The 72089-nt window shown below is 40.1% G+C and overlaps 1 protein-coding gene across 1 annotated transcript; it reads right to left on the reverse strand.

Moving 5' to 3' along the window:
* Positions 1–40725: 40725 nt before the first annotated feature.
* On the reverse strand, positions 40726–49919 carry FAM216B (family with sequence similarity 216 member B). Its single transcript, XM_036755737.1, is given in 5 exon segments — positions 40726–40838; positions 40841–40900; positions 43315–43435; positions 48672–48807; positions 49882–49919. Coding segments are annotated over 5 exon segments (468 nt in total).
* Between the last annotated feature and the right edge of the window lie 22170 nt (positions 49920–72089).

Consider the following 72089-nt stretch of genomic DNA (forward strand, 5'->3'; position numbering starts at 1 on the left):
AAGAAATCTAATCTAGCCCTCTCTTATTCCGACCCCTTCATCTTTTAGGTGAGAAAGCTGAAGTCCAATAGATTAAATGACTTGTCTAAATCATAGATATAATAAGGAGCAGAGCCAGAATTCAAGCCCTCCAAGTACAGTGCGCTTTTGTACCTGAAATACAAAATCCTTACCCAACATTCTTGACTAGTAGTCATTCAATTTCTGCTCCCTTCCAATGATATGGGAAATTTACTACCTCATAATAATATATTTGTACTATATATAATTCTACTTTTGAATTGCTCTAACTCAAGAAGTTGACCAATTTCACAAAATCAATCAAGTATTCAATGAGTGCTTACTATGTGCTTGGCATCGTGCTAAGCTCTGCGGATACATAAAAAGACAACAACAACAACAAAAAATCCCTGTGATGACATGAAAGAATTATGTACATCCAAGATGTCTTGAAAGGAGAAGGCATTAGCAGCTGGGAGCCCCAGGAAAGGCCTCCTGCTGAAGGTGATTTGAGCTATGTCTTGAAGGAAGATGCATTCCTAATGGGGCAAAGACGCAGAGAAGGGAGAGAGAGGGTCATGTTTGAGGAACTGCACATAGGCTAGTGAATTTAACTGGTCATAGAGTAAAGAAGGTGTAAGGTGCTGGAGTGCTTTGCCATTTCCTTTTCCAGCTCATTTTACAGGTGAGCAACTGAGGTGAACAGGGTTAAATGACTTGCCCAGATTCACACAGCTAGTACCTAAGGCTAAATTTAAACTCGGGAGGAAGAGTCTTCCTGACTACAGGCCCAGTACTCTATCCACTGAGCCAGTTAGCTGCCCTAAATATAAATAGCAACTGTTTCAGTTTTTGTCATTAACCCTGAGGGTCTTTCCTTCCCCGATTGATTTTTTTTGGGGGCAGACTAGATAAAAGAGGCCATTTTGTGCCTCATTTTTTACCTAGCCTTAATCATTGAATGGGCGTTCCCTCAATCAAACTGAGACCTGGGAAAGACCTTAGCCTAAAAAGGCCAAGGTATCCCATTACATCAAGAGCCATCTCCAGTCCTCCTGATCTATATCTTGCCACTAAGCCCAGGTGGCTCTGGAGGAGAAAGTGAGGCTGGAGACTTCACACGGACCTCCCTCACTTAAATCCAATTCACTTGCAAGTCATGGCATCACCTTCCTGATGTCATGGTCCTCTTCGAGAATGGAGGACAATCAACAAGGCATAAGAAAGGTAGAGAAGTAGAAAGAAGCCAGGTTATGAAGAATTTTAAGTGTCAAACCGAGGACTTTATATTTGATTCTAGCTGTTATTGGGAACCACTGGAGTTCGTTAATCAGGCAAGGCAACATGGCTAGATCTATGTGTTAGAAAACACTTTGGCAGCTGTGTGGAGGATACAGATTTGAGGTAGGAAAACTAGATAGAATGCTATTGTAGTAATCCAGGCAAGAAGTGGTGAGGACCTAAAGTAGCTTATGCACAAACTAAGAGAAAGGGATTTATTGGAGAGAAGTCGTTAAGATAGAAATGACAATTTGACAATAGATTGGTAGTGGAGTGAGGGAGAATGAGGAGGAATGATGCCACCAAAGTTTCAGATCTGCGTAACAAGGAGAATGGTGATACCATCACAATGGTTTGGAAAGGATGAAGGTTTAGGAGGAAGGATAATGTTTTTGGACATGTTAGGCTTAACATGCCCCCAGGACATCTACCTCAAGATGTCCCAAAGGCAGATGGAGATGTGTGAGCAGCTTAGCAAAGAGATTAGGATTGGCTGTGTAGATCTGTGAATCATCTGCATAGAAATGATAATTGGATCCATGGGAGCTCATGATATTCTCAGGTAACATGGAATAGAGTGAGAAGAGAAGGAGAACCAGGCCAACACCTTCAGGAGCACCCATGGTTAGAAGGTATGTTGTAGATAAAGAGTCAGGAAAGAAAACTAAAGATTAGTTGGCCAGATAAAAGGAGAAATGGGAGAGAAGAGTGTCACGAAGATAGAGTATCCAGGAGTGGATAGTGATCAACAGTATCTGATGCTACCAAGAGACCATAAGATTTGGAAATTAAGAAATCGTTGATAACTTTGGAAAGGGCAGTTTCAATTGAATTATGAACTCAGATTTCAGGTTTAGAAGAAAAAAAAAGAAAAGATCATAGATGGATTTCTCAAAGAGTTTAGCCACAAAGGGGTAGATATAGGACAATAACTAGTAGATCAGATCAAGTAAGGATTTTTTTAAGAATGAAAGAAGCATAGGCTTGTTTTTAAGAGCTAATAGATAGGAAAAAATTGAAAATAAGAAAGGGGGCATATAGTGAGGGCATTTAGCTGGCAAAGTCAGTAGGGTCAAGGGCAAAGGTTTGCCTTGACAAGGAGAAGGGCTACATCTTCATTTGAGACTGAAGCAAAGGAGGAAATAGTGGAAGATGCAGGAGTGATTTGAGATGAGGAGGAGGGGAGAAATGAGGGCTCTTGATAAATGGTTTTGATATTTTCAGTAAAGCATGAACAAAGGTCCTTAGCTGACAACGTAGGGGTAGAAATCACGATGGGATACTTTAACAGATGTACATTTTGGAACAGCTGCTGTAGAGAGTGGGCTAATGAATCAACAAAGGAGGAATAAAATGTTTGCTTTGCTGTAGTGAGGGCCTACTTGAAATTAGATGACAAATTTATAGTGGAAATTAGTTGACAAATTAATAGTCGAAATTAGATTATTATTATAGTTGACATTAGATGACAAATTTATAGTCAGTCCAGTTCAGTCATGGTTTCATGAGTTCCTCCACCTCTATTCAGCAACATGTGCTGATACAACAACAGCAGTGAAGGAGGCAGATTATGGGAGTAATCCAGGGTTGGGTCTTGTTGAGGCAAGATTAAAGGAAATGAAGGCGGAAGATAGTATAGAGTTGAGTTGGTTCACCAAAGGGTTAAGATAGGAAAGAGAGATACTATTGCTCTGTATTGTTGTTCAGTTTTTTTGGTTCTGTTCAACTCTTTGTGACCCCATTTGGGATTTTCTTGGCACAGATATTGGAGTGGTTTACCATTTTCTTCTCCAATTCATTTTTCAGACGAGGAAACTGAGTAAACAGGGTTAAGTGACTTGCCAAGGGTCATGCAGCTAGTAAATGTCTGAGGTTAGATTGGAACTCAGGTCTTCCTGAGGCTGAGCTCCAGGCCCAGCACTCTATCCACTATTCCACTTAGCTGCTGTCACTCTACAGAGTGAGGCAAAATCTAGCAGCATCAGGGGTAGACTGGAGCTAGCTCAAATTGGTGCATGAGAGCCAATAGTTATATTTTCATTGTGAGCATGAATTTTACAATCCAGAAATTAGCAACCACTACAAACCAGGACTCGATTTATTTTTGTGTTGATTGTCTAGACTTAAGAAAGTGATGGAGAAAATGCAGACTTACTTAAAAATGTGTTGTGGTGGTGTGGTTTGGTGTGGTGTGGTATGGGGTGTATGTGTGTGTGTGTGTGTTTTAAGAAGGGAGAAAGCCAATGGTTAAATATTTACCAGCACACCTCTGAGCAGGGTTGACATTTATATTTCTGTAATTTCTATTTGTTGTAGTTGTATCCTTTGGGAATTCACAAAGCATAATCAGTTTTCTACATGACAATCCCTCAAGTGCCTGGAAATAGCCATTATATTCTCTCTAAATTCTCACTCCTGGCAAAGCCTCTCATTTCTTTGGTGATAACTCAGTCTCCTATTCTGCTCTAGGCACAAATGGACAGCATGGTGGGGGAAATTATAGAAAATTCCAATCCACATTTTCAGCATATTCTCTGAGTCAGAGGAGAGGAAGGTAGGCCTGCACTTAGGCAGGAGAGGGGAAGCCACTGGGGGAAGAAGGCCAGAGAAACACAATATACTGGAGTGGGCCAATATAGGGCAGAAAGCAAAAGGTCAGGTAGGAGGGTAGGTCAATATCTGCTTGAGCATCATCCCTTCAAAAATTTGGATTGTGACTTGAGACCCAATTTTTGTGGGACCCACTGGGGTTTTTCATCCCAGGGATTGTAGAATCATAGAACGTTGAAGTTAGAAGGGATCTCGGAGGCCTCAGGGAGCCATCGACTCAGAAATGAAATCACCAAGTGGAATTATGCAAGCTGTTAAGGGGCAGAATTGGAACCCAAGCCTAGGCCTTCTGATTCCAGGTCCTGTGTCATTTCCTCTGGACCATCCTCCCATTTGGTCATCCCCTGCACCTTTCATGAGATGACTCATTTTCAATGCTTTGGTACTTTTTGATTCTAAGTGGAGGCTTGGTGATGGTAATGAATTTATCATTCATTGTCACGCTTCAGTGCCCACAGAGACAGATGCCTTCTTATGTCCCTGCTCTTCTAACCATCCTAATAGAGAACTAAAAGAAGTTAATGAAAAAAAATTAAAAAAGAAGTTAATGAATTAGTACATTTTGGTTGTGAATGACTCTTCATGACCCCATTTGGGGTTTTCTTGGCAAAGATACTAGAATAGTTTGCCATTTCCTTCTCCGGCTTGTTTCATAGATGAGGAAACAGATAAATAGGGTTAAGTGACTTACCCAGGGTCACACAGCTAGAAAGTGTCTGAGATCACATTTGAACTCCCATCTCCCTGACTCCAAGCCTGGCACTCCATCCACTGTGCCACCTAGCTGCCCAAATCAGTACATACATTGATGCTACTTACCAAGGCAATTAAAAAAAAATCTTTCCCTGGCTTATCGGGATAGACCAAAGCTTCTATACCTCCAATATTCTTCTATTTCTACTCAAATTACCTTTATTCTCACCCCAAAACCCATACAAACACACAGAACTCAGGGTAACAGACTAGAGCTGAGGCCTTAGACAAAGTTTTGAAAACTATTTCTGTCCTGAGTTGCCGTTGTATGACATGTGACTTCATTTATCGGAAAGTCAGTGGTTACATGCTCCTGGAGAGTATAATTTGCAGGTCTTAAAAAGATGTACATTTACAAAAAGTAAAATTAAAGAGTATTCTTCCTTGGTGTTTCCTGCCTGATTGCCCTAGGTAGTACTTCACCTATGTCTAGACCAAGGGTACCCACCTATGCCTGACAGCAAGGGTAGAGGAACCTTCTGTCTGATGCTGGAGAGAAAGGAGGCATTCCTCCTTGGCATCAGCTTCAATTTTGAGACATGTACCTGATCACAAGAATAATAGGATTTCAAACTAAAACATACCCTTAGAGCTCATCTCTTCCAAGTCAATGGACTTGGGACATCTAGGGGGCCCAGTTCATAGAGTAGTAGACTGGGAGTGTGGAAGACTTGAGTTGAAATTCTGCCTCAGGCATTTTCTAACTATGTGACTCAGGGCAAGTTACTTCACTTCTGCTTCCTTATCTGTAAAAATGGGGCTTATAATAGCCCTCACCTCACAGGGCTCTCATATATAACACACGTAAAGTGCCTTGAGGCCGCATGTGGTTGCAGGTTCCCCACCCCTGTTCTACATAAATGCGATGATGACGACGATGATGATGATGATGATTGATGATGGTGGTGAAAGGAACTGAGGCTTACAAAGGGGAAGAGACTTACCCAGCATCCCACATTTAATTCAGATTTGAATCTAGATCCAGGATTTGACCCCATGTCCTCTGAATTGAAATTCAAGAGTTCTTTCTAATATTCCTACATAAAAATATCAGACTAGAAGATATCCTGCCCAGCAGAATGTTGTGGGTCATGCAAATTTTTAGCCGAAAAGGATCGTAGAGATCATTTAGTCCAATTCTTTCTTTTTGTAGGAGAGAAGCTGTCACCTGTGTTAGTCCAGTCTGTTTTAGATGCAGCATTTTGGGGGGCTTACAGAAGACACAGACTGGCCAGTAAGGCTAAAAGCAATGGGCACTTTTAAACACACATAAAGGAGAGCCCAGTCCCCTGACCCCAGCTTAGAACATGGTAGGGGTAGAGAAAGGGAGAGGTTTCAGAGCAATGGATACATCTGGATCTTAGTCATCAGAGAGCTAAGGCTGCAAACCCATCTGGGTCAGTGAAGAAGTGTCCCTGGGCCTCAAGTGTAATTAACTTCAGCAAGAGGAGAAAGGAGGTAGATGATCCTGTGAGAAGCCTCCCTCCAGATCTGGGCACCTGGTCATACCAGGCCTTCAACATTCTTCCTACTTCAATGTGCTCTCGTCTGGCTGCCGGTCTATACATATTAAGTCAGTCCATTGATATGGAGAGGAACCTGTGGTTTTCTAGGGGAGGGGTCAGGCATCACAAAGGCGTGGTTTATTGGCTTACTGCCTCTGATGTCACTGGCAGAAAGATGTCAGGGAATGGCCAGTATATCATTCCTTGTAGACTACCCCTCCCCCCAATTCGCCCTCAAAATTTTGGTCCCTAGGCAGGCAACTACCATAGATTGATTCAAGGGTCTCTGTGGGTCTATACTCCTAAAACTGGAACGTAGGGTGTGTTCAGGGAAGATTAGTACCTCTGGTGTGAGGTCTGTCAAGCCCTTTTCAGGACTGCTCATCCACCTTTGGTGTCCACCTGATTCATCCAACCTGTGACTCCAAGAAGCTGTAGCATGTTCGGTACCTATAGTCTGGTATGCTGTTTGGCAGACTGGCTAAAGTAGGTTGAGGGTAACCAAGGCGTCTCATACTTTTCAGTGAGTTAGGGGAGAGTGTCTGCCCCAAGCCTGTGAACGCTTCCCCCAGTGGAATGAGTAGATGAGAACAATTTGTTCCAATGGCCATGAAGGCAGTTGAAGCAGTCACCGTGGAGCGCTTAGAACTTGGTTAGATGTCAAAGATGCCAAGATCATCCACTGCATCCCAGGCATTGCAAGTCATCTTGACTTTGACTTTGATGACTCTGGAAGAGAGAGTGAGGCAGACAACTTCTTTGCCTCATTTAAATCCAATTTATGCATGAATCAAAAGCTACCACACATCCCATTTTTACCGCCACCACCACCACTCCTAAAACTATAGGTCATGAGCCCTAACTGGTGTATTTATCCTTAATAGTAAGCCAGTAGATAAAATTAGTGCAAAGCTACTGCCTTTACTAAGATGGTATTGTAAGAAAAGTAACTATAAAATAAAAATCCCTCCATAAACCAGAAAGATACTCTCCCACAAATACACAGAGAAGTCATGGGAAGAATAGATACATATATAGAGTATATTTATATATTTATTTATATTTCTAATTTTTATTTGTATACTTATATTTACACATGTATTTATATATTTGTGTGAGGCACACAAAAGCAATTACATGTGAACAAGGCTACTCATACCTCTGATACCACAGGCTTCCTTCGTGGTGTCTGCATACTATCCCCTTTGGGGGAAATGTGCCTCTGCTGGGCTGGTCACTCAACTGTGCTTCCTAGACCTGCTGTGCTCTGTGGTTCCCTCCCACACTAATTCTCCCATGATTCTCTCACTCCCATGGCTAATTCTCTCTTGAGTCAATAGCTGGCCTTTTTTTTTCTTCTACCAGAGGTCGTATTTCTCAAGGTCATATCCTACCTCAACTCTCTTTTCTTTTTCTTGCTGAGTGTTGTGTAGGGAGATAGATACAAAGATAAACAGTTCATGCCTTTAAGAAGCTTCCTTTCTAATAAGTCACAAGATGAACATATGCAATCTTTACCAAATAAATATATAAATGAAAGATCAATTTTTGGAGGGGGTGAGTAGGCCATGCTTGAAAACTTGAAGAAAACTAAGGAACTGAAAAGAGGGAATTAAGGAGGGAGCCAATTGGTTCATAAGGGACAACTTATGAAAAAAAAATAGAAATTCTTTCGCTGAGGCCTAGAGTGCAATAAAGGGAACAATGTATAATAAGGCTGGAAAGGTAAGTTGGAGCCAGACTGGGATGAGCTTTAAATGTCAAATAGAGGAGTTTGTATCAGATGTTAGATGTAATAAGGAGTTTGTTGATCAGTGAAAGGATGTGGTTCTTCTATGCTTCTGGTAAGAACTCTTAGGTAGCTGGGGGCAGGATGACATGGGATGGTAAGCATTTTGAGGCCTAGTCATACAATTAATGTGTGACAGACTAGACTAGAATCCATTTTTCATAACTGAAGTGGTCTTTCCATTATAAAATATTGTTTCCATTAAAACAATAGTGTGTTCCTCAACTAGTTTCCAGAAATCCATCCCCTTTACCTTCTAGAGCAATAATAAACCTGAAAGAAAATGAACAAAGCTTGAGGTATTAGCACCTCTCTCAGGCTTCATTGTTGGGGACTAACGGGGTTTTTACAAAAGAATCAGATGAACCAGTCAATGTTGTAGTAGGTTATTTTATTTGATATATTTATAGATAGACCACATGTCTTAACTAGAGTCACCCAAGAGAGCCAGAGGCAGGGACAACAGAGGGAAGGTACCAAGGCAGCCCACTATCCCCCTCCTTTATACTGGGATCAACAATGACACACCCAAACTAGAGAGTCAACCAACCTTTCCCCTCACTAGGCCTCAGATTAATGCCTCCAAATTGGGATCAGTCAGGGGCAGAAAAGGTAAAAAACCAATAATATTGTCAAAGGTCCTTGGGCTTGCTAGATTTCAAGTCATTGTAAGAATAAAGAGGCCATGAGGATCTAGCAATATTGCTCCCAGGACTTGGGGCATGGTTGCACCAAGCCTTCACTGGGACTCCTGGGTGCAGGTTGCAGTATAGCTCAATTTTCTCCGGGGTCAGGGAAGGTTATGTAGCTCTAGGGTTATGGCAGTTTTCTTAGGTAAGGGATCAAGTCTGTTCTTCCACCAGAACAGCTCAGATTTTTTAATAAGCAGAGGAGGGGTCCTTCTTGGGGGAGGGGTTTTCTGATTGCCTTCCCATCCTTGAGGTCATAAATCAGAGTCACCAATCAGTAGGAAACTGGAAGCTTCTAGCCTGGGAACTTCCAGATATAGAAGATCCATAGTTAAGGGGTGGGGGGCAGGGAGGAAGAGTTAAGACAGAAGCAAGGGTAAACAAGGTGGTAGGAGTTGACATAGCTAGGAAATAAACAGCCTGCTGGAAAGAGAAAGACTAGGAGACTTTTCTGTTCCTCTTTCTTTTTTCTTTTGATAAAACAACTCTCAAAAAATTGAATTGAGAAGATGATACTTTAACTGTATACTCCAAAGTAGGCTTGAGTCTGTTCTCCAACACTAAATTTATTAAAGGGTTACTCATACTGAGCCCACCACTTTGCAAAGCTGGGAATAATGATGAAACTGTATATGCATCACAGATAGCTATCTTTCTCTGGAAAGAGCAAAAGACGGTTTAATTAAGTCAGGAGCACGATTATTGGTCCCACTGAGAATGCCATAGAAAACTTACCAAGGGCCCAAAGGCCAGGCGTTATTTGCATAATGTTACCCAGATTGACGAGGCCCTTATTTCATGATTGTTATTTAATAACATTTGAGTGTTAGGTGTCATGCAGGACTTGGCGGGGACATGGAAGAGAAGCTAAAAGCAGGCTAAACTGAACCTCTTCTTTAAAGTGACCCCAAAGCCCAAGTAATTCATGCCAGGACTGAATTAGACTCATCAGCATATACCTGACATGCCCTTTGGAAAGTGAGTGAACATTTTTATTTAAGAAGTGGCATTTCAACTTGGTTTGCTCATTTGCATGCTCATGACTTCATTTGCATAGTGTAATGTAACATATATTATTTCTCTTCTACCTCTCTAATTCCTCATACCCTCTTCTTTGGTATGGTGGCATGTCCAAACATCAAAGAAAGAAGGTTTGTTGGAGAAAGAAAAATGTATGAAACTTCTCTACCAAACTTCTGGACCAAATCCTGTCATTTCTTCCTTTGAAACATCCCTCTGATTTGTCCCATTTTCCTCTCCATTTTCACTGCCATCACCCTTGTCCAGGCCTTCCTTTTCCAATGCCTGAATTATTGTTTAACCCTTGTTTCAGAGACTACCTCTTGTCACAAAGGGGACAGGCATACTTGGGAAGATTCTTCACCTCTCTGGCTACTTTCTGCCACCCAGGTAATCTGAAAATTTCAATATCTGACCCTTCCCTACCCAAAGGTAACCACTAGCTCCTCTTACAAGCTCATGAGCTCACAAGGTTTAAAGCATGATCAATTTCATTTACAAGTTAATAGGTATATTACATTCCCTAGCTACTTACAGTCTAAAAGTCTAGCTGAGGTTTAATCTACTCAAATTAAAGTGCACGAATCGTCAATCCGTCTGAATTTCTCCCTCAAAAATTCAAGTTGTTTTTAATATCAGTTAAATGACATCACACAATAGTGATCAAAACGGATAATTTAGTTAAAATAGAAAATCAGGGGGAAAATACACAACAACATTCTCAAAACCTGTTGCCCAAATCAAGTTACTATATCTAATATGTCTATGCATAATTTCTGGGGCCTGATGTTTCCAAACATAGCCAGTCCCAGTCCTATGACTGGGGCCTGTGGTTTGGTCCTAGACCAGTGCTCAACCCGGAGAACCCAGAAACATTGGGATAATATTTCCTCTTTGCCCATTACTGAAATTCCCATGCTTGAAATACATAGAAATGTAACAGGTACCATACGTAGAATCTACTGCTGTTCCCCATAGGAATATTGGTCCTGTTGCAGGGGGGGTGAAACCCGTAGGCACTAGAGAATGTAGCCCTCATTGAATCCAAAGGTAGTAACACGAAGCTTTCCAGAGATGCGTCCCCACTACTAGTCAGTTCTCGTTGTCTAACCATGGCAAAAGAAGTGAAGAAATTTCAAAATTCTAAAGCCTCCACTTGGATGTGGTATACCCACCATTTTTAGTCTCTCGGATACTTACCTTTTCTCTTCCACTCTAAATACTTTTTGGCTATAGTTTCCCATGTGAATTTCTAGATCACTCTATCCTCTACAGTATGTTTCTATAGAACCCTGGGGATTGCCATTTGCTGAAGACCATGGTACCCCCCCCAGCCAAGAAAATACCTATATCCACATTTAATTCACCCAATTAAAAAAAAAAGCAGCCCCTTTAGGTTATCTGAGGCACACTAGCAAACTTATATCATAAACATTCATAAATTAGCATTTAACAGTTACAGCTAATTATCCTGAATACATAGTACTTATGCACAGACACTGTACATTTCGTACATCTCAGCTGCATCAGAACTACATGTGGCAAGCATGTATGCAATATTATATATAACAAAACTGAATACATGTATGAAAGCTTCATGTAATATATAACACATAACATCATGAATCACACTCCAAGCAGTAATCAGGCATGGTGGTTATAAGGGAAACATAGGCATAAGCAGTAATAACTCATATAGCAAACATGCTTAATGAAGCTATCAAGCATACTGTAAACTAGATAAACAGAGCATATAGAATATAGAGTATATAGAATATAGAATCTAATTTGTGATTATATACAGAAATAACATTACACTACTCCAGCAGTGGCCAGTATAAACTTCTTCCTATTTGCTCCTAAAGCATCACACAACCTTGCCATGACCTGAGAGCTGTGGATAGGGTGTTGAACCTGGAGTCAAGAGGACCTGAGTTCAAATTCTGCCTCAGATACTTCCTAGCTGTGTGACCCTAAGTCTAATACTCTTTCTACTGTGCCACTTCAATTAAACTGTCCTTTCAGCAACTCCCTTATAAAACATTGACTTTCTCATCTTTGTGTCTTTGCACAAGTGGTCACCTTTGTCTTGAATAAATCCCTCCTCACCTCTGACTTATAGATTCCCTATCTTTGTCCAAAGCACATCTCAAGTATGTCCTTCTCCATGAGGCCTTTTAGGATTTCTCTACTGTTAGCTCTTCTCTCTTGAAATTAGTTTGTATTTCCTTAAATGTAGGATATACCATAAAGAGATTAAAGCAAAGGGAAAAGATTCATACTTATAAGAGCATTTACCACAGTGCGTCTTGTCCTTTTGTTGTAGCAATGGGTCAGAAACAAAGTGAATGCCCATCAACTGGACAAATCACAGCATGTAAGGAAATGGACTACAATGGTGCTTTGCGAAGTGATAAATGGGATGAATCCAGGGAAACCTGGGAAGACTTTTAGGAAGTGATACAGAATGAAATGAGCAGAAATAGAAGAGTAGGTTACACGATAGCCACATTTACCTAAAAAAATACTTTGAAAGGCCGTAGTACTCTGATTACTGCAGGGACCAAGCATAATCTCAGATGTCTGATGCTAATGAGTGTCACCCACCTCTTGGTAGAAAGGTGATGGACTACAGGTACAGAATGAGAAGCACATTTTCAGATATGGTCAATTTGTTGAATTGTTTTGCTTGACCATTCTATTATAAGGGAGGGCTTTTATTTGGTGGGGGTATAGCTGAGTTCAGGGACTCCAGTTGTGATGTATTGGCGAGTTGGTCGTCAGTTATCTTTTTCTATTAGAATTTATCTTATTATTTTGTGATGAATTACTTTAATTTTTTCTTTGGAACTTTTCTGAGTGTGACATTTGGGAAGCTATTCGTCTATCTATCTATCTATCTATCTATCTATCTATCTATCTATCTATCCATGCATCCATCCATGCATCCATCCATCCATCCATCCATCCATCCATCCATCCATCCGTCCGTCTGTCTGTCTGTCTGTCTGTCTATCTATCTATCATCTAGGAAGCTGGGGTGGGGGAGACCTACCGTTAAGTTACCTCTCATTATACCATTCCCCGAAGTCTTTGTTTTGCCATATTAACCAAAACATCTCAATTTCAATTGCTTATTCACATTTTTTACTTGGGTTAGAATCCCAGCATTTCAGAGCTGAGAGGGACCCTTAGGGATCATTTTGCCCAGACTTCCTAAATCCTTTAAAATATTTGTTAAATTTCTTCTTGAATATCTCTGGGGCTAGAAGCACCAGCACTTAACTCAGTAGCACATTCTGTTGTTTTCATTCTGAAAATCAAGGTGTTTTTGGTGCGAAAGCAAAATCTGCACAGCTTTAATTTGAGCCCTTGAAGGTAGTAATCAAATCATTGCTAATTTTGTGATACTCTTGATTAAATAACCCTGTCATATTTAATCTTGGGTCAGGTCCAGATTGCCAAATATAGACCCCGGATGCTTGAAGGCAGAATAAACATTATTAGTTCCTTGGGGAGATAAATATTTAGTAAAGATGAGGTATCTACCCTCATGGAGCTTAAAATTTATTGAAAGATATAGCACATACACATATTGCACATAAAATTATGCATAATAAGTACATGCAAAGGGGCTACAAAGTGCCCCTTGGGATGGGAAAACTGATGTAGCAACCAAGAAAATTATTAGGGTTTTTGGTTGCAGTAAGAGAGGCAGAGTTTCTAGGACTAGGGAAGTGATAAATACCTCAACTATTTTCCGCCTTGGTCAGACCATATCTAGATGACTGTGTTCAGGCATGGGAACCACATGGTAGAAAGGGCATTCATAAACAAAAGATTATTTAGAAGATGACCGGTATGGGAAATGGCCTTGAGTCAATGTCATATTAGGACTAGTTGAAAGAACTAGGGTTATTTTTTTCTTGGAAAAGAGGAGACCTGGGAAGGAGGAGGGAGCAGGAAAGGATCATGGTAGCTGTCTTCAAGTATTTGAAGGGCCCACACCTGGGTAAAGAATTAGAGCAGTTCTGTTTGGTTGAAGAAGGAAGGGCTAGGAATATTGGGGGAAAGAAGAGGAAAATTTAGGCTTGATATCAGGAAATACTCTATCCCAATTAGAGTTACCCAGAAGGTGAACAAGCTGCATCGGGTGGTAATGGATTCACCCCTCACTGGAGGTTCTCAAACAATAGCTGAATGACAACTTTTCAGGTAGGCTATAGAGCGAATTGTTATTCAGGTATGAATTGGACTATATGGCCTATTAGGTTCCTTTTAACTGAGATTCTATGATTCTGCTATTTAAGGTTCAGAGTAGATGTTGAAGGAAAAGTAGTTACTGACTTGGGTGGTGAGGAGGGAAATCAGGGAAGATTTCCTAAAGAAAAGAGCATTTTGATTTGAACTTTAAAGAATTGCTAGAAATTCAAAGGGGGCAGAAAGTCGAGCCACTGACCATGTCCTGAATAAGCGGCTTGTCCAAATAAAAACTACATTTCCCAGAATATCAGAGCATGGTTACTAATTGTACAAATTCCTAGGTCCCTTTTCTTCAAGAGGATATTGTGCCTATGCTGAAGGGTGATAGCATCACCATGTGATGACTGAGAAGAGAAAGAGACAATGGAGGCTGTGGCTGGGCTCCTGACCCTGTGGAACCACAGTCTTCTGGGAATAAATAGGAACCCTAGCTATTGTTGTTGTGGTACAAAGTAAGGACATGCGACACACTAGCCACGAAAGAACTGAAAACTGGGCCATATATCAGGAGCTACTTTGAAGATGGTGGTGACTAGGAAATAGCTGATTACCTAGATAGATTTGTCCCTTCCCTAGGACCAAATTGGGGCTTATGTAGGAGCACAATCAAATTACTATGCTTTCCCACTTGAGGGTATGAGTCTTATGTGCTTGTTTTTCTTGCTAAAATTCTGGGGTGGGGTGGGGTGGGATGGAGTGGGGAGGACACTCATTTCAGAATGTGAGCGGAGATTGGTTTTTTATTGTATTTCTTTGCAATTTTGCTTTGATTAAATATTTTACGATTTCACTGCATATTCCTTTGCCTGGTGTGTTTTCATGATGACAGACTGAAAATGGTTGACTTTGTAAATTCCCCATCAATCTGAGTAAACACAAAACATGCTGAGACAGGTGATTTACGGCATAGGGCAAATTCTAATTGGAAATGTGCTCACAATCTGAACCTTAATCCGTGTGACTAACTAGATAAGTGGAAAACAAATTAGATAGAACTTAAGGGAAAACTTGTGCAAAGTTGGGAAGCAAAGTATATACTTGGTAGAGTTTAAGCAGTCTAAAAGCTTTGCTTCCCAGATTCACCATCTTATCGGTTAAGCCTGTTGGTGTTATCTTGGAAATCTTACCAATATTGTTTTCCCTCTCTTGGTTTGACCCTTATTCTGACTTGTTACCCCAACTCTGCATCCTGGTGCTACTTTGTTTAACTCTTTGTCTATTGGTCTTGACCCAGACCTCTTGTTATGTGCCTTGATTAGAATTATGGCTTTGACTACCTGCCTTGGACATCGATTCTTGGATTCTTATCTCAAGAGCCCCTGTCCCGGAATCAATCTCATTTTCTCAGTGCTCAATCTGGATGTGTGCCTCTATAGATTGAATTTTCTATTTCCTCACTCAATCAACAAACATTTCTTATGCACGTACTATGTGGCGCTGTAAATGATGCTGGGGATATAGAGAATGAAATAGTACTTCCCTCAAGGTGCTCATGTTTCTTGGAAAGAATATAACATATACACATATAAATAAATATCAAATACTTACAAAGCGACGTTCAGGTACATGTGAATATTTGTGTAGGTGTATCTTTGTGTAGACTAAGAATATTTGACTTGCAGGCTCTACCGTTTCCTTGGGCTCTGGATAGGACGTGGGGCTCTGGGAGGCAGGTCAGGAAGACTACACATTAAATTAGGGCAGGGTACTTAAGAATGCTGCTATTTTGTGAAGAGCTTTCTTCCCCAGAACCTGTAGTTGCAAATTTTAGTCAGTTGTAACTACTTTGGGAACTACTATGTAGTAGGTCCTTAATAAATGTTTGTTGACTTCACTCAGCTCTGAAGTCAAACAAATAAACTAATATAGGATCATTGAATCATAGAATATTAGTATTGAAAGGGCCTTTAAAGGTCATTTAGATCAACATCTTCATTTTACAGATGAGGAAACTAAGGCTCATAGAAGGGGAAAGTTAGTGGCAGGGTTGATACTAGAATCTTGTGGTTCTAGCCACTGCTCTTTTGGATGTTGATGAAGTCCTAGTCAATTCACTAACATTTGAATAATAAACACCTATAAATGTTTATAAACATTTATAAAGTTTCTTTGCTAGGTTTCGGAAATCAAGGATGAAAATCAAACATTTCCTGCCTTAAAGGAGCCTTATATTCTCTGTGAGGTTGGGGCTGGAGAGGGGGCAGTGGAGTGAAGGGATATTGCATATATAGAGAGAATTTTAATGTGGACCAGGTGAGGTCCCTTTCTAGAAGTGGCTTCAACTCTGCAATCACATGGACTGAGTTCCTTCCTGGGGGACCCTAACCCCTAAAAGAGAGGAGTCGAGCTTTTCATATACTCTTTGGTTTACCACCCTACCCCAAATTAGGGAGATCCAGAGAAGGGGGAAAATCTCTTAAATAAAATTAGATGTGGCTCACTCCTAAGGTTTTTCTCAAACAGGATTTAGAGGATCCCTTCTAGAGAGGGTACTCAATGTAAAAAATAAACATACATCAGGTATGACAACTATTTATTTCTTTCACCACTAAAGACTAACAGGCATGAATTAAGAAATATTTAAGACATAAAACAATAATACAACTTTATGGAAGTGTTATTTCATATTCATCTCAGATCTTCCTCTCTGAGAAGCAACTCACAAGTCCATGTCTGCTGGCCAGCCACTGCCACACCATCTTTCTAATCTGGACACAGATTTGGAAACCTGAAGCATCTCACTCCCATCTCTAGCTGGCTGTAAACAATATCTTTTTAATAAGTCTTTTTTGGACATGTAAATCTTGTGAACCCTTTTCCCCCATCTAGAGTAGAGACTCATTTGGGGATGTATTCACCACCAAATGAAGGAATTGAAATGGATAGGAGAGATCAGTTAATTCTAATTTTTAAATCCCTTGAATCTATGGGACCCTCATTCCAGCTGCTACCATGAGTGGTTTTAGTTTGTCCTGATGCCATCAGCTGGTGTTTGGCTATTATGTAGCCTGTTCCTGCATAGTAAAGGGAGGAGTATGTCCTAGTATTTAGCTTCATAAAGCAGCTAAGTGGAGCAGTGAATAGAGTGTCAGGTCCGGGGTCAGGAAGACCTGAGTTCAAATGTGACCTCAGACACTTATTAGTTGTGTGACATTGGGTAAGTCACTTGACTACAACTATAAAAGTAGGGATAATAATACCACCTACTTTGCAGTACTGTTGTGAGGATAAAATGAGAAAATATTTGTAAAACACTTAGCACAGTGGTGTCTGGCACATAGTAAGGGATGTATGTGTGTGTATATATATATATATATATATGTTCCCTTCCTTCATAATGTGAAACCATGACTAGTTCAAGCTTCACTTAACATCTCCTGGGCTATTGCAATAGCCTACTAATTAATCTCCCACCTCCAGTCTCTCTGTCTTTAAAGCACAGGCTTTACACTGTCCCTCCTGCTGCTCAACAAGGTTCAGCAGTTCCCAATCACCTCTAGATAAAATATAAATTTCTTTGTTGAGCATTTAAAGTCCTTTGCATTCTGGCTCCAACCTATCTTACAAGATTGATTTTGTATTACTCTTCTTCAAAAACTTTATGTTCATCCACTGACTTACCTGATGTTTCCTAGGCTTGACATTCCGTTTCCCAACCCCATGTCTTTTCATAGGCTGTTTGCCAATGTCTGGAATCCTCTTTCTCCTCATCTTAGAATTCCTTTCAAGGCTCAGCTAAAAAGACTTGATTCCCTTAGTTGCTAATGCCCTCCCCCAATAAATTAATTACTTTGTATTTGTTTTGTCTTTGCTCATTTGTGTACGTAGTTTCCCCTATTAGAATATAACTTTGTATTTCTGGTGCTTAGCATAGTGTCCAGCATATAGTAGGTATTTAATTAATGCTTGTAGAATTGAACTGAATTGATTTCTGTGATGCAAACTCTAGCTAAAGAAGCCATTAGACCTTTTAAGTCTATTTTTGGAACTTCTTTCTCCTTTTGCTGCTGAGGGCACCTCAGTCTAAACTTTTTATCTGAGTGATGGTCCACAGTTCCTTTTAGTTCATATCATGCTCCTGGATAATGATCCTAGATTTGGAGCTGAAAGGGATTTGAGAGTTTATGGAATCCAAACCCCTCATTTTTAAAAAAAAATAATTTATTTATTTAATATTTTTAGTTTTCAACATTGATTTCCACAAGATTTTGAGTTACAAATTTTCTCCCCATTTCTAGCCTCCCTCGCTCCAAGATGGCATATATTCTGATTGCCCTGGTCCCCAGTCAGCCCCCCCTTCTTTCACCCCACCTCCCCCTCCCCAAACCGCCTTCCCCTTACATTCTTGTAGGGCAAGATAGATTTCTATACCCCATCGTCTGTATATCTTATTTCCCAGTTGCATACAAAACAACTTTTTTCGAGCATCGACTTTTAGAACTTTGAGCTCCAAATTCTCTCCTCACTTCCTTTCTCACCCACCCTCCCTAAGAAGGCAAGCAATTCAGCATAGGCCATACATGTATCAATATGAAAAACACTTCCACAATAGTCATGTTGTGAAAGACTAACTATATTTCCCTCCATCCTATCCTGTCCCCCTTTATTCAATTTTCTCCCTTGACCCTGTCCCTTTTCAGAATTGTTTGCTTTTGATTACCTCCTCCCCCGATCTGCCCTCCCTTCTATCATTCCCACCTTTCTTATCCCCTTCCCTCTACTTTCCTGTGGGGTAAGATGTCCAACTGAGTGTGTATGTTATTCCCTTCTCAAGTCAAATCTGATGAGAGCAAGATTCACTCATTCCCCCTCACCTGCCCCTCTTTCCTTCCAACAGAACTGCTTTTTCTTGCCACTTTTATGTGAGATAATTTACTCCACTCTATCTCTCCCTTTCTCCCTCTCTCAATATATTCCTCTCTCACCTCTTAATTTTATTTTATTTTTTAGATATCATGCCTTCATATTCAACCCACCCTTTGCCCTCTGTCTATATATATGTATATTCCCTTCAGCTACCACAATACTGAGAAAGGTCTCATGAATTACAAACATCATTTTTCTTTGTAGGAGTATAAACAAAACAGTTCAACTTTAGTAAGTCCCTTATGATTTCTCTTTCTTGATTACCTTATCATGATTCTCTTGATTCTTGTATTTGAAAATCAAATTTTTCTATTCAGCTCTGGTCTTTTCATTGAGAAAGCTTGAAAGTCCTCTGTTTTATTGAAAATCCATATTTTGCCTTGGAGCATGATACTCAGTTTTGCTGGGTAGGTGATTCTTGGTTTTAATCCTAGCTCCTTTGACTTCTAGAATATCATATTCCAAGCCCTTTGGTCCCTTAATGTAGAAGCTGCTAGATCTTGGGTTATCCTGATTGTGTTTCCACAACACTCAAATTATTTCTTTCTGGCTGCTTGTAATATTTTCTCCTTGATCTGGGAGCTCTGGAATTTGGTGACAATATTCCTAGGAGTTTTCTTTTTGGGATCTTTTTCAGGAGGCAATTGGTGGATTCTTTCAATTTCTATTTTATCCTCTTGTTCTAGAATATCAAGCAGTTTTCCTTGATAATTTCTTAAAAGATGATGCCTAGGATCTTTTTGTGATCATGGCTTTCAGCTAGTCCAATAATTTTTAAATTATCTCTCCTGGATCTATTCTCCAGGTCAGTTTTTTTTTCCAGTGAGATATTTCACATTGTCTTCCACTTTTTCATTCCTTTGGTTCTATTTTATAATTTTTGGTTTCTCATAAAGTCACTAGCCTCCACTTGCTCCAATCTAATTTTTAAGGTGGTATTTTCTTCATTGGTCTTTTGAACCTCCTTTTCCATTTGGCTAATTCTGCCTTTTAAGGTATTCTTCTCCTCATTGGCTTTTTGGAGCTCTTTTGCCATTTGGGTTACTCTATTTTTTAAGGTGCCATAGTCTTCAGTGTTTTTTGGGTCTCCTTTAGAAAGTGGTTGACTTGTTTTTCATGATTTTCTTGCATCACTCTCATTTCTCTTCCCAATTTTTCCTCTACTTCTCTTACTCCTTTTTGAGCTCTTCCATGACCTGAGACCAATTCTTATTTTTCTCGGAGGTTTTGATGTAGGCTCTATGACTTTGTTGACTTCTTCTGGCTGTATGTTTTCATCTTTGTCACAAAAAAAGATTCTAAAGTCTGAACCTAAGTCTGTTTTCACCACCTGCTGCTCATGTTCCCAGCCAACTACTTGACCCTTGAGCTTTTTGTCAGGGTATGACTGCTTGTAGAGTAGAGAGTACTTTGCCCCAAGCTTTAGGGGCTGCACTGTTGTTTTCAGAGCTACTTCTACTCCACCATCATCGCCACAAGCTGTGCCATAGCAGCACTCTTCCTCCTCCAAGAACCGCCAACCAGGACCGCGACCCAGATCCAAGCAGGGCAAAGTGCTCCCTGCACTCCTGCTTTGATCCGCTGCTCAATTCCTCCCACCGCATAGGCTAGGGACTCCAGAAGCAGCTGATGCTGGAGCTCTGGAAGCAGCCTCAGGAGCTTCCTGCTGCTGCCTCTGCCACTGCCATGCTGCCTCCATTGCCCCCACGGCTGGGGCTGTACCACCCTCACCCCAATCCAGCAGCTTTCTCACTAACCTGCTCTGTGGTCTTTGGCATTTGTGGGTTGAGAAGTCTGGTAATTGCTATAGCTCAGTGGCTCATGGCCCTGAGGCCTGCTCCAGCTGACTCTCGGTCTTGTCTGTCCTGGTGTGGCTACATTCCACTCCCAGCATGGTGTGATAGACCCTTCCCAGTGATCATCCAGGCTGTCCTGGGCTGGAGACCTGTTTCACTCTGCTATTTCATGGGTTCCATATCTCTAGAATTTTTTTAGAGCCATTTTTTACAGGTGTTTGGAAGGACTTGGGGGAGAGCTTAAGCGAATCCCTGCTTTCCAGCTGCCATCTTGGCTCCACCCCCCCAAGCCCCTCATTTTACATATGAGGAAATCCTGACCCAGAGAGGTTAAGGGATTTGCCTTAGATTACATAGCATCAGAGGGATGGTTAGAATCTAGGTTCTTTGACTCCAGATTGTTGTTGTTAAGTTGTTTTTCAATCTTCCTGTCTGACTCTCTGTGACTTGATATGGCAATTAAAAAGGTTGAGAGACATGATTTCTGGGTAATTTAATCATTTTATTAATAATGACAGCATTTTAATATGGTCATTTGGCTATCTCTCTCTCTTGGACCAAAGACAACCATGGCAGCAGGCTCATGCTGCTAACCCCATTAGAAGAGAGGTGTTCCTGAGAGTGGCAATCAACTCTGATTGGTTAACAATTGGTGAGAAAATGAATATTAAAATGAGGAGCTGAACCTATTGGAATGAGCTTTGGTTATGTCATATACTTCTAAGTTACCCCCTGCCTTAGGTAATCTATTCAAAGAATTTAGCCCCATACAGACCTGAGTAGAGCACAATAGCTTCCCCACCTGGATGGGGTCTAATAGAGGAAATGGTTAGCTCAACCTTCAGATAATGAGGTCTTGAAATGAGGATAGAAGAAAAACGAGGAAATCTGAATCTCCCTAAATCATTGGTTATTAATAATTATTTCCCTCATTTGCAAAGATACTAGAATGGTTTGCCATTTTCTTTGCCAGTTCATTTTACAGATGAAGAACTGAGGCAAACAGGGTTAAGTGACTTGCCCACAGCCATACAGCTAGTTAAGTGTCTGAAGCTGGATTTGTACTCAGTTCCTCCTGACTACAGGGCCAGCGCTGTATCTACTGCCCCACCTAGCTGCTCCCTTGACTCTAGAAATGGTGCTCTTTCAACTTCAGTTCAGGAGTGAGACAGGAAAGTGCCAGATGGGGCTAATGACTTCTATTTTATGTGCCTCCGTATGTTCTCAGATGTGACATTTTTGCCAGCAACAAAGGTGCTATTCTGCTTACATGAGTCCATATCCCCTAATATTGTTCAATTCAACAAACTATATATAGCTTTCAAGCTTCTGTAACTATCTCAGTATTGGTACTGTCTATACCAGTGCAGATTGAAATCCCACTATGATTTCATAGATAGTATAATGACCCTAGTAGCTTCCCCAGCTTGCTAAAAGAAATCTCAGAAAAGCTCAGAACCCTTGAGTCGCTTTGTCAGCAGTAATGTTCCATGGCACCTTTCCTGATGGGGAGGAGTTTGAACATCAACTAGTCACCAGTTCCCTGGAGTCTTCCCTCCCTCTCTCTAACATAAATCAGTCCCACTCCTGAAGTCTAGGCTCCTCCCTCTCTTGCCCCAGTGCAAAATCCCAAGAGATCTTACTGGTTTTGGAAGGTGCCCCATTGTCTCCAGGGCCCTAGTGAGATGCCCAATTCTATCCCAAGGACCCAACATACTTGGCCAGTTTTCACCAGTCTCTCTGTCTGCCTTTCATATTGTATGTCTCCTCAATAACACTGGCTTGCTTTACTGTCTTGATGTGACCTCTGTGCTTTCTTGTAGTGGATTTTTGCTAATCTGAACCTTCCTAAGACCTCATGAAGAGAAATGGTCTTTGTGACCAAAAAACCTATCACCTTGAACGAAAGCCGATGCTGGGTCTGTTCGAACTTAGCAAGGCTAGGTTTGGGATGTCAGACACAATCTGTCATTCAGACTGTGCTCAAAGTTTGGTAGCACCTGTCAGCCAAGCCTGCACTAGCCTTCAAGAAGCTAGGGTCACCTCTGTGCCACGATGAAGAATCAGAGTCATTATTAGAAATCTATAATTAAAGAGGCAAAGGGAGAGACCACTAATCAAAGTTGATATGAGTCCAAATGAATATTTCCTAGTCTTCAGCATGATTCAAGCCTCAAAATCTCCCAAGCAGGTAATGGGGTCAAGGGGCATCCAAGGGGAGGTGTAAAGGGAAGTTTTAGTGTCATGGGTGTGTTTTAGCTTAAATGCAGCTCAGTTTCTCTCAGGGTAAAGAAAAACTCCCAATCTTGATGTTGAAAATAGGAGCTTTGTGTTCAAATGGGAAAGTGTATCCTTTCAAGGTTAGGATAAAAACATTCAGAAGATATTACTGTAGTTGGCATTAAGGAGATTTCTTCTTGGCATCTGCATATATTTTTAAAAATATTTTCAAGCTATTCAGCCAAGTTTGAAATGTCATAGTTCTGAGCTTTAGTGGAGGTCATTCAACATGTTGAAAAAACATTTTTCTGAAACCCAAAGACAAAACCCTCCCCACTGTTCTGATTGACCACACCCTGCAGTGCACAGTTTGGCTCTGGTTTCAGAAGACTTCTCTTTGGAACTCTCCTTTCTTCTCTATAATGCACTTATTCTAATTGTGTCTTTTGCCCCCCACCCCCTCCCTATCTTTTGTTGAGTAATTTCTAGTTTTTATACCATCTGCATCTTAAATCACTCATTTTCTCATTTGCTAAGTGCTTATGATTGTCATCTCTTTGCATTTACTGAAATTAGCATGAGTTTCCAAAGCATTCTTCCCCAAAGAGGATTGTTTTAAAAAATGACATCCTGCTGTTCCTCGTGGGTGAAACTATTGACACTCTGTTGACAGATTGTACTCCTCTTTAGTTCCCTGGCTCTAATGTCTTCTTACCAGTTATGAATGACAGTGCTTTATCTTAAGTGGGAGCCTATCTTATGCAGTTTAGTTATATGCAGCCTTAAAACAGACCATTTCATTTCACACATGATTGGCAATCCGGAGCATCACCTTTATCCATCGCAACATCTCTCTGCTAAAAACAATTGTGTGGCTTCGAATTTCCACATCAGGGGATCGGATGCCTCGAACTGCACTAGTAATTGTTCCTAAGTACGTATTTTATAATGTATTCTAATGGAGCAGTGAAATGTATTGCAATAGCAACATACTTTGCCTGATAGAGTTTCATCACGAGGCTCCATCAAAATGTTCCTCTGGTATCTGGGTGACCATTATACTGGGGTGATGAGGGAGGAGGTGAAAGAAGGATCTTTATCAATGAATGTGGAAACTATAGAGATATTTCTAGAGACTGTATGGGCTAATGATGAGCCAGAGCTCAATCTGATTCTAAGCTAATCAGTGTAAGTTTATAGTTCTCTTTGTGACCATCCAATACTACCACTTACTCATGGCCTACTCAGCTTCTTAATCTCTTGCCCCTTTTCTCTGCTTCCTACTTGTAGAATGAAACTGTTGATTGGAGTTCATGAGTGGACCCTTAAGTGTCAAGTCCTTGAGAAACAGGGCCTGATGAATATTTGTGTAGAGAGGTCTTATGTGTTGTATAGAGAGGCCCTATGTGTTGTGAGGATTTGTCCTTCCACATGTGGCATGGGCGGTGGTGTTCCCTTGTGTGGCTCAAGGGGAGGCAGAATAAATTATCTCTAGCCTCTTGTCTCCCCCCCTTTTCCAAGGAAGACTTTCATTCTTGCCAGAAGGGGATGCAGAGATTGGGCCAGGAGGCTGCTCTGGACCCCTCAGTGGAATGGGGGTACAGAGCTAGAATTATATCTGCTCCCTTAAATATTCCTAGTCTAGGGATTATGATCAGGTTCAATCTAACTTCTGATCTCTGTGTCTTTATTGGGGAGAGAAGGATCCCAAGCTTTATATCCAAGGCTTGACTCCCTTCTCACCAAATACCAATTCTACAATGAATACACATAGAGAATAGCAAAGAATTCCATTTATCAAATCATAACCAAACAGAAATCAGAGAAGGAGAATATACACCAGACAATACAGAGTAAAGGAGTTCCCCTATCTGGAGCAAGATAACTCATCTCAACCAAGACAAAGTCATAGATCTCCCCCAGGGCAAACTCCTAGAAGTCTATAGTGTAGCAAGCTGGGGATAGGGACATGACGGAGATTACCAGCTCCTCTCATGTCTTGCCAGAATTCTTTTCCTCAGCAAACTGAAGTGTGGTTGGGCTCTTCCAACTTCATCCTCAAAGCTGGAAGCCAGAAGTGCCTGAAGACTCAAGCTTGAAGAAAACTTGAAGAGATCTCAAGAGCTCTCTTCTTTCTGGTTCTCATCTACTTTGCCCCTCCCCCATCCCCATCCCCAAACAAGCTCAAGACATTCATGTCCACCAATAAGGAGAGAGTCCCATGCCAATGGGCTTTGGCACAGGGGTTATATTCATTAAACACAACCTTCTTTGCTATTTCTCATCTATACATGCCCTATTACTGCTTCAAGGAATCCCTCTCTTCAAGACCTTTCTTCAAGGCCCACCTTCTAGACAATAACTTTTGTCTAATTCTGATCCCATATTCTGATCCCACCAAGTGCTAGAAACCCACCTTCCCAGAACTGCTGAGTATTTAACAATCTTGTATCCATTTTGTATATGTTTATTACATATATTACATATAAACAGAGTAAAGGAGCAAATAGGCAATACAGTAGATAGTCCCTGGAGTCAGGAAGACCAAGTTCAAATCCAGCTAGCTGCGTGACCCTGGGCAAGTCATTTAACTTTTGTTTACCTCAGTTTCCTCATCTATAAAATGGGGATAATCATAGCACTTGTCTTGCAAGTTTGTTATGAGGATTAAAGGAAATAATAATGGTAGAAAGCACTTAGCCTGGCACATAGTAGGTTCTATGTAAATGTTGGGTATTATTATAAGCACGTCTGAACCTCTAAATATCTTGCATGTACATAATCGTTTGTATATTCCCTCTGTCACTCGGATGTGAGCTCTTTAAGAGAAAAGACTGTGTTTTTGGCTTTCCTTTTATTCCCCGAACTTAGCACACTCACTTATAGTAAGCATTTAATAAATGCTTGTTAACTGAATGAGATGTTGTTACCCTCTCCTAGAATTCAAGCTCTTGGAACTAAGACTGTTGCACTTGTGCCTTACAGTGTGTTTGGCACATAGTAAATACTTTATAATAATTTTCTGATTGATTAATGAATAGTCCATTCCCTAAATTTATTCTGAATTATCCTTCTTTATCCAGTTCCCTTTCGTTGGAATGTCCATCTCATCCTATAAATCTTCTCCAATCTCTCAGTCAGACTAATTCTCAAAGTAGGAAAGAAATAGGAAGAGAGATAGAATAACTGGGGAAAGCACTGTGAACATGAATCAGGATGACTTTGGCTCCCTCCACTTATTTTTAGATTCATTACTTGTATTTTGCCTTTATCTGCTCTCTCCTTCAGTGTGTACATTTCTAAGTATTTATGCATGTTTTAGTTACATTTTGGGAATATTTTGAATGCTTTTCACATAGGAGGCAGTGTGATGCAGTGGACAGAGTGTAGATCCTGGATTCAGGAAACCCTCGGTTGAAATCTTGCATCTGACAGTTTAGCCATGAGACTCTGGGAAGGTGACAACCTTTTTGGATCTCCTTTTCCTCATTTCTAAAATTAGGGGGTTGGAGTAGATTATCTCTGAAGGCCCTTCTAGATCTAAATCCCACGTTTTCTATTGGGGGAGTTACATTCTGAAACTCTTCTTGTAGAGATTACAAAACAGACCCTGTGAAAAAATGATTTCTCTGGGTCAGCTAAACTTCCTCTGCTGTAGTGTACTCCATAATGTCTGATTTGTAGCTCCTCTCCCCTTTTCATAACGTACATAAGGATATGCTTGTGGTTTTTTCTTTTTTTGGTTTTAGGATTTCTATTACTGTGAGTACTCTCCTTCTTTTATGAATATAGGGAGTCCCAAAATTCTTCAGGCAGTTTTAAGATTTCATAGCTCAAAACTGCAGTAAGACTTCTGGAATATCCTATATAAGTGTATTGATATTGCTGGCTCAAGGACATGTACAGATTCCCACATTTGCAGTCTTTTACCCTCATGACAGTTTTCTTCCCTAGAATCTAGGCTGCCATTTACATGCAGAAGAATCCCATTGGAAGGTATAATTCCTTAAAGCAAGGAACTATTATTTTTCAAAGGAAGATGTCTCAAGGCCATTTCCCTTGGCAGTGGCCAAAACTCCTATGTAGAGATAACAGAGTATCATGACAAATTTTATGTTAGGAATTCATACTAATCTGGTTTACCTATCTAATCTGTCACTATTTTGTTTTATGCCCTATATTACTGAGATTTCTCTCTCTGTCTGTAGAAAAATTACTATACTGCTCATCTCAACCTAAATCAAAGTGTTTTTCTTTTAAAATATATCACCTACTTCCTTGGATTATAGATTACAGATGGCCACATCCTGAATTTTGATTCTATTCTTAACATCTATCTAGCCAATAGTTGCAGGAAACTGGAAACATCAAAGCATTCATCTGAGATTGGACCTTTTAAATATATAAGTAATATGTAAGAAAATATATGAATATATAAGTAAAAGCTTAATGAGGCATCTTGGGTGCTTGTACCAAATCTTGGGGGACTCTGACCCCATTTTTATTATTATAAACCCCATGAAAAATCCGGAGGCAAGAAGGCCTGGTTTCAATTCCACCTCTACCATTAATTAGCTATATGACAACAGACAAGTTTGAAATCTCTGAGCTTCACAAAGTTCTCTAAGACTATAAATTATCAGTGCACTGTGAGCAACATAAGTTGATAGAATACTCATGCTAGCAAAATCATGGGGTTCTTGACATATTGATGTAAAGTGGGGCTTAGAGTATAGAAATATTTCTCTAGTGGAGAAGGTATGTGGTAAGGATCCCATCAATCTGGAATTGCGGAATCATCCTTATGTGATAAGAATCATGGCAACTAGATGGACTTCCCCAGAAATTGGAAAATTTTGGCTTGATACAAAGGAAAGATTTCCTAATAATTGGCGCTATCCAAATGCATAATGGGTTTGTTCAGGAAAGATGGTGGAAGGAGTCCTTTACCACCACATCATTAAGCAGAGGATGAATGACCACTTGGAGAAAATGTTGGAGAGAGAATCTCTGCTCAAAGGAGGAGCAGCAGTGTTGCCTAGTAGATAGCTGGCCTTGGACTCAAGACCACCTAGTTCATCTTGCCTCTAACACATACTGGATGTATGATGCTGAGTAAGTCACTGAGCATCTCAGTGCCCCAGGCCACTCTCTAAGAATATCATTGCAAGGCAGTCATGCTCTTCAATGGTAGAAGCAGCTAGGTAGTAGTGATGGATAAAACCCTGCATCTGGAATCAGGAAGACCTGAGTTCAAATTTCTCCTCAGACACTTACTACCTGTGTGCCCCTGGGCAAGTCACTTAACCTCTTTCTACTTCCCTTCCCTTCCTTTCCCTTCCCATCATCTCAGGGAATTCTATATAAATGAAATGATAGGTGCATTCCCCGAAAGAAGGGAGTTAGATTAAATGACTTCTAAGGTCCCTTCCAGTTCTGAGATTCTGATTTATATATTCTGTTAGTTATATGGCAATTCTCAACTAGGTTATTAAAACCTAAAAACAAATGCTTCTACAAAGCCTGGTAAGCCTGCCACTAAGTGATTGTAATGCCAGGAGTCTGAGTATATGAAACAAAACAGCCTTTCTACTTGGGGGAATTCAAGTGAAATGAGTTTGCTGAGAGAATTGAAATCAATGGGAGGATGCTGTGAGTTGGTAAATAAAAATCTAGCTATTTATTTATCAACTCAAAAGTACATTTAAAGCTAATGATTAATAAATGAATAATATATGAACTGATTAATAAATGAACCTGCCAAGTGGAACCATTTAGTAGTACCCATTTAAGATAAGATAATAAAATACATGAAGTAATATTAAAATGCTATGTAAAAACCTGACTATTCCTGCCTAGCTTCTGTTCTATTAAAGTTTCTTTCAGAATTCTGCTCACATCTATCATTCCTTAACACTCCTATCAACCAATCCTTCCAGGGTGCAATGGAAAGAACACTGGGGTGGGAATTCAAGTCTGGGATTCAAATCCCAGCTCTTCTAATCACTGCATGTGCTACCTCAGGTAACTAAGTCCCTCTTTTTCTCTTTCTTTCAAGTTCCACATCTGTAGAATAGAGGGGCAGGTAGTTAGGTTGGGGCAACGGATAGAGTACCTGAGTTGGAGTCAGGAAAACCTGAGTTCAAATCCAGCCTCAGACACTTACTAGCTATGTGACCCTGAGCAAGTCACTTAGCCCTGTTTGCCTCAGTTTCCTCATCTGTAAAATCAGCTGGAAAAGGAAATGGCAAACAACTCCACCATCTTTGTCAAGACTACCCCCAATGGAATTGTTAAGAATCAGAAATGACTGAACAACAACCACAAGAATAAAGGGAGTGGACCAGATCACCTTGAAGATGCTTTCCAACTCTAAGGTCCAATGATCCCTTTTACCAAGAGAAATCTGTATGTTCTCTGATTCTCAAAGCTTAAACTTCCCCTTACCCCAGTTAAGGAACCAAGTTAAATATATTTTCCTTCAAGTTTAATCATCCTGTGGACCAGAAGTATTTCTTGCCAGGGAAAGTCTTCATGAGCCTGGGGTAGACATCCCCCTAACTCATTGATGGGTTTGAGGTCTGTTGGTTACTCTCAACCCAGACTGTTTTGCCAGGGTATTTCCACTGTACATGCTACAACTTCTTGGAGCCGCAGGTGAGAGCTGGGTGGCAGGTAGACGCCAAAGGTGGATGAGCAGCCCTGAAAAGGCCTCAGTTGCCTTCATTCTGGAAGTGTTAGTCTTTCCTGAATATGCATACATTTTACACACATACACACATACACACACAAAACAATATATATATGTGTGTGTGTGTACATATATATGTGTATAAGAGATCTCCCACATATCTTCATAGACACACATACACGCAAGCATACCTGTATGTGAATGGATGTATATATACACAAAAACAGAGAGAGTTTTGTTTAGTGAATAAAGAGCTGACCTTAGAGACAGAAAGGCCTTACATTAATTGAGTTTGATATGCGTATATAGTACAGAGAATTTTTCTGTATCTCAATACCAATTAATGTAATGTAACATCTTGATACCTTTATTAGGTGAGAAAACCTCTTTAAGTTACTGAATCAATCTAGCAAAGGTGTAAAATAGATGTGGACAATTCTTAGACACCTCTATTGAATCAATCAATCAAGAGTACAGTCTAGGTGTGAACAACCTAGTTAATCAAGTTGGGAAGGATTGAAGTGCTTTGAGCCTTTGAAAGAAAGCAGATGACTAAATAAATATATGGAGTTTGGTTAAAAGAATTAGTCACACGCTGGGCCTAGGAATATAAGAGGAGATTGAAGTAGGTAACATTCTAGCAACTATTTCAGGAGTCAAGCTTCAGGAGCATTTTGAGAAGGCAGAGAGATGATGCATATATCAGAGGGCAACAAGGGGTGGGTGTGGTGGGGCGGAGAGTGAATCCAGAGAGAGTACCATATTTCTCCTCTTCTTTCCTCCACCTCCATTGGCCATATGATTGGGGATGCTGAACCAACCATGCATGCTGCCAGGGACTTCATGAGGACTCCACAAGGGGAGAAAAGGACTTGTGTGCATCAGTAGGAAAAATCCACTTTCCCTTGGACTCTGTATTTACTTATGGGATAATGTGTACTAAGGCTTCTGAAGAAATATTTTGGTACCAATTGTTCTTACCATGCTATCATAGAAAGCATTTGTTTATAATGTGACTTGATAGATAATTTATATCAACTGATAATCAGTGAGGAACACATTGGTTGGGGCTCATGAGGTATAATACAGAAAACAGTCTGTTAGAATTACTGTTATAACTCTGAGGAGACTGGTAGTAGTCACTCTCTGGGGACCAGCCCATGTTAGAGTGTGAAGTGGGAATTGGGAAGTAGCCCCGGAGTAACTGCTTTGTAACACCCACATGCACACCCACACACATAGGTATATGCATACACACATATATTCACCTCAGCTCTATGGAATGTTCCCTAAAAGAAATAGGCATTCCACTCTATCCTTTCAAATAGATTCTAATGTTCGTTTGTATTTCTGGACCCATGAAATTAATAGAAAAGCAGTCGCATCTCTTTTTTAAGGCCCTCCTATTCCCAAGTGGGTATTTAGGCAGCTGTTGGTACCCTCAAGTCCACTGGTTCTTCGTGTGACACACAGACAAAAAGCCAGTCTCAGCTCTGTCCCCACGCTTTACCTTGGGTTCATTTAGGTAATTTCATTTGCCTGGCTGTCTAAATCTATAGTTTCCAACAGATGCACGATTTTTCCCCTTCCACTTCCAGCCTAAATGAGTCTATTGTGTGGCTGGCACACTCTGATAGCTCTGAGATGGTCCAGAAAATGAGTGACAATTTTCCAGGGGCAGACAAGTGATTGATTTTCAGCTCAGGGATTGTATTTCAAATAACTGACTGTAATTTAGGGCAGAAGACAGGCTCAATGAGCCCAATAGAATGATTTCCTTCCACTAGCTCTGATGCAATTAGCAACTCCTTTTAATTGAAAAGGTACAGGGATTCATGGCTGTGCCCTTGTGGCCTTCATCAAATAACAGGGAAACGTAAAGAAAACCAAGACAGCCCTTATTTCAGCAGAATGGAAAAACATCTCCCTTAGTAGCAACTTAGATAAAAAGAGGCCGTTTTATGAGCCTGAGTTAATTGGTTATATCACACCTGCAGTCAGCGCTTGCCTTATATGGAATGGCCTCAATGGGATGATTGGAAGGGTGCCACAAGGTGTCTCCCAATCCATAAAATCTCACCCCCACATCCTCTAAAATTCAACCATCTTTCGGTTAAGAATATGCTCACATTATTGTAATAGTTTCAAGCTTCCAAAGTGATTCTCTTACCCCACTTCCCACACTACACTACACACACACACACACACACACACACACACACACACACACACTCTGTCTCTGTCTCTGTCTCTCTCTTTCTCTCTCTCTCTCTCTCTGTTTCTGTCTCTCTCTGTCTCTGTCTCTCTTTGTCTCTGTCTCTGTCTCTCTGTCTCTCTCTGTCTCTCTGTCTCTTTCTCTCCATCCCCAGCAAGACTGTGATGTAGGTAGCTCAAGAGTTAACATGTCTATTTGATACCGCTCAACGTAAAGTCATAAAGACCTGGATTTAAATCTCTATCAGTCATTAAACATTTATTAAGCATGGAGCTGAGTGTTGGGGGATAGAAAGAAAGGTAAAAGACAGCCCCTGCTCTTGAGGAGCTCACAGGCTGAGGAAGTCACCTAACTTTCATGTTACCTTGTTAAGAAGCTCATAGGACGGTAGATTTAGAGCTTAAAGACCATCTCGTCCAAATCCCCCTCATTTTACAGATGAAGAAACCGAGTCCCAGAGAGGTTTCATGGTATGGCTAGGGTCACACAAATAGTAAGGAACAGAGCTAAAACTCAAGTCCATTTTCTAAATCCAGAGATCTTTTCATTGTACTTGGATTTATCACCCAAATAGTAGACAGGTTGTAGATTTGTAGAGGTACAAGGAATCCTCCCAACTGAAGTTCCCTGAACTGAATGATTCTTATATTTACCTATTTGTGTCATTGAGAAAAGTGATGCTTAGGAAGTCAAGAGACTTTCCCAGAATGCTATAAGCAGTAAATATCAGAACCAGGCTTTTGACCTCAGTTTCCTGACTCTAAGTGCATTCCATTATTTCATGCTGCATTGCATCTTGTTAAAATACAAATACCTTTAGAGTCACAACACATTGGACCATAATTCACCATTGGCAACTTAATGTAATTAGTTTACTTAATAGCCATTTCTCCAATGGGTGCTCTGGATGGAGTAACAACAACAAATAATAATGCTAATCATGATAACTAGAATTTACATGGGGCTTTTTATTGATTGATTTTTACATTTTACATTTTATTTTTTCCGATTACATGGAAATGTAATTTTTAATATTCGAGTTTTTAAATTTTGAGTTCTAAATTCTTTCTCTTCCTCCCTACCCTTCCCCCCTCCTTGAGAAAGCAAACAATTTTATATCGATTATACATGTGAAGTCATACAAAACATTTCCACATTAGCCATATTGCAAAAGAAAACACAAACAAAATAAAACAATAAAAATAAAGAAAATTTTTAAAAGTATGCTTCAATCTGCATTCAGAGTTCATCAGTACTGTCTCTGGAAATGGATAGTATTTTTCATCACAGGTTCTCTAGAATTGCCTTGGATCATTGTCTTGATCAGACAGATTTTCATCCTTATGATATCACTGTTACTTTATATAATTTTCTCTTGGTTCTGCTTACTTCACTTTGCATCAGTTCATATAAGTCTTTCCAGGTTTTTTTTTCCTGAAATTCGCCCGCTCATCGTTTCTTATACCACAATATTATTCCATCACAATCATACATCACAACTTGCTCAACTATTCCCTAATTGATGGGCATCCCCTCAATTTCCAATTCTTTGCCACCACAAAAACAGCTCCTATAAATATTTTTGTACATATGGGTTCTTTTCTTCTTTTTCTCCCATCCCTTTGGGATACAGACCTGGTAGTGTTATTACTATATCAAAGGGTATGCAGTTTTATAGGCCTGTGGTCATGGTTCCAAATAACTCTAAAATGTTCAGATCAGTTCACAGCTCCACCAACAATGCATTAGTGTCCTAATTTTCCCACATCCCTTCCAACATTTGTCATTTTCCTTTTCTGTCATGTTAGCTAATCTGATAGGTGTGAGATGGTATCTCAGAGCTGTTTTGATTTGCATTTCTCTAATCAATACTGATTTTGAGCATTTTTTATATGACTGTAGATAGCTTTGATCACTTCTTCTGAAAACTGCCTGTTCATATCCTTTGGCTATTTATCAATTGGGGAATTATTCATGTTCTTATAAATTTGACTCAGTTCCCTATATATTTGAGGAACAAGACTTTTATCAGAGAAACTTGCTGTAAAAATATTTTCTGAGTTTTTGGTTTTCCTTCTAATCTTGGCTACATCAGAATTGTCTGTGCAAAAATTTTAATTTACTGTAATCAAAATTATCAATTTTACATCCCATAATGCTATTTATCTCTTGTTTTGTCATAAATTCTTCCCTTATGTATATATATCTGACAGGTAAGATATTCATGCTGCCCTAATTTGCTTATGATGTTAGCCTTTATGTTTAAATCATATACTTATTTTGACCTTATCTTGGTATACAGTTGGTCTATACCTAGCTTCTGCCAAACTGCATTTCCAATAATTTTTGTTAAATAGTTAGTTCTTGTCCCAAAAGCCTAGATCTTTTGGTTTATCAAACACAAGATTATTATGGTCATTTACTACTGTGTATTGTTTACCTAATCTATTCCACTGATCTACAATTCTATTTCTTAGCCAGTACCAGATTGTTTTGAGCATTTCCACTTTGTAGTACAAGTTGAGATCTGGTACTGCTAGGCCACCTTCCTTCACATTTTTTTTTTCATTGATTCCCTTCATATTCTTAACCTTTTATTTTTCCAGATGAATTTTATTATCTTTTCTAGCTCTGTAAAATAATTTTTGGTAGTTTGATTGGTATGGTGCTGAATAAATAAATTAACTTAGGTAGAATTACCATTTTTATTATATTGGCTTGGTCTGCCCATGAGCAGTTAATATTTCTCTAGTTGTTTAGGTCTTTATTTGTGTGAAACGTGTATATATATATATATATACATATATATATATACATATATACACACACACGTATATACACACACACATATATATACACACATATGTATACATATATACACACACACACGTATATATATATACATACATATATATACATATATATGTGTATATATATATATATATATATATGCAGGCCATAACACCTTTACCCACATAGGTAATAAAATATTACATTCCTATGGGATTAGACAGCTTTCAACATGTACATTTCCTCTTGAACATTTCATTTGATCCTTAAATCACATTTTTGTGTTCATATCATTCTGGCGTTTGTCTTGGCAGGTAGTCTCCTAAGCATTTTATATTTTCTGTAGTTATTTTAAATGGAATTTCTCTTTCTATTTCTTCTTGATGGACTTTGTTGCTAATATATGGAAATGCCAATGATTTATATGGGTTTATTTTATATCCTGCAACTTTGCTAAAGTTGTTAACTATTTCAAGTAGTTTTTTTAGTTGATTCTCTAAGTATACCATCATGTCATCTGGAAAGAGTGATAGTTTTCTTTCCTCATTGCCTATTCTAATTCCTTCAAATTTCTTTTTCTTCTCTTATTGCTATAAGTAACATTTCTAGAACAATATTGAATAATAGCGGTGATAACGGGCATCCTTGCTTCACTACTGATCTTACTGGGAAGGCTTCTAACTTATCATTATAGACAATGCTTGTTGATGGTTTTAGATAGCTCGTACTTAACATTTTAAGGAAAGCTCCATCTATTCCTATGCTTCACAGTGTTTTTAATAGGAATAAGTGTAGTATTTTGCCAAAAGCTTTTCCTCCATCTATTGGGATAATCATACGATTTTTGTTGTTTTTGTTATTGACATGGTCAATTATACTGATAGTTTCCCTGATATTGAACCAGTTCTGTGTTCCTAGTATAAGCCTCACCTGGTCATACTATGTGATCCTGGAGATATTGCTCTAATTTCTTTACTAGTATTTTATTTAAAATTTTTACATCAATATTTGTTAGTCTATAGTTTTCTTTCTGTTTCGTTCTTCCTGGTTTAGGCATCAACATTATACTTGTGTTGTAAAAGGAATTTAGTATGACTCCTTCTTTGACTGTTTTTCCAAATAGTTTATATAGTATTGGAATTAATTGTTCTTTAAATGTTTGGTAGAATTCACTTGTGAATCCATCTGGTCCTGGGGATTTTTTCTTAGGGAGCTCTTTTAACTTGTTCAGTTTCTTTTTTTAAGATAGGTTTATTTAAGTATTTTATTTTATCATCTGTTAATTTGGGCAATTTATATTTTTGTAAGTATTCATCCATTTCACTTAGATTGTCAGATTTATTGGCATATATATAATTGCCAAAATAGTTCTTTTTATTTATTTATTTATTTGTTTGTTTGTTTGTTTATTTATTTATTTGTTTGTTTATTTAATATATTTAGTTTTCGGCATTGATTTTCACAAGAGTTTGAATTACAATTTTTCTCCCCATATCTACCCTCGCCGCCCCACTCCAAGATGGCGTATATTCTGGTTGCCCTGTTCCCCAGTCAGCCCTCCCTTCTGTCACCCCACTCCCCTCTCATCCCCTTTTCCCTTCCTTTCATGTAGGGCAAGATAAATTTCTATGTCCCATTGCCTGTGTATCTTATTTCCTAGTTGCATGCAAAAACTTTTTTTTGTTTTTGAACATCTGTTTTTAAAGCTTTGAGTTCCAAATTCTCTCCCCTCTTCCCTTCCCACCCACCCTCCCTAAGAAGTCAAGCAATTCAACATAGGTCACATGTGTATCATTCTGTATAACCCTTTCACAATACTCATGTTGTGAAAGACTAACTATATTTTGCCCTTCCCAACCCATCCCCCTTTATTGAATTTTCTCCCTTGACCCTGCCCCCTTTCCAAAGTGTTTGTTTTTGATTACCTCCACCCCCATCTGTCCTCCCCTCCATCATCCCCCCTTTTTATCTTCTTCCCTCTTCTTTCCTGTGCAGTAAGATACCCAATTAAGTATGTATGGTATTCCCTCCTCAGGCCAAATCTGATGAGAGCAAGATTCACTCATTCCCCCCTTACCTGCCCTCTCCCCTCCTCCCACAGAACTGCTTCCTCTTGCCACCTTTATGCGAGATAATCCACCCCATTCTATCTCTCTCTATCTCCCTCTCTCAATATATTCCTCTCTCATCCCTTAATTATTTGATTTTATTTCTTTTAGATACCTTCCCTTCATCTTCAACTTACCCTGTGTCTGCTCTCTCTCTCTCTCTCTTCATATATAAATACACATACATATATACATACATGCACATTCACTTATATATATATACATAAACCTATATATATATATATACATAAACATATATATATAATGCATATTCCTTTCAGCTACTATGATATTAAGGTCTCATGAATCATACACATCATCTTTCCATGTAGGAATGTAAACAAAACACTTCAACTTTAGTAAGTCCCTTGCAATTTCTGTTTCTTGATTACCTTTTCATGCTTCTCTTGATTCTTGTGTTTGAAAGTCAAATTTTCTATTCAGCTCTGGTCAAAATAGTTCTTAATAATTGTTTTAATTTCCTCTTCATTGGTGGTGAATTCACCTTCTCTTTTTCGATACTTGTAATTTGGTGTTCTTTTTTTAAAAAAATCAAATTAACCAATGGTTTATCTATTTTGGGGAGGTTCATTTGTTATTGTTCTTCAGTCATTTTAATCATATACAACTTTTCGTGACTCCATTTGGAGTTTTCTTAGTGAGGATACTGAAGTGGTTTACCATTTCCTTCTCCAGATCATTTTACAGATGAGGAAACTGAGGCAAACAGGGTTAAGTGACCTTTTCAGGGTCACGCAGCTAGTAAGCATCTGAGGCTAGATTTGAAGGCAAGTTTTCCTGATTCCAGGCTGTGTCACCTAGCTGCCCTTTACTGGTTCATTGGTTTTTAATGACTTAAAAAGTGTTTTACATATATTATCTCATTTGACTTGTGAGGTTGGTGTTTTATTGTCACCATTTTACAGATAAGGAAATGAAGGCTGAAAGAGGCAAATTGACCTTCCTGAGGTCCTACAGCTGGTGTCAGAGACATGATAAGAAGCTGAGTCTTCTTGACTCCCCCACCAGCAATCTGTCTGCTGTGGCCCATTGCCTCAGTGAAGTTTTGGTGAGGGGTGAAGGGGAATGGTCAGGGTTATGGAATGTTATCTGTGAAGAGAGGACTCCATAGGGCATGATATGTGTGAGGGCACTGGATGGATCAAAGGTTAGGCATGAAGGTACTTGAGGTAAAAGAGTGAATGTGCTTAAAGGGAGGAATGAAACATAGAAAAGGAAGGTGGGAAGATACTCTTTCCTCAGTACCCAAGGTGAAAGGGAGCTAACTGGTCTGGAAATGTTACCTGGCAGATGTGTACACCTGTGGCTGCTGTGATGAGCCCCTCTTTTCAATGTCTTTCCTTACTGAAGCTTGAAAGAACACTGGTCTTGGCATGGGAAGACCTATGTCAAAGTCCTAGCTCAGACTCTTACTAGCTGTGTGACCCTGAGCAGGTTACTCACCCTTTAGTATTACTTAACCTTTAGGAAATATCTCATTTCCCTCATATGTAAAATGGGAATAAGATAAAATTTAAGTATCTCCCTCACAGATTATGAAAAAAGTGCTTTTCAAAACTTAAAGCCATATAGAAGTGGGAACCATCAGGATTCCCAAAAAGAAATGGAGAGCAAGAGAGTGTGGCACCCATTTCTTTCTCTACTACCCATGAGACTTCAAGGCTGGAGGAAATGATCAGTGCCTCCTTGAAGCCTGGGCACCCCAACCTATGGCTACTTTCTTTATTATGAAACTATGCTGAGGGTCTGTGGGTTGATAGTGACCCACATAACAGAGTTTCTTCACTTCCTTTATTGCCCTCAACTTTTTCAGGCTTCCTTAGTGGTGTATTACTTATGCAGGGCACATATGGCATATACATACTTACATATATATGTATATATGTAAATATGTATATATGTATACATACCTATACATATACACATACATGTATATACACATATACACACATGTATATACGTGTATATATATACATATATATATATATATATATATATATATGCAGGTCATAACACCTTCACCCACATAGATAATAATATATTACATTCATATGGGATTGTACAGTTTTCAATGTGTACATTTCCTCATGAACATTTCATTCGATCCTTAAAACAATCCTGTTTTGGGCAGCTACTACCATCTGCATTGTACAGATAAAGAAACTTATTCTCAGATAGTTGAAATAATTTCCCCAAAATCACACAGCTACTAAGTAGCAGAACTAGGACTAAAAGCCATGTTTGCTTAGTCCATGTCCAGCAACCATGACATCTTCTGTTTATTATAGTACTTTAATTTACATAAGACCTGAGTTGTTCTTATTGTTGTTCAGGTGTTTCCGTTGTATCTGACTCTTTGTGACCCCATTTGGGGTTTTCTTGGCAAAGATACTGGAGTGGTTTGTCATTTCCATCTCCAGTTCATTTTACAGATGAGGAAACTGAAACATATAGGGTTAAGTGACTTGTCCAGCTAGGAAGTGTCTGAGGCCAGATTTGAACTCAGAGGGATGAGTCTTCCTGACTCTGGGCCAGGATTTCTATCCACTGCACCACCCAGCTTCCCCTTAGATCTCAGTTCTAGGACCGGGTTTTTCTAGATCCATAACTGCTTTCAGCTCTCTTATCAAAATGGATATTTAGAGGCAGATTAAAAGGATCTCAGCTTCTTTGGGCCTTGAAAAGATAGGACTTCAGAAAATTTCTTTTTGTTTCTATCTTTTTTTCTGCTGAGGGGGCCAACTGGAGGCCTGTGGAACACAGATCTATTGACACAAAGTTTGTGACAGCTCCCTGGGTTTTCTCACCCCCAAGCAAGTTCAATTACCCCCAGCTCAGAGCCGACCCAGCTGGAAGAGACTGATAAGTCCTGTGTCAAGATGATGCAAAAGCTTATGAACAATTTTAATGCTCACTGGGTAGAAAGAGAGAAAGAATAACACGGAAATGTAGAATCCAATGACTTTTGGAAGAAAATCTCTTTCTGCTTGGCTGCTATTGGTTAATATGTCCTACATGCTTAGAATGGTCAGTGTGTTAGTTCCTCAACATTTCACACATTTCAAAAATCCCTCACAAGTACCGAGCATGGGATATACCATCCTGAATTACACAGAGAGCTCAGCAATATGGCTGGATCTGTTTTAGACATAACTGAAACTATCAGTTTTGAGAAACTCAGGGATTGTTTTTTAGGGAGGTGACAGTAGCCTTGCATCTTGACCTAAGCAGACCACACCTGGAGTACTATGTTCATTTCTGGGTGCTGCTCTTTAGGCAGGACACTGACAAGCTACAGGTCATCTAAGAGAGGGCAATGAGGAAAATAAAGATTCTCAACTTCATGCCACATGAGAGTCAACTGAAGGAATTATGGATGATTAGCCTGGGGGGAAAAGACGTTGCAGTAAGCACTCTATGTAAAGGACTTTCTTGAGGAAATAGGGTTAAAATTATTTTGCATGGCCCTTGAAGACAGAACCAGGAAGCTACAAAAAGGGAAAGGCTTTCCCCTACATTCAGGTTTGATGTAAGGAAAAGGCTTTTAACAATTATAACTTCCCAGAAGTTGGGATGGGTTGTGTTGGGAGAGGCATCCTCTTCACTGGAGGTATTTGGGCAGAATGGGGATGACAACCCCTCAGGTACATTTTTGAAGAGAGTCTTACTAAACTATGAGTTGGACCTACTGGCCTCTGATGTTCCTTCCCACTTGGGCTCTGTGATTTGGAGGGAGTGACTCTGCCATAGACTCTTGGTATTCGTGGAGACCCCTATTTAAATGAGCCAATTCATTTTGCAACCTTTAAAAATGGTTTTATTGTACAACAATTCCTGGTACAATTTATGTACAGGCAGCTATGTTCATTCCCCAGGACTCCCTAACGCCTCCCAATTCCACTATGTTGCACAGGCAAAGGTCAAGGCAGATTAAAAGCCCCCTTGTTTGTAATCTATGCCACACTAGTACAACCCGTTGAGTAAAGCTATTAATCCTATGGCTCTACTTCGCAATCACCATGACTAAAGTAGCTTAGGGTGTTATTATGGAGTCAATGAAGTCATGATTGCTAGGCTCCACCTTGAAATGTGCTCAGCTCCTTGCCCTCTAAGAGTGTTTCTTAATGGTAGAGGATGAATGTGAGGACAGAGATTTTCTCAAAGAGGAGGGTGAAGGGGTCTTCGGAGACTTGCTTTTTTTTCTTCTGCACTCGATGGGTCTTTTTTAGTATAGTGATCAATAGCAGCCATATAAGACATGACATCCTGTTTTGAAATATAACCTGGGCCAAAAGATAGGGAGAAAAGACAACAACTATAAGTAATATCATATCAGCCAGCATTCACATAGAGTTTTCTATAGAATGCCAGAGTCTCAAAGAGAATCTTTGGCATCTCTGCAGAAGGGTGGCCAGAGGCCATCTAATCTAATCCATTCTACACAGAAATTCCTTCCATAATATTCCTAACAAGATGCTCTCCAACTTGTCAAAACACTTCCTAAAATCTGTCACCCAAGTCTGTCACCCTCCTGGAAGGGAGGGACTATGTCTTATACTTATTTTGTATCCTTCACAGCTGTACCATAGTTTCTCATTCTGTTGATCATAAATAGCAATGGTTTAACAAACAGTTATTGAGCATCTACTAAGGGCCAGACACAAAACCCTAAGGATAGAAAGAAATCTGATATGATCCCTTTCCCTCAAGGGGTCATTTAGTTGGGGAGATGGGACATACAAGTAAAAAGACAGACTGAAAGAAAGACAATTTGGAATTTTTGAAGGGTCCCTATTTTTAAAATGTTTAGATGTGTGGTCAATATAAGACAAAGTTATGACCTTTCTTATGATGAATTGCCTGAGTTTATCTTATCCTCTTTTGTTTCATTACCACATCTTTCAGCTTTGATATCTCATGGCTCTTCATCAGTTTTGTCACTGTCACTTCAGAATTTTCAGCTTTGTCTACTCCATTGCTGTCTCCACTAGTGTCAACTTTTCAAACTTAAGTGTCTTCAGTTCTAACTGGTGAATTTTGAAATTCAACATTTCTAACACTCTTCAATTCCTTCTTTACTATGAAGATCAAGACTTGAATGACCTCAGATGAACTGAACTCCCTCAACTCTCTGTATGACTCTAAATCTTTTAAGTGGTCTCACCAGCTACTCTTTCCTTTGTAGAGTCTCAAAAAAAGAGGCTATCCCTCTTAATACAGACCTTAATAGATGTTTGTTCAATTGAATTGAATGAGGAGGTATCAAATAACTTTATAAATGGAATGACAAACAGAGGTTAGAGATTGTGGAAAGGGTACTTTTCAACACAGGCACCTATTGCTCTTTGCTGCTTTATAAGCTTTAATGAGTTCATAGAGCCAAAGATTGTGTTATTCTTATTGCCCAGGCTACCATCAGTTCTAAGAACCTACTTCCGGCTACCTCTAACCAATCATTTTCCATGACGCTATCCAAGGAACTTTGGATAATACCACTCTAATAATATTTCTCTGCTAAAAAAAAATCCATAATGACTTCATATTATTCACTAGATAAAGTATAAATCCTGGCATTCAAGCCTTCTATAATTTGGCTCCAACCCACTTTCCCACCCTTATCTTATACCACTCTCCCTCACATTCTCTGTGTTCCACCCAGCTGGATCATTCTCCATTCCCATTTCTTATCCTCCCTTCTCAGCAAACTTGGCCAGCACATCATTCCATACCTTCACTCCTTCAGTCCCTCATGCTTGAAATGATAGAATAGATATCCATCTCTACCTTTTGAAGCCTCTCCTTTTCTCAGGTCCTGCCTTGTCCAGTGAAGCCCTCCCTTGAGTTCCCCTCCTCCAAGCCTAAAATGATCACCTCCCCCACCCACTCTCCCCACTTTCAAATTTCTCTCAGCATATTCCCTGGACGACTTCTTTGTATTTATCACTCTTTGCCTACTGCTTTGGTCATTTGGTATTGTTCCCCCTGACCTTAAAGGAACGGACTAGGTCATTTTTCATTTTTGTAGCCCTAGTATCTAACATAGTACCTGTCACAGACTGCGTGTTGACCTGAATGGAAACCTCTGGATTGATTGAATTCCATGCTGTTTTACAAGATTAGGTGACTAAGCAGTTATCCTGCTCTTCATTAATTGTTGGATGACACATATATGTAAATTTAATATGACCTCCATTTTTAAGTTAAACTACTTGGGAGAAAAAAAACTTAGAACTCATTTTATTTTGGGATAAATGCAGCAAATAATACCAAAGGTGTGAACTAATTGCTAGGTGAGCAATATGGAATGGAAGGGCTACAGGATTTCAGAGGAGGGATCTTCGGGCTTGGTGCCAGGGGTGGGGGGCGGGGTGGGAGTGGACAAGGATGGAGTTAGAGAAGACTTCATGGAGAAGGTGGGATTTAAGCTGGGCACTGAGCAACTTATACAGCAATTACTTTTCTCTAACCTAGTTCATAATTCCCTTCCTAAAAATGCTCCTCATTTAGCCCCTGGGACTTTGCTTCCAGTTTACCACAGTGACCCACTTACGCTTGGCCAACAAACCAAAATCTAAAGCCACCACCTCGGTGACTAAGGAGAAGGTCCTGGGATTGTTCTTCTCTGAACATGACTGCAATTGCAGAATACAAGTTATTTCCTTAGGTTCTTGCTGTAGGTTGGGTAAATAAGACTTACCTAGGCTATGTTTGTAGATAAGAGTGAGAATATACCTCCTTTTCAGGGTCTGCAATTGGGGCTTGGAATCATAAACTTTCATAATGCTTCTCAGGTAGTTTTTTTGTGTTTGGGTTAAGCCCTGTAGAACAAAAGAGACACTTATGATGAGCCAGCACTTGGAGGGTACAGAGGGTGATCAATTCTAAACTGAATTCTACCGAAATGAGACTATTGCCCCAAAAGTTTAAAATATTTTACAAAGTGAAATTGGGAAACAGTAGTTGAGACAGTTTCCTCCCTTTGTTTCCTTAAACAAAATTTGACTGGCCTATTTTAAGATAAAAGAAGCCATAAGGAGACAGGGATTCAGGCCAAGTCTCTATGGCTTCTGAGGTGCTGTGGAGATCTGTTTATGTTTCTATGCTCCTCCAGTCCTGAGGTATGTGGGGAAAGGGGGTAAAATGTGGGCAGAGGACTTTTCAGAGGCTCTATCTCCAGTCAAATGTAGGCTTCCTGAGAATAGAGACTATTTTTCATTTTTATCTTTGTATTCTTAATCCCTACCACAATGCCTTGCAGGATAGTAAACTTTAATAAATGCTTGTTGAATAGAATCTCTTTGTCCAATTCAACTTTAAATTCGACAAACATTTATCAAATTCGTGTTGTGTGTAAGGAACTAAGAAGTCAGGCAGAACAGGAAAAAAACCCAACCCAAAAGTAGTTGCCTTAAGGAGCCTTCGTCTTACTGGATGATGCATATAAACCTGAAAAAGAGCAGGGAGCTCACTTTGGGCAGGGAGTGAGCACTAATGACTGGGAAGCTTAAGGAAGGTTTTGGGTGGAAGATGATACCCAAACTGAACTCCGAGGGAAGCTAACGCTTTTTAAAAGTGGAGGTAAGGAGCAAGTGTATTCCAGGCATGGGGAGCAGACTATGAAAAGGCACAGGGGAAGGAGATTCAGTTCTGAAATTGGGGGAAAATAGCAAGTGGGCTAGTTTGTCTGAAATGTACAATGTGTGATGGGGAATAATGTGTTAACTTGGTGAGAGAAGTAAGGGGTTTGAGGTGTTGAAATGGAGGCATTGAGAATTAGAGGGTTCCTCATTAATCCCTTTCTACTCTTTAGTTGTGTCAACTAAACTTATTTCAGGAGAAAATGAGTTAATTCATTCCCCCAAGGTGAAAAATTGAATGGATTCAAAATGATCACTAATATTCTTAAAGTAGGGATTGCCCACTGAAGGATATCCAGAGTATCTGGGGGTAAGGGAATGGTCTACGACAGGGGTGGGGAACATGTGGCCACATGTGGCCTTCTAGGTCCTTGGGTGCAGCCTTTTGACTTAGTCCAAGTTTTACAGAACAAATCCTTTTATTAAGGGGATTTGTTCTATGAAGTTTGGATTCAGTCCAAGGGTCGCACTTGAGGACCTAGAGGGTCACACGTAACCTTGAGGCCTCAGGTTCCCCACCCCTGATGATGTCACTCTACCTCCACTTAACACTCTATCTGCAATTCCTTAAGTGGGTGTGAGGTTGAACTGGTAGAGGGAATAGATTGTAGCCATCCCTCCATGAGGAGAAATAGATCTGCTCAATAGATTGCTCATGTGTGTGTATGTAAATGTATATAAGCTGACCAATTGAGAGGGGCCACCACCCTGACCTTCCATGAAAAGACATGGAGCAGCTGGTGGCCTAAGCCAGAGACAAGCAGAAATGAGGCCCTGCCTTGTGGACTTGGCCACTGGCCATGATGGAATCCCATTAGGGCCGGTCTAGAACTTTCCATAGGCAAGTTGAAGGAGGAGCTCAGGACCAGAGGGCATGAGTGGCATGGGAAAAGCTGAAGAAAAAGAGGGTGATCTGCAAAGAGGACTTGATGTGAGAAAGAAGTGAGCTTTAGTATGACTGTCTATTCACCGAGTCCTGGACTTGTGGCACAATGCCTGAACAATGAATCTGGGGAAAAGTGCTGAGCCTGGATGGAGAGGAGCTCCCTGGAAAAGAAAGCACTTCAAAAGAAATTCTCTTTATTCCAACCATTAGTAAACTCTTCTTTGGTCATTGTTTTGTATGCCCCATCGTTGGCTGAAGAAACAATACAGAAGCAGGGAACTATGTTTTCAGAAGGACACTAGCCAAAATCAGTGGGCCCCAGGGTCTCAACTCTGGGCAAAGGCTGAGCTATTTTATTTCAAGGCTCAAAAAACTGAACGGAGTCCTTGTGAGATTAGATTTAAAATCCTGAACCATAGTTAGACAAGATAATTTTATACGAATTGAGGATTAGGAGACTAGGCAAATTGCTTCTGCCCCTTGTTAAAAATTTCCTCTGGCATCTGGTGCTTAGACCCAGGAGTCAAATCTTGGATTCAAAGTCTAGGTATTCTCGACCCTGCTTTCTACTGTAGTTAGGGAATCCTGATGGTTCAGACTCCAGAGCATGAGCCACCTATTTATTTCCTGAGTGGGACTAATATGGGTCATAACTGCAGCAACATGGGGAATAATGATATTATTACATATGCATAATTGTATGGGGAAGAGAACGGATTTAATCTCTGAATAAACAAGTTAGCTTTTTAGAAATTATTGAGAGCTTTATAAATAAAATGTGAGTGACTCCATCTTAGGGTATCTGGGCGTGCAGTAAAGCCTCATTACATAGACATATTAGATCCACACCAATTGCAAGAACAAATCAATGGAAAGAAACAGTAGCTTCCAGTCTACAAGGTAAATGAGACTCAACTAGAAGTCATTTGAAGTAGGACAAAGAGGCTTAGATCTAAGTATGAGCAATTTGATGCAAAGACAAGCCAGATCTGAGAGGAAAGAGACCTCAAAAGAAGACAGAATTTTTATCAATTAGTCAATAAACATTTATTAAGTGCTTGCTGTGTGCCAGGCATGATATTTAGCATTATGATATAAGGAAAGACAAAAAACAGTCCCAGCCTCCAAGAAGCTCATGTTTAAGAGGTAAAACAACATAAAAATAACCAGGCATGTACAAGGTATATGTAGGGTATATGAGAAGTAACCTCAGAGGCAAAGGCCCTAGTGGTTGGAGTGACCAGGGAAAATTTCCTCCTGAAGGTGACTTTTGAGCTGAGTCTTAAAGGAAATTGATAAAGCTAAGAGGCAGAAGGGAGGAGGTTGCCCTCCTGTATTCTAGGCACCAGGAACAGCCAGGACAAACCATAGAGGTGAGAGGTGGAGTGCCATGTGAGGAGCAACAGGTACACTTGTAGCGGTAGATCATAGAGTGCAAAGGGGCTTAAGAGCAAAGAAGACCGGAAAGGTAAGAAGAGAACAGGCTATAAAATCTTTAAATGCCAGATGGAGAACTTGATATTTGCACATGGAGGTAATGGGGAACCATTAGAGTTTAATGAATAGGGAATATCTCAGATTAGTGCTTTAGGAAAATCATTTTGGCAATAGAGTTGAGGATTGATGACTTACAGTGAGTAGAGACTTGAGACGGACACCAATTGTAAGGCTATTGAAATCCAGGTAACAGTTGATGAAAGCTCAAATGAGGGTGGAGGTTACAGGAATAGAAGGAATAGGATACATATGAGTCATGTTAGGAAGGGAGAAATGACATTTGACAACAGATTAGATATGTGTGGGGTGAGTAATGGTGAAGAGCGGAGGATGACACTGAAATTGTGAACCTGAGTAACCAGGAGGATAGTGGTGCCCTCCACAGGAATAAGAAAGTTGGGAAGAGAGGAGGGTTTTAGGGGAAAAGATAATTTCTATTTTGGACATGTTGAGTTTGAGTTGCCTGAGGTATGTTCAATTTGAGATGTTCAGAAATTTGGTGATGCGGAGCTGGAATTCATCAGAAAGACAAGTTTTGAACGTATGGATGTAGAAATGTACAGATCTGTGAATCATTTGCATAGAGATGATCAGTGAACCCACAGGAGCTCACCAAGTCAGACAGTATGAGGGAGAAGAATCCCAGGACAGACAGCTGGGAGACACTCATAGTTAGTCAGTATCCCGTGGATGAAGATTCAGCTAAGGAGATGAAAAAGAACAATCAGGTAAGAAGAAAACCAAGAGAGATTAATGCCACAAAAAGCCAGACAGCAGAGAGGATCTAGTAAAGGGTGACCAGCAGGGCCAAATACTGCAAACAGCTAAAGAAGGATGAAGATTCATAAAAGACCTTTAGGTTGGGTAAGATAGGAGATCTTTGGTAACATTGGAGTGGATTAGATCATTGAATTGTGAGGTTGGAAGCTCTATTATAAAGGGTTTAGGAGAGAGAGGAGAGGCAGTGGAAGCAATAACTTTAGATGGCTTTCTCAAGGAGCTACCTGTCAACCTAAGAGTAAAGGATAAGGACCTTTCCAAGTGATTTCTAACATCCAAGAAGGGACAGAAAAACTGAGTATAGAAAGATAAGGTATAGGGAAAACAATTATTCATGAATTAACTAATGATTTATTTTTAGCACTTGGTTAAGGGACTTGGGATTTCCTCTGAAGATAGAATGACATTCTCTTTCCTTTGTTAAGTTTTTAGAAGCCACTAGATTTCCTGGAGTTTTATTCAGATTTCCCAGATGTTTTAGTACTTTCCAGGTTATCCCCTCATCTCACAGAGCTGCTCACTCTTCTTGAGATGTCAGAGCTGTGGTTTTGCATGTACAACATTTCTGAGGACAGCTTTAAATGAATTACAGCTTGGCCCAAGTTAGTGACCCAATTAGTGTGCAAAATGAAACCTCTGAAATGGTGCCATGTATTTGAAGTGTTACTATTTGAAGTTATAATCATGTAAAATATTGTAATTGGTTTGAACCTGATGCAGATATGTAATTCAAATTTAAGTAATTTGATCACTTCTTGAGATTCTTTATTTGCACTAATTGGGACCTAGCTGATGAAACTAAAAAGTGGCTCAGTGATCTGTCTACCAATGAAAGAGTCTCCCTCCTGAAGTATCAGAGGCAGCTGGTGACACAATAGAGTCAGAAAGACCTGAGTTTAAAACTGGCCTCAGGAACTTACTATGTCCCCATGTCATTTAACCTCTATTTGCCTCAATTTCCTCAACTGTAAAATTAGGATAATAATAGCACCTAATTTGCAGGGTTTTTTGAGGATCAAATGATATTTGTAAAAAGTGCTTAGTACATTGCCTGGCATATAGTAGGTGCCAAATAAATGTTTATTCCCTTCCCCTTCCTGCCTAGTGAGCTCCTTGTTACTGGACATATTTAAGTAGAATCTGGATGACCATTCTTAAAGGACATTGTAGAAAGGTTTCCTGCATTTGGTGAATAACTGGATATTACTTCTAAGATCCCTTCCAATTCAAGACTCCATAATTCTATGATTCTACCTTCAGTACTGCAGGATTCACAAAGAAGGAAGAGGCTGGTTTGTGAAGAGATGAACCCATCTGTTTGCCAGAAATTTGGTGAGGATGGCAGACTCCTACATGTTTTTTCTTCTTTTGGTTCATCTTTCTCCTATAGCTAGAAAGGAGTAGAAAAGAAACAAATGATAAAATTTCAGTCTGAAAATGGATCCTTCACCTTTGGGATATACCTGAATGCGGAGAAAAAAAGCGCAAGTAACTGTATCTGTTATCTAATGATTAGCCCATGATATTTCTATTTCCCTTTATGGTTGGTCCAGTAAGGCTCAGAGATCAACATTATATAGGTAATCATTCCTGAGCATGACTACATGATAACTTAGTGTTCTTGTTGTTCTTGTTTCAGTCATGGCTGATTGTTCATGACCCCATTTGGGATTTTCTTGCAAAGATACCGGAATGGTTTGCCATTTCCTTCTCCAACTTATTTTACAGATGAGGAAACTGAGGCAAACAGGGTTAAGTGACTTGCCCAAGGTCACACACCAAGTAAGTATCTGAGGCCAGATTTCAATTCAGGAAGATGAGTTTTCCTGACTCCAGGACCAGTACTCTATCCACTGCGACACCTAGCTTTCCTATGAGAACTTGCAATGAGTTGTAAATGGCTGGCCATCTTCCTTCGCTTTTTTTTCTTTCTCAGAGATTTAGAATGAGAAGTCCAAAGTAGCTGTGACTAAGACTTGGCTTCTGTTAAGGCAAATAAGTCAAGTAAAAATCTCTAACGATCTTCATTTGAGAATCTTCTTTTTCTGTCTTTTAGTGAGCAAGGGAGATTGGATTTAGGACTTGGAAGTCACTCTGGCTTTGATAGGACTAGCCAGGTAGAAGAACTAGAGTTATTAAATTCCACCCCTCCTCTGCCCTATCCCCAAAACTTTACCTTGTCTCTATTTTTGAATAGTAGGAAATGAATAAAGCAGAAACAAATATAATATGCAAAGTGTGCTTTGTGATGCAACATCTCCGACTATTGACTATTGACTATATTAATCAACCAATCAACACTCATTAATTAAGCACCTGCTCTGTCTCACCCATGCTAGATGCTAGGGAAACAAAAACAAAAATGAAACAATCCTGGTCCTCCAAGAGCTCAAGTTCTGTCACAAACAACTTACCTACAAGTGGACTGAAGGGGGAAAAAGTCAGTTCTATGCTGCAGACTTACCTGTTATAAATGAGATTGAGCTGAATAGAGAATATCATTACCTTTTATCAACCCAGTAGAGTTAGTACTTCGGAAGTCTGCCAATTGATGGTGCAATTGCCTGGCAAGGGAAGACCCAGTGCTTAGATTTGGAGTCCACTTGTAATTCTGAGACCATAGGGGAAAAAAAAAGAATGCACTTGTATCCTGTATCCATGACAGAAAATTGTAAATTAAACGAGAAATGTTTTATTATTGCTGCTCTCCTTTGGAGTGGACTACAGGCACCATGCTGGCTGTGGTACATTTTACTTTAAAGACTTTCTGATTCAAACCTCCCTCAAACAGGCATCTGTATCATCTCAACATCCCTTCTCCATTTTCCAGTCCTTTAGAGCAGAGGTGAAATATTTTCAGAGCCAAAAAAACACTTCTCTGCTCCTGCAGTTCAAGGACACCACAGGATCTCTGGCTATATTTTCTTTCCTGGGAAAGCTGATTCTGATATCATACAGACTTTTCCTAGGTCATTGCTGAGGAAATATTAGTTCCTACTTTTAGTAACCCAATGGCTCATATCCAATGAACTTTGAAGGAAACACTTGGGAAAATATACATATGTTACCTATGTACATTTGATAAATTATTCTAATAAGACTTACCTTGTTTTACAAGTTACCTTTCTGAAATTCATTTTAAATTAAGTTTCTCCTCGTGATCTGCAGCTCAGTTCCCTTCTTGGTCTTTCCTTTTGGTATTCATGATGGTAGTGTTTCATTCTGTTGACAACCTAATATCCTAGCAACATTGTGAGGCAGAAAAAAATCAGCCAGTGCCCTAACTTCCAAGCATGTGCCCACTTTTTTCTCGCTACTTTCTTTATCCAATGTGATCAATAATTTTCTAGCCAAGCAAGAAATCAATCAGCAATCATTTTTAATGGTCCTACTATGTGCTAAGTGCTGGGGATATGCATTAAAAAGTGAGATCAAAGTGAGAATTAAAAATTGAGGGAATTAGGCAAAGCCTCCAGGAAAAGGAAATAATTGAATTGAGCCTTGAAGGGAGGTAAGAAGCAGAAGTGAGGAAAGAAACACTTCAGGAATAGAGAGGCTGTATAATAGCACATGGTAGGTGGGAGGGGGAGGGGAGAGATGGAATGTAATAGACTGGAACCTCTGTCTGCCTTAATTTTCTCAATTGATTGGAATGTAGAGTATCAGCACTGGAATGTGCCTAAACTTTGCATTACTGGTTGAAGAAGGAAGGCTGTCCTTAGCTTTAACCATATTGAGCAAAACAAGTGGACACTTGGTATCTGGAGATAGAGATGTGAACCAAAGAAGGCTAAGAATTCCAGGAACATGCCCTCAGAGTAGATTTATTGCTACCTATGTGACCAGCAAGTCCCTTTGCCTCTCTGGGCTTCACATTTCTTCACCTATAAGATGAAGTGGTTGGACAATGTAATCTCTAGGGTTCATTTCTAATTGTAAATCCTAGGATCTGATTTCTTTTCCATCTGCTCCTCTCTCCTGCTGTCCTTTCTGCTCTCTACGTAATCCTGGCTTTCTAAGCTTTGATAGGGAAAGCAAAAAAGAACAAAAACACGTAGCTCTTATTTTGCTTTTGGAATAAATGAATCAGAGTAAAATGCTGCTCCCTTTCCCTTCTCTCTTAACTTTATAGGGACATGCTGTTGCTTTTTTTCTTTCCCTTTGGGCAATACGGTGAAGAGAGGGTCATGGGGGCCTCATAGAGGTTGTTGAATAAAACAATTTAAGAACCCAATCAGTGTATTGGGTTGGGAGGAATTGGAGCAGTCCTCAAGTGAAGAGGAAAAGGCTGCCTGGAGGACCTGATGTTCAGGAGCACAACAGGGTGGTAATGGAAAGCAAAATTCACCCCAGAGGCACAGTAGGCACCCTCCTCCTCACTACGGGGCCATGCAGTGCTAATTGAATGAATGAATGAATGAATGAATGTAGTAAAACCAAAATTGTTTTCCCACTTTCAGAGAATCTTTAGAATGGGAAAAGATCTAAAACTTTAGAGTGGAGAGGGACCTTAGAAATCATCTCGGTTTCTTTCTTTCTCTCTGTCTCTGCCTGTCTGTGTCTGTCTGTCTGTGTCTCCCTCTCTCTCTATGTCTCTGTCTGTCCCTCACTTTCCGTCTCTATCTCTGTCTCTTTGTCTGTCTCTGTTTGTCTCTGTCTCTCTCTCTCTCTCTCTTTCTCTCTGTCCAATTCTTCATAATCCCATTCGAGGTTTTCTTGGTGAAACTACTTGAGTAGTCTGCCATTTCCTTCTCCAGCTCATTTTACAGAGGAGGAAACGGAGGCAAACAGGCTTAAGTGACTTGCCCAGGGTCACGCAGCTAGTAAGTGTCTGAGGCTGTATTTTAACTCATGTCTCCCTGATTCCAGGCCTGGCACTCTAACCACTATGCCACGTAGCTGCCCCTAGCCATTATTATTTTTATCATTATCAATCCAACAAGTCACATCCTTTTCAGGAATAAGAACCCCTTACAAATATCTTTTAAAAATCTCATGGATCTGCACATATTTGTAATTGCACTGTTAGAAAATATAGAGTGGTACTATGAATGAAGGACCATGTTTAAGTAAATTTGAAGCTTATTACATACACTAACACCTCTATACATTTGAGAAATAGTAATATGTGTATGATAATACTTGATGCTCCTGTCACAGCAATTGATCTAGTCAAATCTTTTCCTTTTATAGATGAGCTAACTTAATACTACAGTAAGCAAAGGACTTGCCTAAGGTTACAGAGCAGTCATTATTATAGTCTAGGTCTTCTTACTCCAAAGCCAGGCCATTGCCTTTCTTTTCCACTGTCCCATGTTGCCTCTACTATACCAGGATGTTTCTTCTTTTTTTTAAATTTAATTTAATCTCTTTTTTTGGGTTACATTCTAAGTTCCGAACTGTCTCCCTCCCTCCTTCCTCACCTCATCCTAGAGAAGGCTACCATTTGACATAGATTGTATCTATATCTATATCTATGTCTGTGTCTACGTCTACATCTATATCTATATCTATAACTACATGAACATCTATAGCTATATCTTTGTATGTTTACATCTATATTTATGTCTATATATGTTTATCTTTATGCCTATGTCTATGTATATGTCTACCTCTATGTCTATGTCTGTTCGTCTATCGATCTATCTACCTAATCATGTTATGCATACTTTTATTCATCAGTTCTTTCTTTGAAGGTAAATAACATCTTCCTTTATAGGTCCTTTGTGGTTGATTTGAATATTTACAATACTCAGAATAGCTTAGTCATTCACAGTTGTTCTTTGAACCATATTGCTGTTACTGTAAACAGCGTTCTCTTGGTTCTGTTCATTTTATTCTTCATTATTTCATGCAAATCTTTCCATGTTTTTCTAAAATCAACCTGCTTGTTATTTCTTATAGCATAGTAGGATTCCATCACAATCATATATCACAATTTATTCAGTGATTCCCCAACTGAAGGGCATCCCTTCAGTTTCCAGTTCTTTGCCACCACAAAGAGAGCTGCTATAAAGATTTTAGAGCATATAGGCTCTCTTCCTTTTTCCCTGATCACATTGAGAAACAGACCTAGTAGTGGTATTGCTCGGTCAAAGGGTATACACAGTTTTACAACTCTTTGGGCATAATTCCAGATTGCTCTCCAAAATGGTTGGATCAGTTCACAGTTCCACCAACAGTGTATTACTGTCTCATTTTTTCCATATTCCCTCCAACATCTGTCATTTATACCAAACTGTTTCTAAGAGCTCACTTAGTCTATTCCTCCATTACTATGTAGGAATCTGTTTCTAACTAGATGGTTATCTAGCCTTTGCTCTAATCCTTTTAGTGACAGGTAGTTTACTATCTAGATAGGCACTCCCTATTAAATAGATCCAGTTTGCTACGTTTATATAAAATCCAGGTTCCTTCTCAGTACCTCCTCATTCATGGTCCCCTCACACCTAGTCTTTCCTTTTTAAAATTTTTATTACAAATTTATTATAAATTCCAAATATTTATTACAAAATTTTATTACAAATTTTTATTTTTATTGCAAATTATAAAAATTACAATTCTTTATTACAAAAAGTGCTTAAAGCCTATTTTGTTGTCCTTAACATTTTGTAGTTACCTCACATTCTGGGCCATATTCTCCCTGCCATTATTTCTTGTAAGCCATGCTACTCCTGTTATTCATCCTTGGCTTCAAGTCCTTTCCTTCCATATGGTACACATGCAATCTGCTGTTACTGATTTAACTCAGGGCAAAATTGTGAAGTAGGTAAAATTCATAACTGGTATCCTTTCCATCTTCTGTCTTAGTAACCCTTTTCTGCCTTCAGGAAACTTCTTTACCAAAATACCTCTCCTGAATCCCATTCCAAAAAAAAAAAGTCAAAATTCTATTTTGTGTCCCATTTCTGGTTTCAGCTGGCTGTTAATTAATACTTGACAAGGTATAAACTGATAATTGAAATGTTAGCTGATAACTAAAGGTGTGATCCCACCTAGAGATTTTTGCATTTTAAAAGGGAACTCTTGCAGAGAGAAAAATCTTTCAAAGCTGGAGAGAATGAAGGTATATTGATGAATCTGAGGCAATGTTTTTAGCTGGGGTTGGGGTAGGAGGTCCTGCCAAGCCATCTCTCTCAAGTCATACTTTTGGAATTATAAGGGGCTTAGAAATTCTCTAGAAATCCTCTTCTTTTTGTAGAGAAGGAAACAAGACAAGTCACTAATTCAGACAATGGTAAAACTAGGAATTTGGGCAGCTAGGTGGTGCAGTGGATGAAGGGCTGAACCTGGAGTCAGGAAGACTCGATCTTCCTGAGTTCAAATCTAGTCTAGATACTTCCTAACTGTGGCCTCAATTTCCTCATCTGTAAAACGAGCTGGAGAAGGAAATGGCAAACAATTCCAGGATCCTGGCCAAGAAAACCAAAAACTGGATTATAAAGAGTCAGACACGGCTGAACGCAATTGAACAATAACAACAAAACCAGGATTCAGATTTAAGTCCTCTGGCTGGCTGTCTTTTCACTATGCTAAGCTAGGCTACTGTAACAACAACATTGCTAGCAGCTGCTGTGGAGGTGTAAGACCAACATCAGCACACAGGAGAGCTGCTGGCACAGGTTCTTTGATCTGCTTTTCCAAGGAAAGTGACTTTAAGGGGTTTACAATCTCACTTTAATCAAACATTTATATATACGTGTATATATATATATATATATATATATATATATATATATATATATCATTCACTTAGTTCAGGGGGAGAAGCGCACACCCTGAACTTCAGAGCAAATACAAACAGAAATTACAAACAGAGAAAATATAAACAGAGCAAATAATACTAATCAACAGATAGGCTTCTAGCTGTCTGACCAAAGCTATACACACATAGTTACCAGAGAGAGAAGCACCAACATCTGGGTTTTCAAAGCTGGGGGTGGGGCACCTTAACAGCTTCCCAGAGTCTTCACACCAATATCCTTCCATTGAGTGAGCCCCAAAGCAAAACCTCTCCTCCCACAGTTTTGAGAGTTCTTTGAGAGTTCTCAATTCTGAGTTCAATAGCTATCTTCCTGGTATGTATACCCTTTTACAGGCCCCGAGTGCTTCACACCTCTCCAGGGTTTCATACATCTCCAGGGTTTCACACCTCTCTAGGGTTTCATACCTCTCATAACCTAACTAGAAAAAGGGTGTGGGCCTTCCTACAACAAAGGCAAGACTCAATCAAAGGCATTTGATTTCCTTAGTGCTCAGAAGCACTCCAAAAGAAAAGACAACAAAAAGTCCCACTTTGCTTGCCCTTACAGCTGCCAATTCTAACCTCTTGGTCAGTTCTGCTTCTGTTTACTCAGAAATTACTCCTGTCCTTACCCTGTTTCTTAGAGAATAGAAAGTTGGCAGGGCACTGAGAAGTCATCTATTTATCATTTAGTGTTCTGTTCTCTGAGTTAGGTATGCTGCCATTCACCTCAAAACAAACCACAAAGAGCTTTTCCCAAGGTTCTGCAACTTGGAAGGGCTGAAAAAGAGCCCTTTGCTAAAGTCCTTGAATCTTGTCTCTGATTTGTAAAGAAAGCCACATGGAAACTACCAGCCACGGGGTGCTAAAATACTGTATACTGTCACTACCATAGACCTCCCCTCCCTTGAAAAACACAGGATGCTAATTAAATGCTGGGTACACTGTTAACCTGGTGACATGGTGAATAGAAGGTATGTGGAAAAAGCTAAAAAGAGTTGTTAGGGAGGTGTTAAATGAACCTCAATGCTTCTCTGCCCTACAGCCTCTGCATTTTTAACCCTATTCGTTGCCATCCTTGATCATAGGGCCATTGGATGATAGAGATACAAGGATTTAGACATTACCTAGTTCAAGTCTTTCATTTTACCTGTGAGGAAACTGAGATGCTAAAAGGTTAAATGACTCACTCGAAGCCACACAGCTCATTAGTGAAAGAGACAAGAATGAAAATCCATATCTTCTTACTTTGTCAGTAATTCTTACCATCCCCCATGATACTCTCTGCCACCCACTAGTCCGCTGATCCTCAGCTCTCTTCCAGGAGTGTCTTAGTAAGTGTTTAGCAATCAAATCTCTTGGGGGGGGGCGGCAAGGGGAGGGAGGGCATGTGCACATGACAAACTTTTAAGCTTAATCCAAATTATTAACATTTTCTCCATCACTTTCTCAAGTCTAGATAATCAACAGAATGATAAATTCATCTCTGATTTGTAACCAATATGTTTTCTAATTTCGGAATGCTCACACTGAAAATTTTAACAACCGGCTCTATTTAGCTGGCTCTGGAATACCCCTGTCCAAGCCTCAGTTCTGACAGCTATAAAATGAGGGGGTTGTATCAGATGATCTCTATTGTCCCTTACAGCTCCCGTAGTCTATGATTCTATAATCCTATGATTTATCTCTTTTTTTTCCTGCTTCTATGTCTTTGGTGTAATGGAAAAAGCCCCACGCCTAGAGTGAAGGGATCAGGGTTCTAAGTCACATCTTTAAAATTGACTCACTGTGACTTCCAGCAAATTACCTAAAGCATCACTTATGCCACTGGTAAAATGAGAAGGTAGAGTGTCTCGTGGACCTCTTCCCACTCTAACATCCTGATTAAACCAGGAGAGGTGCTGAGTGAATAGGGTAACAAGCTAAGGGAAGTAAGTCAGAGGAGGTTAGGGAGGCCACATGTTTTCAGCAATATTTTGAAGTAGGAAGGGATGTCATCTGGTGGACGTGAGAAGAAAGGGCACTCCTGGCGGGAAAAACAGGAACAAAAACACCTCTGTGGCAGGAGTGAGTAGACGATGAATAGATGAGGGTATGGTGGATCTTTATGGAACTGACAGAAAAAAGTCACCTTTAAATGAAAACATTTGAAATCTGCACCTTTGGACCCACATGTACAAAAATATTTATAATGACTCTTTTTGTGGTGACTGAGAATTGGAAACTGAGGGGATGCTTATCATCTGACCAAGTTGTGGTATACGAATGCAGTGGAATACTATTGTGCTATAAGAAATGATGAGCAGGCAGACTTCAGAAAAACCTGGAAGACTTATATGAACTGATGCTGAGTGAAGTGAGCAGAACCAGAACACTGTACACAGTAACAGCCATATTATATGATGGTCAACTTTGATAGACTTAGCTCCTCTCAGCAATGCAATGATCCAAGACAATTCCAAGGGACTCATGATAGAAAATGTTGTCCACATACAGAGAAAGAACTATGGAGTCTGAATGAAGATTGAAGCATACTATTCTCTCTCTCTCTCTCTCCTTTCTTGTGGTTTTTCCTTTTTGTTTTGATTCTTCTTGCAAAATAGGACTAATGTGGAAATATGTTTAATATGATTGTACATGTATAACCTATATTGGATTGTACGCTGTGTTGGGGGGAGGGGAGGGGAGGGGAGGGAGGGAGAAAAAATCTGAAACTCAAAATCCTGTAAAAGTGAATGTTGAAAACTATCTTTGCATATAATTGGAATAAATACAATACTATTGGGGGAGGGAAAGAAATTCACACCTTTAGTTTTGAAGGCTGTCTATACCCCAAAATGGCATGTGTCAGCCTTTTAATGTGAAGCAGAGTGCTGGAACTGTTTCATTTTTGTCTTTACAAACTCGACAATCCAGCACAGTGCCTGGTACATAATAGGTGGTTAATAAATGCATGTTGATAGAGGCAGCTAGAAGGCACAGAGATTGGTGTGCAGGCTTGGAGTAAGGAAGCCCTGAGTGTAATTCCTGCCTCAGAGATTTATTAGGGTTGGGACTCTAGGTAAGTCACTTCCGGTAGGCCAAGATTCGCACTTTGGAGTCACTTTTGACTCTTTCCTTGGGCAACTAGGTGGCACAGTGGATAGAGTGCCAGGACTGGAGTCAGGAAGACTCATCTTCCTGGGTTCAAATCTGGTCTCCAACACTTACTAGTTGTGTGACCCTGGGCAAGTCACTTCACCCTGTTTGCCTCAGTTTCCTTATCTCTAAAATAAGCTGGAAAAAGAAATGGCAAATCATTCCAGCATCCTTACCAAAAACAAATAAACAAAAAACCCCAACCCAAATGGGGTCACAAAGAGTCAGACATGAATGAAACATCTGAACAACCACAATCAATTCTTTCCTTACTCTCAATCTCCATATTCAATTAGTTGTCAAGTCTTGTTGATACTCCATGACCACCTTCATGTCTGCTCCATTCTCTGCTCCAAAGCCTCTCTTCCAGTTCAGGTTATTATTATCTCTTACGTGGATCGTTGTTATTAGTCTCCTATGGGCTTTCTATGTTGCTGTTTTCTCTCCTTTTCAATCTGACCTCTGCAAAGCTGATACATCGACATTTTTAAACTAAAGATCTGACCGTGTCACCCCTCCCCTCCCCCCCATCCAAAAGCTTCAATGGCTTTATTTGGCCTCTTAAGATAAAATGTAAGCTTCTCTGTCTAGCACTTGAAGCCTTCCACAAACTGGCTCCTACCTACCTTTCCAGTCTTATTTCATGTTATTGCCCTTCCTATATTCTACTTTGCAATCAGTCTGAACTGCTAGTATTTTCCATACGTAGGTTTTGCCTCCTGTTACTGTAGGTTGCCTGAGTAGTCTCTCTTATCTGGAATGTACTCCTTCCTCATGCCCATTCTTTAGCTTCCCTAACCTCCTTCAATGTACAATTTAAGTCCCACTTCTTACACAAGGTCTTTCCTTCTCCGCTATCATCAGCTCTCAAAATTACTTTGGACTTCTGGGTCATGTGACCAAGATTGTGGACTAGACATTTTCTCCATTTGTCTCTGTGGAGCAGCCAGACATCAGATTGCAATCAGATTGCAAAAATCCTTTCAGTCATGAAACATTTCCTCATATCTACTCCTATTCTTGCTTCTGGCAGTGAGAGAACTTCTAGGCTGCAGAGTGAAGTGGTAAAAAGACCCAGGCTGGTGAACCATGAATTGCCCAGCACAGGAAGAGACTGAGATGCTTTGAGACATAGCCGCCAGGGAAACCACCTTCAGAAGGGAGGGAGTCAGAATATGAGTAGTAGGAGAAAATTGGGGGTAGGGGAGACTTACTATAATGTATTATTAAAGAAGCAAAATATTATGTGGCTTTTTGCTTCTAGCAGAGCTGCTGATTATTTTCTGGCTTTCATAAAAGTAAAACAGAAAAATCTTAAATCCATGCATTTGATCAGTGAACTATTTTTCCTGTTTCCAAAAGAAATTATCTGATCTTTATGACCTCTCAAACCTTTTCAAAAGAGGAATTACGAGCCAGAGATAAAATAATTTTAGCTATCTTCATGGTTGAGGACACCAAGCATCCAAAACTTGATGTAAGTAAAATTTGATGAATTAATAGCAGAGAAGGCCAATATTCCCTAACCCCTAATGAGCACTCACTCAGCATCTCCTTCCCCACTGCCCACCATGCTCCCAACAGCAAGGCTTCATGAGCTAAACCTTGGGCTTGCCATGGAATTCAACTCTGCCCCAGCTCCCCTTTCCTCCCAGTGCGTAAATGGCAGAAATTTGTTCAGGCTGTAATAATAGCATGGTAGTGCATTGTGTCATTGGGCCAGACAACTGAGAAACAGAGAGAATGGATAAGACACATGTATGGGGATGCTTTGTGGTATTCCACTAAGCCTGAGGGAGAGTCCAGCATCCAGCTCTGGCCAACATTTCCCCCCCTAGAAGTCACTCAAGGAAAAGACCTAGGCTGGTGAACAAATAAGGAAAATGGGTATGAAGTTTTGACTGGGCTTATACACATTTAATCCCTACGAGGATGAGCAAGAACTTCACAATTTTAATAACTGCTTACCTACAGACAAATAGCTGAAGCCATGCTCATGGACAATTAAGAAAGCCATCCTAAAAATCCTATTTGGTTCACTTTTCTCAGTAATCTGTGGCAGACCATAAGAACCGACTCAATAAGGCCTATTCTGTTTTTCAGTCCTAACACCTCTGATGGCCAGTAATATTTGCTAAAAGAAGATTTATAGAAATTGCCACAACTCTTCAGCGGCTACAACAAGAGGTTAGAGATTGGAAGAATATTCTTCTTTCACACTTTCCCTCCCGCCCCCACCAGTCCATTTTATATATGTGGTTACTGAAGCTTGAAAAGGGGAGGCGTTCTAGCCTGGATCTAAATTAGGCCAGTCCCCTGGTAGTTTAAGTTCAATACTGGAAAAAAATAAGACCCTCAAAGGTCATCTATAATTAGCAAAGTGATTTACTTAGCCATAGCAGAAAGATATTCATCCAGGATGAGCATCGAGGGCAACACCTTGAGCTTCAGCTGAGCAAATCTCCCTTGCCTGAACTACTTAATAGCATCTACCTTCCAGGACTATTGTGAGGAACAAATAAGACAATACTTGTAATGTGTTTAGCACAATGCCTGGCACATAGTAGGTGTTATATAAATTCTTATTCTCTTTTGCCCCCCCCGCCTCTTACCCAACATTATCCAAAAGTAAAAAAATAGAGTGCACCTGGACCTCCTCATGACTGTTTTGCAAATTAGTAGATGAACATTGGTAAATGAACATTTATTAAGTTTCTACTACGTGCCATGCACTGTTCCAAGCTCTAGAGATATACTTAGGTGAGGAAGGGGTGATGCCAACAGTTTGAGCCTTCACTCCACTGACCCAACAAAGTCTTAAGGAATGTGTCAATACCTTTTAAGGCAAAATTAGCCTAATTTGCATGATGCGAGGGGTTATGATATTGTGCCTACAAAAGGAGAGGACTTGCTCGGGGCCAAAATGAACTGGTTAGTAACACAATCAGTATTAGTAACAGAACCAGACTCAACTGGACTTTCCCTAACTCTATATTCTATTTTTCCTTCATTCTATTGTGTTGTCTTATTCCTGATCTCTTGTCTATTTTTCTAGGAAGGGAGACCCTGAGCTTTTATACTCCCCATGGGTAAAAATTTCTTACATCCAACTGAAATCTTTGTTGCTTTGAACATGTTGCTATTTATTTTTCCTTTTCATGCTATAACTAGGCAATGCAAAAAAAAAAAAAAGCAAAACACAAACAAAAGAAAATAAAGTCATTCTGCACCATTCCAATGAGGAAGAAAAGGTGACTGAGCAATGCAATTAGCAATAGTGATGATAGATCCCATTTATATAGTTGTCTCCTGACAGCAACATGAGACTGCTGCCATGCCCGGCATGCTTTCCCTCCTCACTTCTGTCTCTTAGCTTCCTTCATGGCTCAGCTCAAGTGCTAGGCTCTTCATGAAGCCTTCCTTGGTTTCCTAACTCTCTTTTTAGTGCTCTCTTCCTTCCCCCTCCAAACACTCAGTATTTTGGAGGGCCATTTCCATCCTGATCTGTCTCTGGCCACTGGACCCAGATGGCTCCAAAGGAGAAAGCGAGGCTGGTGATGTTGCCATCCCTCCCTCACTTAAATTCAATCACTTGCAAGTCATGGCATCATCTTCCCAATGTCATGGTCCTCTTCCAGAACGAAGGACAAACAGCGGCAGCAACAACAGCTCAATATTTACTTTGCATACATTTTCCATTGACCACTTCCCCTCAGCAAGATATGATTCCTGGACGCAGAGACGGTTTTGTTTTGGGCTTGGCATGTCCCAAGCCTTGCAAATAGTACATGCTTAGTAAATGCCTTTTCAATTCCTTTTCTGTTCATTCATTCATTCTACTCATTCACCAAATATTTTGTGACTAGTGGGGTCTTTGTGCCCTTGCTCTCACTGTCCTAGGTGTCTGAGATCTTCCTAGCTCTCCCCTCCATTTATTCAAAGCCTGTTCATTCTAGGTCCAGCTCAAACCTGCGATTTCCATGAAGTTGTTGGGACCGTTTTCTCTTGCATCAATCTTCCTTTCCTCAGAACTTCTCCAGTGCTTAGAGGCTGAACCACACCATTTAGTACTTAATTGCATTCTGCTATATTATTTACTGTAGTTTCAATGTACGTTAATCATGTCTTCCTAGCTGTCCTAGCAAGCATTGAGTAAGTCCTATGTCTTTTTTTTTATCCCCCATTGTACCTAGTTCAGTGCTGGGTACATAATATATGCCCGATAAAGACAGTTTGGTCAATTGACATTCTCCCTTAAAATTCAGTGGACCAAGCTTTGGATAAATCACTGCCAGAGCCTATAAAACATTACCCTATGTGGTTAGTTTTCAGCAGTTATCTTTTGCTAATACTCATGTTGCTCTGGAGCAAGAGTGACCAAAAAGATCACTTTTGTGACCTTTTGTAAGGAATTGGTGAAAGTAATTGCTGCAATAGGGTGGGGATGGTGAACCAGTCATGAAATGAAAATGAAAATGAAAAATGAAAAAAAAGCATTGGAAAATGTTATGTGCTTGGTGTGTGTGTGTGTGTGTGTGTGTGTGTGTATGAGAGAGAGAGAGAGAGAGAGAGAGAGAGAGAGAGAATCTTGCTTTAACTGCGTTTTCAAAGACATTGAACAGCCACAACTTTCATGGAAAAGTTGCATATATCATTTTGAAAAATAATGATGTACAATCTTGTTAATAGGAATGTATTCTGCAAAATTAAGTCAAAGGTATGATTATGGTAGGTTAAAATAATAAACTATTCTTTAGTGAAGCCATCTATGGAACCCAATGGCTTTGTTTCTCTTAATTACAAGAAAGGAAGTATGGTATAGTGGCTAGAAATTTGGCCTGAGGGTCTAGAAGACCTTTCTATGCTCAGGTCTTGCCTCTGAATCATACTGGCCATGTGACCCTGGGCCTATCATGTAAACTTTTAGTGCCCCAGGCAACTCTAAATCTATAATTGCAGAACAGTTGCTAAGCTGCATGGATAGAGAGAATTTCTTAACTAGAGTTTCCTACACTCATGAAATTACAAATCCAATTTTAAAATTATATTATCAGAGCTCTTTTTCATTAATCAGTAGCAAGTGTCAATCCTACTCGTGTCTCCCCTTGGCAAAAAACAAAAACAAAACAACAACTTAATAATAACGACAAACCACACCTTAGCTCTAGCCAAGAGACTACTTAACCTCTATTTACATCATTACCTATGTACCTCTTTCAGTGGTTTCTCTCAGCATCCCCTTCCTTGCTATTTGTTCCTAACATCACCCATGTTTTCTCAGTAGTAAAACTAAATTCTTTTCTTGGTTTTTGGCCATTGTATTTTGCCTTTTCTAAATTGTATGGATAACAATAATCCGATGTGTTACTCTACCTTCCAAAGCATTTTAAATTGAACTACCTCCTCTAAGTCCCTTGTTCAGAGTCAAAGAGAGCAGGCTTTAGGGAATAGTGATTTTCTATCTTGTCATTAACCACTAACTTGTGATCATTTGAGGAAAAAAACTGGAATTAGGAAATCAAGCAAACAACCTCACTGAGCCCCATGAGGTTATAGGTAATTTCACGGATCTCAAAAATCAAGTTTTCCATTTTGCAAACCTGAAATTTCTTCTTTCATTTTAAAATCTCAATAGCTTCCAACTTTATCACCTCCATAAATCACAGCAAATGATTCTAGGAGTTTGTTTGTTTGCTTAACCACCACAGAAAAAGCTTACTCTAGTGACTGAGTGACAGATGGAGGGTAGAGTGCTTGACCTGATCTGGGGCCCTGAACTTTCCCAGGAATAATTCCTAATTCATGGATTGGGTTTTGAAACCATAGGGGCAGGTGTCATGGGGCAAGATAATGAGTCATATGGACCTTCCCCTTCTAAATTGCTTCCTTGAACGTGTCCCAGTTTCATAGGACTGAACACTGTTTGGTTATAGCTTGTAACAAAGAGATATCTGTACCACAAATGGAGGTCTCACTAGGGTAACCACAGAATGGATGTAAAATTATCACCATGAGCTTTCTCTAGCAAACTCAAGTGGGAATTCAGAATCTCAACCAGCTCTTCATCTTTTCTTCAGAGCATAGGCAATCACTCTCCTGAATTTTATGAGTTGTGAACTTACTTAGAAACAATACAAAAACACACATGTTCTTTTGATGCCTTATTTGGGCCAGCAAATAGGATTGACTAGTTCACAAAGAGGAGTGGTTCCTCCAGCCCAGCCCTTTGTTTGACTCCTAAGAAGTGACAGATCAGTGTGACAATCAGGGGTAGGGTCTAACCCAGGAAGCCAAAAATGCTGTTCCAGAGAGTAACGGGAGCCATAAGAGAAGAGAAAGGCTACCTGTGCATTCAGAGGGGGAAGGGGAGCTGCGTGGAAGGGTCATAAAGGACCCTTTTTAGATACCCCTTACAGATCAATAGCTGCATCTTCAGGACATGGAAAGTTTATGGCAACCGAGAAAGCTAAGACAATCTTAGTTTGCATTCCAGTAATATAAAAAGAAGGCCATCATACTCTTCATTTCTGGGTACCACATTTTATGAAAGACTAATGTGCTCGAGAGTATCCAGACAAGGGCAATCGGATGATGAAGGGGTTCAAGTCTTTGCCATGTGAAGATTGGCTAAGGGAGCTGGTCACATTTACCCTGGAGAAAAGGAGACTGTGGGGATGGGTTTAGGGGTGGGGATGGGTTTAGGGGTGGGAATGGTACGGAATAGCTGCAGGATAGTATTTGGAAGACTGTCAGATAAAAGACAGATTATGCTTGATCTATTTTTCCCAGAAGATCTGTAACACTAACCACTGTGGCCCTTAGTGACTGGAAAGCCAGATATGTTGGATTTCACCCCATCCCCAGGGTTCTCTGGTATCCTTAAGGAGGTTTTGGTTGTCCAGGCTCTATGTTGATGTGTTCCTCCAAGTGCCAGAGGCACCTCCCCACCCCGGTTATGTTTAGCTACTAACAGTCGGGCTAGCATTTCAAAGGAAATATTTAATTATCAATCATCAATATACGAAGTTAATCCAGCATGTGAGCAGCATGATCCCCCCTTCTCCTTATATCACCTCAGTCTCTAGGGAGTGGAAAGGGTTAGAGTAATAGCTTAGCTGAATCCCTCTGAAGCCCAGTTCCAGTTCCAAGTCCAAAAACCCGCTCAGACTTAAGTCCCAGGCACCCTGGCTTCCCTGGTCAGCTGGCTGACTTCAATGCCCCTCCTGGAACCCTGACTCCCAATGTGCCATGGCTGAACTGCCTGTTCTATGGGGATTGCTGCCTGCACCTAAACTAAGAAGGACTAGCAGAATGGAAACAAATACCCCTGAGGTCATGTCTCTGAGCTGGATAAAAGAGGGAAACAGAGCAAGGCAGCTCTTCCCTCCTCTCACCAGTCTGCCTCCATTTCCTTAGCTGTAGAAAAGGGCAAATAATGGTACCTATCTCAGGGGGTCATTGTGATGATCAAATGGGATATTTGTAAAGCATTTATCATGGTGCCTGGCACACAGTCAGTGCTTAATGGATGCTTATTTTCCTTCCTTCCCAATAAATAATTGATTGATTAATTAACTGATGCATTGTGAGGGTGTTAAATCTAATAGGAAGAAGAAAGAAGTATTTGTAGTTTTAAAAGGTTGTCAGTTGGGGGGCGGAGCCAAGATGGCGGCTGGTAAGCACGGACTAGAGTGAGCTCCGTACCCGAGTCCCTCCAAAAACCTATAAAAATGGCTCTGAACCAATTCTAGAACGGCAGAACCCACAGAACAGCAGAGGGAAGCAGGGCTCCAGCCCAGGACAGCCTGGATGGTCTCTGGGTGAGGTCTATTCCACACGGAGCTGGGAGCTGGGAACGGAGTGGAGCAGAGCCCAGCCTAAGCGGCGTGGACGATCCAGACCAGAAGCCGGGCGGAGGGGGCCCTAGCGCCCTGAATATGTGAGCTGCGGCAGTTACCAGACCCCTCGACCCACAAACACCAAAGACTGCGGAGAAGGTTAGTGGGAAAAGCTGCGGGAGTGGAAGGAGTTCGTGGTTCAGCTTCCAGCCCCGGGGGCAGCGGAGGTGGGGCAGCTACAGCTGTTGTTACTTCCGGCTCCAGGCCCACCTGGTGGGAGGAATTAAGTGGCAGATCAGAGCAGGAGTGCAACAGCCTGCTGAAGATCTAAGCCCAGTCTGGACTGGGGGTCCTTGGGGAAGGAGGAGTGCGGCTCTGACAGAGTTGGCACCTCCCCCCCAAACGTAGAACATAGAACTCGTTAGTCTACAAGCAGTCATACCCCACTGAAAAACTCAAGGGTCAAGTTAGTAGGTTGGGAATATGGCCAGGCAGCGAAAACGTGCCCAGATTCAGTCTCAGATTTTGGATTCTTTCTTTGGTGACAAAGAAGACCAAAACATACAGCCTAGAGAAGACAACAAAGTCATAGAGCCTACAACCAAAGCCGCCAAGAAAAACATGAACTGGCCCCAGGCCATAGAAGAACTCAAAAAGGATTTGGAAAAGCAAGTTAGAGAAGTAGAGGAAAAATTGGGAAGAGAAATGAGAAGGATGCGAGAAAACCATGAAAAACAAGTCAATGACTTGCTAAAGGAGACCCAAAAAAATACTGAAAAATACACTGAAGAAAACAACACCTTAAAAAACAGACTAACTCAAATGGCAAAAGAGCTCCAAAAAGCCAATGAGGAGAAGAATGCCTTGAAAGGCAGAATTAGCCAAGTGGAAAAGGAGGTCCAAAACACCACTGAAGAAAATACTACTTTAAAAATTAGATTGGAGCAAGTGGAAGCTAGTGACTTTATGAGAAATCAGGATATTATAAAACAGAACCAGAGGAATGAAAAAATGGAAGACAATGTGAAATATCTCCTTGGAAAAACCACTGACCTGGAAAATAGATCCAGGAGAGATAATTTAAAAATTATTGGACTACCTGAAAGCCATGATCAAAAAAAGAGCCTAGATACCATCTTTCAGGAAATTATCAAGGAGAACTGCCCTGATATTCTAGAGCCACAGGGCAAAATAGAAATTGAAAGAATCCATCGATCGCCTCCTCAAATAGATCCCAAAAAGAAATCTCCTAGGAATATTGTTGCCAAATTCCAGAGCTCCCAGATCAAGGAGAAAATACTGCAAGCAGCCAGAAAGAAACAATTTGAGTATTGTGGAAACCCAATTAGAATAACCCAAGATCTGGCAGCTTCTACATTAAGAGATCGAAGGGCTTGGAATGCGATATTCCGGAGGTCAATGGAGCTAGGATTAAAACCTAGAATCACCTACCCAGCAAAACTGAGTATCATGTTCCAAGGCAAAATATGGATTTTCAATAAAATAGAGGACTTTCAAGCTTTCTCAGTGAAAAGACCAGAACTGAATAGAAAATTTGACTTTCAAACACAAGAATCAAGAGAAGCATGAAAAGGTAATCAAGAAATGGAAATTGCAAGGGACTTACTAAAGTTGAACTGTTTTGTTTACATTCCTACATGGAAAGATAATGAGTATGATTCATGAGACCTCAGTATTAGGGTAGTTGAAGGGAATATGCATATATATATATGTATATGTATATATATATATATATGTTTATGTATATATATAAGTGAATGTGTATGTATGTATATATCTATGTGTATATGTATGTATGTGTATGTATGTGAATATATATATGTATGTGTTTATATATATATATATGTAAAAGAGAGAGAGCAGACACAGGGTGAGTTGAAGATGAAGGGAAGATATCTAAAAGAAATAAAATGAAATTAAGGGATGAGAGAGTAACATACTGAGAGAGGGAGATAGGGAGAGATAGAATGGGGTGGATTATCTCGCATAAAGGTGGCAAGAGGAAGCAGTTCTATGGGAGGAGGGGAGAGGGCAGGTGAGGGGGGAATGAGTGAACCTTGCTCTCATCAGATTTGGCCTGAGGGGGAATACCATACATACTCAGTTGGGTATCTTACCCCACAGGAAAGAAGAGGGAGGAAGATAAAAAAAAATAAAATAAAAGGGGGGGGATGATGGAGGGGAGGGCAGATGGGGGTGGAGGTAATCAAAAGAAACACTTTGGAAAGGGGACAGGGTCAAGGGAGAAAATTCAATAAAGCGGAATGGGTTGGGAAGGAGCAAAATGTAGTTAGCCTTTCACAACATGAGTATTGTGGAAGGGTTATACATAATAATACATGTGTGGCCTAGGTTGAATTGCTCGACTTCTTAGGGAGGGTGGGTGGGAAGGGAAGAGGGAAGAGAATTTGGAACTCAAAGTTTTAAAATCAGATGTTCAAAAACAAAAAAGTTTTTGTATGCAACTAAAAAATAAGATACACAGGCAATGGGGTGTAGAAATTTATCTTGCCCTACAAGAAAGGAAGGGAAAAGGGGATGAGAGGGGAGGGGGGTGATAGAGGGGAGGGCTGACTGGGGAACAGGGCAACCAGAATATATGCCATCTTGGAGTGGGGGGGAGGGTAGAAATGGGGAGAAAATTTGTAATTCAAACTGTTGTGAAAATCAATGCTGAAAACCAAATATGTTAAATAAATAAATTGCATTTAAAAAAAAAAAAAGGTTGTCAGTCAGTCAAGAAGCACTTATTTAAGCATTTATTATATGCCAGGCACTGTGCTAAGCACTGGTAATGTGTAGAGATAGAGATAGAAATAGAGATAGATATATATGAAAGTAAAAACAAAAAACAGTTCTTGACTTCAAGGTGATTATGTTCTAATGGGGGAGACATAAATAACTAGGCAAATAAAAGATGATCTATGTACCTATCATCTCTCTCTATCTGTCTATCTATCTATCTATCTATCTATCTATCTATCTATCTATCTATCCTGTTGGTCTAGTCTATCTATCTACCTGTCTATTCTATTCTATCTATCTATCTACCTTTCCTGTTTGTCTATTCTATCTATCTATCTAACTATCTATCGATCTACCTCTTGATGGATATAAGCATAGGTATAGATATATATTAAATGGAACTGATCTGAGAGAAGTCACTAAAATCTTAGGGGATTGGGCCTTGAGCCGAGTCTTGAAGGGTCAGGGAAGCAAGGACATAAAGGTAAAGGAAGTGGGCAGGTCATTCCAGGCATAGGAGGCAGCCAGGAGGATGGGTGAATAGCATGTCATGTTCAAGGCGTTGTAAGTAGGTCATTGTGGCTGGATCTCAGTGGGTGTGGAAGGGAGTTAAGTGCAGGGGGAAGCTTAATTTCTAATTGATTTTCTTACTTGGAGAAACTGGAAGAAATGAACAGAAACCTTTCAAAAACTCAACCACAAATGTTTCTTCCATGGCAAGGTTTTTCTAAAGTGCTATGCCTTTTGTTTTCTCAAAACCTCTTAGCCAGCCATGGAACAAACTGTGTCAACACTTCTCCACTCTAAGTGAGATTATAGGGAATGGAAGAGGAGGAGGGGGGAGGGAGGAAGCAATCTGTTTTCCTTGTATGATCCTATTCTTGAATTAGCACAGTGTCTGGCACATAGCAGGTGCTTAATGAGTTCTTGTTGACTGATGGATTGACAGATTGAGTGAACGAATTAAGATAGAGTCGGCTTTGTTTTCAACTGGCTCCAATGTTGATTCTTGTGTCATAGAGAAAGAGGTAAGAATACAATGCTATCCCATTGTAGACACGCTGGAGTCAGGACCAGGGAGTCAGAGCCAAGTTTGTGGACAGCTTGGAGGGAAATCTGAGGAAGAGCAGTTGAAGGCAATGGTCTTGCTGAGCCATCTAGTCTTGGTGGCGGCTCATTGTTAACCTCCTCGTAGGCCTCAGTGACAGAATGAGTAACTCGGTGGGATTCTGTCTCTCTTTTCTTCCCAAAAGTTGTGGGATAGTGGCTCTTTCTGCAGGGTAAGCTCCCAATTCATGTCGCTTACATCTTAGTAGGTGGCTCATGGGAGGGACTCTGAGCAGTGAAATTCTATGAGCATTACTTCTGTGTCATTTCATAGATGTGTTATTCTTGGAAGGATCCCGACCTCACAGGCAAACAAACTCTATGAGCTCATATTATACAAGGGCTCACCCCATGGCAGAAACCTCCTCATGCCCCAGATAACTCTTCCTGCAACAGAGGCAGACCTGCTTCTCCATTTTCCCTAGGGAAGTAACACAGAAACAAATGGCCATGTTGAGAAAAGGAACTGTACTTTCAAGCCTCTAGGGAACAGCAGTGAGGCACCTTTCCCTTTAAAAAGCTTTTGTATCACTTCTCCAGCACTGCAGCTAATGGTGGGGTTTAATGAGCTAAGATGTGCACTAGAGATTCTTGCTCTAATGTTCTTTTTCTCAAGGAGACATAACCTTTAGGACAATAGGGACCCCTAGCCAGAAGGGTGACTTTGAACCTCTTCATGGTCAGAGTAGTCATATCTCTTGGTGTCAGAGTGATGATGCTGCCTTGATATTTTCCCCTTTTACCAGACATAATAAGATATGGGATCAATCACCGTAGAGGGACAGGTAAACAGACAGAGCATTTAGTTAAGTACTTACTATGTACAAGGCACTGAATTAAGTGCTAGGGATATAGGTCCAAAGAGCAACAATTCCTGCCCCCAAGGAGCTTATACTCTAATGGGAAAAAGGCAATATGTCAAGGGAATTAAAAAGAGGATATGGAGGGTACATGGCAGAGTGTCATGGCTAGAGATGTCTGGAGAACACTGTGGAGAACCAAGCCATGATTGGTTTGGAACCAACCTTGGAACCAAGCCATGAGGTGTTTTATCTCTTCCTCAGACCCAGGATAGTCATTTAACTAGTCCCTACTATTTGGAAAGGGGGAAATATGGAATTATTGAATGTCAAAGCGAGGAGATAGTTGACATATCATCCAGTTTAACCTCATTTTTTACCAGTAAGGAAACTGAGACTTACAGAGGAGAAGGAGCTTTTACAAGGTTACACGGCTTGCTGGGAGCTTGAGAAGCTGCATGGAAACAGCGAGGTTTGGAATTAGAGTACCTGCATTCTTCTCCTGTCTCTGACCTTGGCTCTTATTGTTAGTTGTTGTTCAGTCACTTTTTTCAGTCATGTCCAACTCTTTGTTACCCCATCTGAGGTTTTCTTGGCAAAGATGCTAGAGTGGTTTGCCATTTCCTTCTCCAGCTCATTTTACAAATGAGGAATCTGAGCCAAACAGGGTTAAGTGACTTGCCAAAGGTCATACAGTTAGTAAGTGTCTGAGGATGGATTTGAACTCAGGTTTTCCTGACCCCAGGACCAGCTTTCTATTTAGCTGCCCTAAGTGACCCAGGATAAATAATTTTCTCTCTCCCTAGTGTCTAGTCTCCTAATAACATGAAAGGGGTTGGACTAGGTGACTTTAAAAGACTTGGAGTCAAGAAGTCAAGATCTGACCTGAGTTCAAATACTGCTTCAGATACTTACTAGCTGTGAGAATCTTGGTAAGTCACTTAACCTCTGTTTGCCTCAGTTTTTTCAATCATGAAATGGGGATCTATCTATCTATCTATCTGTCTGTCTGTCTGTCTGTGTCTATCTGTCTGTCTGTCTATCTGTATGTCTGTCTGTCTATCTGACTGTCTGTCTGTCTATCTCCCAGGTTGTTGTGAGAAAAAATGAGACAATGTTTATAAATCTTAAATCAGTCCGCACATGTTAGCTATTATTATTATCTCCAAATCTATGGTCCCATGACTTAGGACCCAGGGCTTCTAATTTACAGTTTTGTGCTCTTGCTACTTTACCTTGTTACTTCCTCCGTGATACTTTCTCCCAAAGCCCTTTGCCT

The sequence above is a fragment of the Trichosurus vulpecula genome, chromosome 4, assembly GCF_011100635.1.
Source record: "Trichosurus vulpecula isolate mTriVul1 chromosome 4, mTriVul1.pri, whole genome shotgun sequence".
Lineage (NCBI taxonomy): Eukaryota > Metazoa > Chordata > Mammalia > Diprotodontia > Phalangeridae > Trichosurus > Trichosurus vulpecula.